The sequence below is a fragment of the Leuciscus leuciscus genome (genome assembly GCF_965113295.1).
Source record: "Leuciscus leuciscus genome assembly, chromosome: 8".
NCBI lineage: Eukaryota > Metazoa > Chordata > Actinopteri > Cypriniformes > Leuciscidae > Leuciscus > Leuciscus leuciscus.
Window position 1 is genome coordinate 38,724,466 of NC_138732.1, and position 72,089 is coordinate 38,796,554.

Below are 72,089 nucleotides of genomic sequence, written 5' to 3' on the forward strand. Positions count from 1 at the left end.
ATAATATGAGTGACTTAATAACTCATAGAGTGATCCTGGTCACTGATTTGTCCCTGGTCTACTTAATCTTAATCACAGTGACACAATGACTTAGGCCCTGTCAATACGAACACAGGAATTTAAAAAATCGCTTTTTCTATGAAGTTTGCTTTTTCTATGAAGCTTTTTCTATGAAGTTTGGCCATTTGTCCACATGCAAACGCAGTATCAGGTCACTGAAACCAAACAGTTTTGAAAACTCCTGCCAGGGGGAAGATTTTCAGAAACTCTGGTTGCAGTGTTGCCGTGTAGCCGGTGAAACCGGCTTGTGACGTTGGAGTGTGCACTGTTATCTCCTTTGTTTGACATCAGATTGTGCCTGAGTGACTTGAGTGACTGATTGCTGGAGCTGATTGATACCGGTTTAAACGCCAACGAGGAGGAGAAAGAAGAGCGACGGCAGATCTTCTGGGCTAGCCAGCAAACAAGTGTCTTTATATTTGTATTTAGTTTTTTTCCTTTGTTAGTTGTTGTCTGTTTTGTACAATTTCGTTCCCTGGTTGGTATGTTTGTTATTATTGTGACGTCTGTTGTGAGTGAGTGAATAAATATATTTGAGCGACTTCGTTATTTACTCGTTCTTGTTTATGTTACGTAGATCTCTTCTCTCCGAGCTGATATTTTATTGAGAGGTCGTAACATAAAGTGGGGGCTCGTCCGGAATCCTGAAGTAATTTAGACGTATTGTAAGGATAAGGTAAGTTGACGCTTCGGTTATTTAGAGTGATCCAGCTGACTGTGCTTAGCGCCGGACCTTCCATCAGATTACTGTTTATTGTGTTGAGTTTATTGTTTTAATTTATTATTTTTGGAGGTATTCCGGGGAAGAGATTTATTTCTCTTAACTGGTAACCCTCTGAAGATTAGGAAGGTTGTAGTTAGTTTTGTGGATAGGTCCGGAGTGTGCTTACTTGATTCCTATTATTTTTTATAATGGCGACGTTTGATTTGAACGACTTTATTAAGCAACCGAGGGTCGAAATATTGGACAACTGTCGAAAAGAGGATTTGTTTGTTATTGCTCAGCAGTATGAGATATCTGTTTCTAGAGCATTACTTATAGCATTACTCTAGAGCAAAATGTTTGCTGGCTGGTCTTATTGAAAAGGGGGTGTTACCTGATGACGCTGAAGTAATGCAGCAGGGTGAACCATCAGTCGCTGTTACGGGAGATCAGTCTCCTATAGCTCCTGTTACTCTATTGAATGCTGGTATGGTAGGTCCACCGTTGTCTATGCCAAAAATTTGAGCCACAGTCAGTTTCTACTGATGTCATCAATGTCACTAGTAGGGGCTCGTGTGAAGGTACAGTTAGCTCGACTGCAATTGGAGGCCCAAGATAAAGCTCAAGAGCGAAAAGACGAATTGCAACATCAGTTGGAGAGGTATCGTATTGAGGCAGATACAAAAATGCGAGAGTTAGAATTGGGAAAACAAAAGGAGACGGTATTAGAAAATCAATCGTGTGTAGACTCTAGAGTGAGTAATGTTAACTCCGTAGCAGTTGCAAATGATGCCGGTAATTCTGCGCCTGCCTTTATATCAGATTCTTTGTCGGCAGCTGCGTTTAGTGTGGCGAAAAATATTGCCCTGGTGCCGCCTTTCAGAGAAAAAGAGGTTGAAGCATACTTTCAGGCTTTTGAGCGTATAGCTATGGCTTTAAAATGGCCAAACAAAACCTGGTCGTTGATGCTGCAGTGTAAGCTCACGGGGAAGGCACAGGAGGTGTGCGCGTCGTTATCTTAAGAGGAGAGCGTTCAGTATGATGCCGTAAAAAATGCCATCTTACGTGCGTATGAGTTAGTGCCAGAGCACTATCGGCAATTTTTTCGTATGACTAAAAAATCTGCTTCCCAAACGTATGTTGAATTTACTCTGGAAAAGAATGTATTATTTGCAGGTGGATTAAAGCCTGCAAGGCTACTGATTATGAATCTCTGCACGAACTTCTACTTATTGAAGAGTTTAAAAATTCAGTCCCAGAACGTACAGCTCTTTATTTGAACAAACAAAAAGTAACTACTGTGCAACAAGCAGCTATTTTGGCCGATGAATATGCTTTAGATCTCCATCGGAATCACTTAGTTCTCAAAAAGAAAACGAAGTTTGCCATATTGATTCTAGAGTGAAGCCTTTAGGTGTGAAGTTTAGGAAGGAGTGTAGTTATTGTCATAAAATGGGGCATTCTATCACTGAATGTTATAGTCTTAAAAAGAAACAAACATGACATGATGCGGTAGGTCAGTCTCGGGGAGTGGTGTTGCTTAAAACTGTCTTTCCTCAATCTTCTCCTGTTCCGAGTGATAGTGCTGAGGACTGTTTCAAACCTTTTGTGTTTGAGGGTTCTGTGTCTTTGACTGAAAAGGTTGAGGATCAGCACGTGGTGAAAATCTTACGCGATACAGGGGGATCGCAGTCTTTTGTGTTAGCAGATGTGTTACTTTTCTGCCCAGAGATTGCATGTGAAACGAGTACTATTGTACAAGGAATTGAAATGGGTTTTGTGCCCGTTCCCCTCCATCGAGTATGGCTTACATCTGACTTGGTGTCAGGGTTCTTCAATGTGGCAGTTCGTTCTTCTTTTCCTGTAAAGGGCGTTGAGTTTATTATGGGAAATGATATTGCCGGTGGTAAGGTTATGCCAGTGTTACATGTTACTAATCAACCACAGGTTGAAACGTACCCTGATCAACTCGCACAGAAATTCCCTGATGTGTTTTCAGCCAGTGCAGTGTCAACAAGTGAACACAGGTGAAGGCAGCATGTCAGCATGATGAAGTCGATTTGTGCGATACCTTGCTGGCTGATGTTTCTGAAGATGGTAAGTTGCTTAACGAACAAATAGGCGAATCGGAGTTAAATCTTAAAACTGTGGCTGTGCTAGAAATGGCTGCATTTTTGCCTGTTTCTCGTGAGTCACTTATTGAAGATCAAAATAACAATCATACCCTTGAGAGATGTCGTGCGAGTGCTAATGTTGCAGGATCGCAATCAGATAAGCACCAATATTATTGAGACAAGGACGTTTTAATGCGTAAATGGAATGCACGCTCGTTCATTGATGAAGATAATGAGTGGGGTTCTGTGAACCAAATTGTTGTCCCTTCTAAATTTCGACAGCATGTTTTGGCTGTGGCGCATGATCACCCCTGGGCGGGACATCTTAGTGTGACTAAAACATATGATCGTATTCTTCAGCACTTTTTCTGGCCCGGTTTAAAAACGGAGGTTTCTCGATATTGTAAAACTTGTCATACGTGTCAGATGGCTGGTAAGCCTAACCAGTAGCGCGGGAAGGGGGGTGCTGTGGGGGCTACAGCCCCCTCCTCATAGCATCAGCACCCCCAAGTAGGGGGCTGTGGACTAACATAATATTGGACTTTAAAAACGTGAAATAAAAATAAATAAATGGACAGCGTTAACTAACTATCTTATGCCTAATGTAGTGAGTGTTCAAGCTACGGAGAAAATGAAATAAAGTTTGAATTTGTCATGCTTTGTTCCGATCAGAGCACGTGAGTGGAGAGCGCATTTCTGAATATTCCGCTCCGCTCGCTCATTCCGCTCAGGGTCGCTCACTCATCTCAGAATGGCCTGCTGGTTCGGAAATTTGTATAATAAGGGCTGCCTCCGACTAAAGTTTTTTTCTAGTCGACTAGTAGTTGTTAATTTAAGACATTAGTGGACAAATCGCCCCTTTATATTAATTTTATTACTTAAATAGATATACAGGATAATGAGCGTGCACTCAAGCGCACAGCCGCACGCATTAAGCTTGCCACAAAGAACCGGCAAAAGTATGAATGTGTCAAAAATAGCAAGGAGACATTTAATTGTTTATTAATAAACTGCTGTTTTCTGTGTTGCTGCAAAGATGAAGTTAGCGATGCGGACTCGACGCCAGAGAGAAATGCATGTGAAATGCACATTGGATTACATAATCAGAGTAGCCTATTTCTTTTCGTTTTAAATAGTTTCGTTTAAAAGTATTCATTTCAAGCTTTCTATAATAGATAGCCTATATTTAAAAAAATCTGCGAGGCACACACAAGCTGAGTTTCGGCGCCCTCCAGAATCATGTCTTACCCACTCCATGTCTCCAGTCATATTGCCATCAAAAAATAACATTAGCCTATAATATTTAAACATAAATATGAGACTAAATGTTTTCTTTAATGGCTACAACATATACAGTAAAGAGAAATGTCATGTCGTCAGCCACAACATAATGACGTCACATATTTTCCAACCCAGCCCTCAGCCCCCAGCCCCCCTCGCATGAAACAGCTTCCAGCGCGCCTGAGCCTAACCAAGTGGTTTCGCCAGCTCCGCTTTACCCAAATCCAGCAGTTGGTGAACCTTTCGAAAGAGTTATTGTGGATTGTGTTGGTCCACTTCCGCGTACTAAAATAGGGTACCAGTATCTTTTGACAATAATGTGTTTAGCCACACGATTCCCTGAGGCAGTTCCGTTGCGTAAAATCACGGCAGCTACGGTGACGAAAGCGCTTGTAAAATTCTTTACTACCTTTGGACTCCCAAAGATAGTTCAGACTGATCAAGGCTCTAATTTTCTGTCAAGAGTTTTTCGAAAAACGTTGAACGCTTTGAGTATTTCACACGTTATATCTAGTGCGTTCCACCCGGAATCCCAGGGTGCCCTGGAACATTGGCATCAGACTTTAAAGTCTTCTTTGCGTAAACATTGTCTCGAAACTGAGAATGATTGGGAGGACGGTGTTCCGCTGGTCCTGTTCGCAAGGCGAGACAGGAGTCCCTTGGATTCAGCCCAGCTGAATTGGTTTTTGGCCACAATGTGCGGGGACCTTTAAAGGTTTTAAAAGATCTTTTTTTTTTTTCCGTGGAGCAAGCGACAAAAATCAATGTTCTTGATTTCGTTATGCGATGTCGTGAGCGGTTACATAAGGCTTGTGCTGCTGCAAAACATGCACTTGGTCGTTCCCAAGAGAAAATGAAGCGGCAATATGATAAGCGCGCAGTTGTGCGGAATTTTATGCCGGGGGAAAAGGTTCTGGTACTGTTGCCCTTGCCGGGTGCTGCTCTTGCTGCACGTTTTTCAGGGCCCTATGTTGTTATGAAAAGAGTGAGCGAGACTGATTATGTTCTTCATACTCCAGATCGACGTAGGAAAACGCGTCTATGCCATGTGAACATGTTGAAAGCGTATTCGGAGCGATCAAATGACACTGCCGTGACAGGTAATCTCTCTGAGTTGACCACAGAGAATGAAAAAGTGAACCCTGTATTGTCCATGTTGAATGCACAGGTTAGTGAGGATGGATTGGAAGTGCACCGTGAGATGCTGACGGGTGGGCTTTTAGATAACTCTGTTTAAATTCTCTACAGGAGCAGTTGTCTTACTTAGATGCTGATCAAAAGCAGGATGTTATGGAGTTGATAAAAAATTATCCTGTTTTGTTTAATGACGTTCCCTCCTGTACTTCAGTGTTACAGCATGATATCGATGTGTGCTCTGCCGCACCAATCAAACAACATGCGTATCGATGTTCTATAGATAAAAGATAGGTAATGAAAACCGAAGTAGCGTATTTGTTGCAGAATAATTTTGCAATGTTGAGTAAAAGTCCGTGGAGTTCTCCTTGTGTCTTGGTTCCAAAACAAGATGGATCGATCATATTTTGTACCGATTTTCGAAAGGTGAATGCGGTGACGGCGCCAGATTCATTTCCTTTGCCACGAGTCGAAGATTGTATTGTATTGACAATATCAGAACTGCACAGTTCATTACAAAGTTGGATCTTTTAAAAGGATACTGGCAAGTGCCGTTGACTCCGTGTGCGTCTGATATTGCTGCATTTGTAACACCAGATTGTTTTGCTCAATATACGAGAATGGTGTTCGGCCTGCGAAGCGCGCCTGCGACTTTTCAGCGTTTAATGGAGTTGGTTTTAAGAGACGTTGATAAGTGTAAGTATACTTGGATGATGTGGTGATTTATTCTGCCACGTGGAATGAGCATATGTCAACACTGCAGACCGTTTTTAATCGTCTTTCTAATGCTTCTCTCACACTTAATTTCAAAAAGTGTGAATTTGCGAAAACAACTTTCACTTACCTAGGTAAGCAAGTTGTACGAGGAAAGGTACGACCAATAGATGCCAAAAATTTCTGCTATTCTGTCATATCCTGTTCCTACGACCCAGCGGGAACTGCAGCGATTTTTAGGAATGGCCGGATATTACAGGTGCTTTTGTAAAAAAAAAAATTCTACGATTGTGGCACCTTTGACAGCTTTATGCAGTCCTAAAAAAAACGTTTTGTTGGTCTGATGTGTGTCAACATGCTTTCATGTGTGCAAAGTCTCTTCTTTGTAGTGCTCCAGTCCTGTCAACTCCTGACCTGTCCCGACCATTCACGTTGGAGGTGGATGCAAGTGCGACAGGAGCGGGAGCTGTCCTGTTGCAAGATGGTGCTGACGGGTTTTCTCATCCTGTGTCTTATTTTTCTACTAAGTTCAGTTGGCCTCAGCTGAATTATTCAACCATAGAAAAAGAGACATTAGCACTGTTAATTGCGTTACAACATTTGAATGTTTATCTGGGGGCTGCTTCCTTACCTGTGGTGGTTTTTACTGACCACAATCCGTTGGTGTTTCTGTCACGTATGTACAATCATAACCAGCGCTTAATGTGTTGGGCCTTGATGGCCCAAAAATACAACTTGGAAATTAAGCACAAGAAGGGTAATGACAATATTGTTGCAGATGCTCTTTCGTGAGGATAATGCAGCCTCCCATGTATGTTGTAGGCCTAATTGCTTGTTTGGCTTCTCGTGTACACTCAACTAAAAAACATATGTTTGTTTTTTTTTTAGGTGGGGGAGTGTTATGGTCTGTGGCTTGGTCTGTGTCTGTTTTCTTTGTTTTGTCCCTCCCTTGTTTTTCTTGGCGTCGCTCTATCCTTTTGGAGCGTGTACGCGCTCTATCTCTCTCTTAGGTGGACGCACCTGTTCGTGATTTGAGTGACTGATTGCTGGAGCTGATTGATACCGGTATAACGCCAACGAGGAGGACAAAGAAGAGCGACGGCAGATCTTCTGGGCTAGCCAGCAAACAAGTGTCTTTATATTTGTATTTAGTTTTTTCCTTTGTTAGTTGTTGTGTCACGGAGCACACACGGGAAACAGGAAGATCCATTTGCAGTATTTTTAATGTTAGGGCAATCCAACTCGTAGTCATCCATGCATGGGTCAAAATCCATAATAGCAGTCCAAATACAAAATAACCAAGAAACAAACAAGAACAGGCTAGGAACACAGATCAAAAGTGTAGTGTGACATCTAACAACGACTCTGTGACAAACACTAAAACAGACAGGCTTATATACACAGGGAAATGACAATGCTAATGGGGAATAGGCTGAGTGCAATGATTAGTGACAAGGGACAGCTGAGTGCAATGAGGAAACAAGGATCGTGGGGAATGTAGTTCAAGAATGTGACAGACACCGTGGGGAAGGAGGACATCTAGTGGTGACCCAGGGAACACAAACCAGACACTGTGACATGTTGTCTGTTTTGTACAATTTCGTTCCCTGGTTGGTATGTTCGTTATTATTGTGACGTCTGTTGTGAGTGAGTGAATAAATATATTTGAGCGACTTCGTTATTTACTCGTTCTTGTTTATGTTACGTAGATCTCTTCTCTCCGAGCTGATATTTTATTGAGAGGTCGTAACATGATAAGAAGGAATCCAACACCTAATCTAACAGTAGGCTACACGTAAACCCTCACAGACATATACTCACACTGCTATTTTTTGAGACCATCTTTGGTTACACTTTATTTTAAGGTGTCATTGTTACAGTGTAATTATATATTTAAGTACTGAGTAATATTAAGCAACTATGTACTTACTATAGTATGGAGCTTATAATATGACAAAATGATTTGAATTTGAATTGTGTAAATTTGAATTATTTGCAAGTGAAATCTAACAAAATTGAATTTTAGGTGGTAGTTTAAATAGTTCTGAATTTGATTTTTTTGGAACGAATATTGAACATTTGAAATTTAACAAATTGAAATGTTTTTATGGCTGAATTTTATAGACATGTATTTTCAAACAGCTATTTTTTTTGTTCTGAATTCGTATACTGCAAATATTCAGTTTAAAAAAATACAGATTCAAGTTTTCAAGATGAAGAAATTCAGAACTTCAAATTCAGTTTTCTAAAATTCAAGTTCAAAAATTCAAGTTCAAAAATTCAGATCTTACAGAAAGTAGGTCACAGGTCATCCACAGGGAAGAGTAAAGGATCTCAGATAAGTCGAACAGAGCATTTTGGCTGCACTGCAGTAGTTTTCTGCCGCAAACGCGGTGGTGGTTCAAGAGAATCCGTGTATCTTTCGTTCAGTCGTTTTTTTATTTAATATTAAGAGTAGAAAAATGAGAAAACAGCTTGAGTATTAGATTTCTTCTAATATTCTAGTAATAATAGTCCGCTGCAGCAGTTGCACGGAGCTTACAAAACGCGTGTATTGCAACTATAGGCTACATTTAATTTTCTCATCAAACAACTAGACTAACGAATGGCTCGGCACAACAGAAGAGCTTAGACAGGGCTTTCTCTCTGTGTAGACCAGCAGTTGGTCTGAATTTGCTATAACCTATAGCCTATTTTCTCGACTGTATAGGCTAAGTCACGTTTTATCATGAAACACGCTGTGATTTGTTCCAAAGTGACTCTGGCATATATAATGCATTTAACGTTAAATAATCTAAATGTTGACTTTCAAAAGTAGGCGCGCCAAGAAGGCTATTCTCTGTATTTTGGTTCATTTTTGGTGAGCGCCAGAAAGATCTAAAGAGACCGAGATGCGCTAAAGCAGCGCATCATGTTGTTTTATTTATTTTTCAATGGCATGATATTTTGTAGTTATTTTGAATGTACACAAATAAAAATATACATTTTACTGTTTCGGATGATGTCATATTATCTGTATGACTAAATAACAGAGTATTAAGTTATTTCCCAGCAGTGGAACAAATCCAAGTGATGGCGCTCGCGCATCGCGCTCTCACACAACATAGGCTATCAGTTCTGGCGTTGCTTCATATCGCAGACTGCTCATTATCAAAATGAAACACAGTCAACCAAACATATAAAAAGTTATTCTGCATAATTTAATTGGTCTGTTGTACAATATGAAGGGCAAGCTGTGCCGCACACAGTCCTACTCCAAACATTTCCCTTGCTGTGAAGACGCTGATTTAGCCTATAGGCCTACGTGTATTTTGGGACTCGACTGAAGTATGAAGCCTTCTTTATATTAATAGTTAGCATCCACATGTTACATTGCAATGAAAACTTTTGACTGAATGAGAGATGCGCGACCGTTTCGATTTAAATAAATTTGTTTAGGCTTGGCGTTTATAAAGGGCACAATATAGGCTATTTTTATAGTCTGTAGCCTATATATTATTTTATTATAGCCTAGCCTACATACTTATTTCTTGTTGTTTTCTGCATTCATTTGTCATAAGGGAAAGTAAAATAGGCAACACATAGCCTACATGTTAATAGTGTTTATCATGTAAATGTTGTATTTTATTTACAGGTCTTTTACACTATTGCTGAATAGGCTGATATATATATAAAAATAATAATAATAATTATGACGCCTTTCTCTCTCAACATGATCCAGCAGACCAAAAATGGCATTAAAAAATGTTGCTGTATTATTACAAAATGCATAGAGTGGAGACCATTTGGGCAAAAAACAAAACAAAAAACAAAACAAAACACATATTGTGTTCATTACCGCCACCCACATTTGGGCTTAATCACTGTTATTATTAGGAAATGTATTTAGGTGTAGACAAAATCAGTTATGTTTATTTATAAATATGAACGTACCTCGCATTTCCCGGACACTAGCCGTTAGTCTACATCTTTGGCCTATTTTTTTTAGCTGGCCAGTTCTCAAAATCTGTGTGGAAAAGCTGCGGAGCGAGGAGAGAACGCACAATGGCTTTGCTTTGGAAGTTTTTTTTTTTTTTTTTTTTTTGAAGTTTAGTTGCCAGAGAAAATAACACACCGTTTTGTTTAACATCAATTGATACTCAATATTAATTAAATAAATAAATATAATGTCAGAGAATGCACAAAGCGCATCCTTTTGAGATGTAAATTATAATACATTTTAATAAAACACACAAGGCCTACATCATAAACTCAGAAGATTATGTATTTTAATATATTATATTATAATACAAATAAAAAGGCGTCATACTTCAGTCGAGTCCCAAAATACACGTATAGGCTAAATCAGCGTCTTCACAGCAAGGGAAATGTTTGGAATAACAAGTAGGACTGTGTGTGGCACAGCTTGCCCTTCATATTGTACAACAGACCAATTAAATTATGCAGAATAACTTTTTATATGTTTGGTTGACTGTGTTTCATTTTGATAATGAGCAGTCTGCGATATGAAGCAACGCCAGAACTGATAGCCTATGTTGTGTGAGAGCGCGATGCGCGAGCGCCATCACTTGGATTTGTTCCACTGCTGGGAAATAACTTAATACTCTGTTATTTATAGTCATACAGATAATATGACATCATCCGAAACAGTAAAATGTATATTTTTATTTGTGTACATTCAAAATAACTACAAAATATCATGTCATTGAAAAATAAATAAAACAACATGATGCGCTGCTTTAGCGCGTCTCGGTCTCTTTAGATCTTTCTGGCGCTCACCAAAAATGAACCAAAATACAGAGAATAGCCTTCTTGGCGCGCCTACTTTTGAAAGTCAACATTTAGATTATTTAACGTTAAATGCATTATATATGCCAGAGTCACTTTGGAATAAATCACAGCGTGTTTCATGATAAAACGTGACTTAGCCTATACAGTCGAGAAAATAGGCAAATTCAGACCAACTGCTGGTCTACACAGAGAGAAAGCCCTTTCTAGGGTCTTCTGTTGTGCCGAGCCATTCGTTAGTCTAGTTGTTTGATGAGAAAATTAAATGTAGCCTATACTTGCAATACACGCGTTTTGTAAGCTCCGTGCAACTGCTGCAGCGGATTATTATTACTAGAACATTAGAAGCAATCTAATACTCAAGCTGTTTTCTCATTTTTCTACTCTTAATATTAAATAAAAAAACGACTGAACGAAAGATACACGGATTCTCTTGAACCACCACCGCGTTTGCGGCAGAAAACTACTGCAGTGCAGCCAAAATGCTCTGTTCGACTTATCTGAGATCCTTTACTCTTCCCTGTGGATGACCTGTGACCTACTTTCTGTAAGATCTGAATTTTTGAACTTGAATTTTTGAACTTGAATTTTAGAAAACTGAATTTGAAGTTCCGAATTTCTTCATCTTGAAAACTTGAATCTGTATTTTTTTAAACTGAATATTTGCACTATACGAATTCAGAACAAAAAAACTAGCTGTTTGAAAATACATGTCTATTCAATTCAGCCATAAAAACATTTCAATTTGTTAAATTTCAAATGTTCAATATTCGTTTAAAAAAAAATCAAATTCAGAACTATTTAAACTACCACCTAAAATTCAATTTAGTTAGATTACACTTGCAAATAATTCAAATTTACACAATTCAAATTCAAATCATTTTGTCATATTATAAGCTCCATACTATAGGGTTAGGGTAGGATTAGGATTTGGTTGAGGGTTAGTTGCATGTAATTATGCATAATTTACTGTTATTACTATGTAAGTACATGTAATATGTGTAACAAGGACACTGTAAAATAAAGTGTTACCCAACCTTTTTCTACATTCTTAAAGCATTGCTTATTGTTACGGTAGGCCTGTGTTCTTTTCAAAATCTTTAAAACTAGTTCACTTACTGTATATGTCTAAACTCTGGTTCATATGTATGGTTAAACTATGAAGAATTATTGGTTTAAGTGTCTATTAGTGGACATGGAAATAATAATAATAAATTAATGAGTTGAACAAATCTTATTTTTATACTCATTTATACATTGGAGAAAGGCAAATATCAAGTGGATACTTTTTTTTCTCAGTGGAAAAAATTCTGGTCTGAAGAGACCAAAGGCCTTTTTAACCCGAGTAAGTCTATAGGAAACTGTTTATGCCTTTCAACAATGAGGCTTTTGACCCCAAATAACATCCTTTCACTTATTCAACTGTTACTGATTTCATAATCAAGGAAACTGAACATAAACTTCTTCTTAAGTCTTTTGTCTCAAAATATTTGCGATAATTTTAGGGATTATATTTATGCATCATTAATTAACTGAGAGAATTTGTCATTGTACAAAATTCACTTATGAATCAGGAAAAAAAATTCACAGCGATAAAATCAAAAGGCCCTTTTACCTCAGGAGACCTTTGGCCCTATTGGATTCCTATGAAGGGAAAGTATGTTTTACAAAAGTAAAAGTCTTAACTTTTGGCCATCCAATCAAGTAATGAGTAACTTAGCAATGAAAGCGTAACAGTTCTGGAAGTAAAAATACAGCCCCAAAGTGAGCTACGAAGTTGTTAATCTGTTCAACTTATTAGTAAAATAATCAGGTTTAAAAGCAGAATTTGTGGTAAAAACTACATTTGATGCTGTTCAGAAAAAAATACCAATCAGAGAGTCGCCACAATCGAAACACGGCAAAATAGATCTTTAGCCTCTTCAAATCAAAGTTTGTAATGTTATGCTTCTCCTCGTAGCGGTTTGGTTTGGTTCATGGCCTATAACGCTTTAATGAAGACTTTTTAAAAATCCCTATGGGAGAAATAAATGGAAAAATTAGGGGGGCTGTTGCATTCTACTGTGAAGAATTCTAAAATGTTTTGATATTCTAAAATGACAAATAAAGTGATTTTCAATGTGATGTGTCACTGTTTGACCCCTCTGTGTTCACATCAACCTAGAGCACAAAACTGTTAATGGAAAAAAGAAAAGGAAAGAATACAGAAGAGTAATGCTATGCACAGTTGCATTTTCTGCTTTATTTTAATGATGTTTTTCAGTTACAGACATTTGGTGTCAGCTGCTTCGGTCCACAGATAACATGCTGTCGTATGACCAGACACTTCCAGTTTCATTCCCGGAAACAGTCCCTCAACCATCAACCGACGGTAACAGGTTTGACACTGACCACACGTGATGACCCTCCTCTGCGTCAGCGTTTATTTGTCATCTTTGCATTTAACGTACAGCATGGATTGGTTAATGCTTAAAGCTTTTAAGACATTTTTTCTGAGGAGTGTATTGTTTTAAATAAAAAATATAGAATAGATCATGCATAGTTCATTCTGTTTGGATGTCTCTTGAATGTAAAAAGCCTTTTTGAGTATACATATACATAAGACAAATAGTACACAACTATGGAATGCGTTAAAGTGTCTCACTGGAAAGTTTCTGGCAAATTCCGTAACGTGTGTAAAACATAAGGAAAATAAGCGGTCCAATTCAATGGTTCAAACACAATCATGTTCTGCATAGAGGCAATACTGCATCTAGTAAGGCCAGTCGTGACTCTAAATGTCCAAAGCTGAACCTACAGCTAGCACTCGTACATTCTTCCTTTATCGATTATGTAAATAGAGTATTGCAAAGCAGAGTCCGACATGGTTTAGATCCAATGCTTTAGTCATCTTGCATTTCACTGACAATAAAATTTGGTTTTAATTTGTCCCTTTCGCATATGGAATCGTAATTGTTTTGGTCTAAAAGAACCGACCCTCCCTTTCCATAAACTTCAAGCCCATTTCAACTTTGATGTCCTGCCAAACTTAAGCATGATTCTTTAACATCTGTTGCCATTTTTTATTGTGGTTGTAATAAATTTACTGAACCAGAAGCCTTTCAACCAGCAAAATGGCTTTTGGGTAGGACATCAGCGCTTGATTGTCCGCAGGGTCCCGCGTTACGCCCTCTTCATCCCTCGGCCCATTAGACACGCGAACACGGTCATGACCATCTTGGGTTTGACCTCCACTAGATCATCAGGCAGAGCGTAGACACGAGCCCCGATCTTCCTGGCCATGGACACGGCAAACCTGCAAGACACACAGAACCTCACTATCCCGGGAAACATTACACAGACCTAAAGACTTATTCATGGGTGTCATTTATAATATTCACGATTAATAGTTCTCACAGCATTTATATACTTTTCTTCATACATTTACACCCGTATTTGAGAACCTTTTCATATATTAATCTTTTCTTCATACATTTACACCCTTATTTGAGAAACCTTTTCATATATTAATCTTTTCTTCATACATTTACACCCGTATTTGAGAACCTTTTCATATATTAATCGCTGTGTTATTGCTAATGTGTGAACAGCTTGTAACTAAACTTAAAAAACAAAGCCTTCCCCGACTTCCAGTGTTGTCTATGAAAGCCTGTAGACTGATTTTTAAGGACTCGAGACGGTTTTGCTAGTAAAATGAAAAGCATGTGATGTTTACTCGCTCCTGAGAGCCTCTCTTCCGTTCAGTGACACATGAAACGAATGCTTATACAATGTTCAGGATAATGCCGAAAGAGCCATTCTGTACTGTAATGTCAATGTGTCATACAAAGAAAAGGGATTAATTTAACTATAGTCTCACATAATCAGATCTATATAGTCTCAAATATATTTTATAATCAAACTATCGTAACAGTGTAATTTGAATGACCTCATCTGTCATCATGATTCGGGTGAATCTCAGAGAGCAAACACATCTACATCACAATAATCAGATGCTTTCTGAACTGCTGTTTTCTCAACGCTGTCATTTCTATTGTGTTTATTTTGTTATTGAGAGGAAAGTGCACAGCACATATTTACATATTCATCTAAGGCCTCGTTTACACTGCAGGTCTTGATGCCCAATTCTGATTTGTTGCCTATATCTGATTTTTGGACCGTCCGTTTACACGTTCTTTCAATTGTGACCCATTTCCGATTCATGTGTTTACACTTTCCATACTGTCTGAAACATCGCGCATGTTTAAAGGGTTAAATTATCTTGCACAGATGGACAAATGAAAAATATGATTGATGCTAGCTCTGCAATATATGCGAAGTTTGCCAAACATCACCATGATTATGAGGCGGAGGAGGACGAAAGGTGCTTTCTTTAAATGCAAATGTTTTTTTGAGTATTTCATTTGTGAAGGTAAAAGCATGTACTCACTATACTCCTAATTACAAGAAGAAAAAACTGCTCTCAAACTGGGTGTGTGACAGGCTGTGGAATGGGGTTTGGTCGAGGAAAATTATTTTTTTTGCTTGAACTCCTATCGGCTGATAACGATCAGTGCCAGATCAATCGCACCCTTACTTTCAGCATTCTTTCCTTTTTGGCCTGCCTTTCTTTTTCTGCTGTCATGAGCAGCTGAAATGAATGTCTTATGATTGTGTTGCTGTGCTATTCTAAACAATTTGCTAAATGATGACCTCCTTTGTTTGCATATAATAATAGATTATTTGCACACACAATCTAAGGCATAAAAGATTATCTTTTTTTTTTTAAATGTATGATGTTATAGTGCTAAATCGAGTCTATCAAATAAAAATGAAATAAAATAAGGTTAGGTGAAGTGTCCTGTTAATTTAATCAGCAGTAATCATTGCAGCCTGTGCATATCTCAGGACTGGTGGCGTATTGTGGCGAGCTTTAACGAGGAGCAGTGGGTCTGAAATTTTAGGATGAGCAAGCCTTAGCCAACCTTTGATATGTTGTGTCAACGTTTGTCCACATTCCTCTCCTACGACGACACAAAGTTTAGTCGGGCCATCCGTCCCTTGCAGAAGCGCGTCGGGGTTTCTCTCGTAATTAAACTGCAAAGACGTTACCTCAGAAAATCCGATCTGCCTGTTTACATGACAGTCGCATTGGCACATATCCGATTTATATCTGATTTATTTCCACATATGAATGAGGCCTGAAACCGATCTCGAAATATCCAAATGCATGCGTTTTTTTTTCCTGTTTACATTTGTCATAGAACACATCCGATCTGTGTCACATATGAGCAAAAAATCGGAATTGGGTCACATTTCACTGACAGTGTAAACGAGGCCTAAATGTCAGGGGGACGGGATGAGGAGGAGGGAGGGTCGAGCTAGCCTCCGTTTTGTTTGACAATACTTCAAACGTCAACAAGAAGTGACGTCACCCAACATCGCTTAGAGCACCTTTAATGCTTGATGCACGTTATCTAATGAACACTCTTTTGAAATCTTACTTTGCATTGTCCAGCTTGTCTTCGTCGCTAAGACTTCCTCTCTTCACGAGGTCGTAGTTGACGCAGCCGGGCTGGATGGCATCAATCAGGTCCAGGACCGCCAGACTGGAGCTGATCTCTTTATCCTGTAGTTCAGAAAACAACACTTACTGCTGATATTCAACACACACGTGTAGGGAACATGAATACTGGCTGCTGCATGAAGCATACAGTATATACCGTATATACAGTATATATATATATATTAGAGGTGGGCATAGATTAATTTTTTTAATCTAGATTAATCTAGATTAATTTTGAAATTAATCTAGATTAATCTAGATTAAAATGGCTCATTTGAATTCTGCCGAAGGCATTCAGAATATGTGTGCTACCCAAATAATGACTATAAAAGTAAGTCTTTGAGAACGGGTTTCTCAAGCCAGGTGGCACATTAGACCAGGGGCTCATCTCCTGTTTCCAAAATGCATCACAAACTGCTTGAGAAAGCTGTTCTACTCATAGACTGTAAAAGGTTACTACTGTACTGTTACCGTCCGTAGGCAACATTAGGTAGGCCTATGTTATTATCAACTACTATAGGCTATCAATTAGGGATGGGCGATATGGCCTAAAATCTATATTGTGATATACATTGCAGCCTCTTGCGATAACGATATACAGTATATTATAATAAAACCATTTCAGAACAGATTACACAGACCCATGCTAAACAACTGCTAAATGTATTTTTTTTTAAAGGGTGTATGTAGTTTTGAGAACATATATTGTGCAAAACTGTAAGTATACAACATAATTTTGCAGATAAATAAAATGTAAGTACACTAGCTGCAGAGACTTAAGTAGGTCTAATGTTTATTATGGCTTGGAGCTTATGAAACCCCAAATTTAAAATTAGAATATTGTCTAACTGATGTCTTTTCAGTTAAAAAAGAAACACAACAACGATTCTTAAAATCGAGATTATGTGCTACACCACTAAGATATATTGGAATGGGAATAATACGCGCGCGCTGGTATTCAGTGATATCATGTTTCGTTTTGAATTTGAGGTGGTCGAACGGATTAGTCGTGTGTTAACTTACCGAACTGTTACCCCACACACTCTGTATTTAGTTTGCTGCTGCTCGTCTGACGGCTTAAACCCGAACCAAGTCCAAATAATGGATGTTGCACCGATCTTTTTCACCAGCTTTCACTTTCAGCCGTGTTTACTTAAGATGACGACGAATATGCGTTGCAGCCGGGTTTACCTCGCGGCCGCGGGTAGATTGCGTCATCATAGCTTGTGTAGTATAGAGCCATCTCCCAACCCAACTTGGAGAATAGATTAACGGCGATATTTTTTTTATCGCGCGATAAGAGTCTCGCGTTAACGCAGCACGTTAACGCCGATAACGGCCCACCACTAATATATATATATATATATATATATATATATATATATATATGTTAGTCTGATAAATGAAGGGTTGCGCACCTTGAAACTCGATATTTTGGTTGATTTTCCTGCCTGCGACAAAGTCTTGTTAACCCAGTTGACGATGATTTCATCGTTGACCTTCTGCCCGTCGCCCAGGTTCTCTAGTACGTTCAGAGTGTATCTGGAAGAGAACACAGCAAACACTCATCAACATGACATTTCCTCCAAAATACTTAAGCTTTATACACATATACATGCTCTAATAATAAAATTTTTTTTAAAAAAATACAATCTTTGCTCATAGACTTTTATTGTCAAATTAAATTTTTTCATATTAATGCTGGTGTGTTTGTTTTTAAATCAAATATGAATTTAACAGTATTTGCATAAAAGTTAAATCTGTTAACATTAGTTAATGCATTAGGCATCAAGACCTTATAGTTAATATAAATATTTCGCATTTATTGATCAAGGTTATTGTCCATTTATTATGCTATTGTTCAGTCTCATAAACTACTAATCAAAAGTTTTTTTTTTTATTATATTTTTGAAAGAAGACTTCTGCTCTCCAAGGCTACATTTATTTAATAAAAAATACAGCAAACAGTAATACTGTGAAATATTATTACAATTTAAAATGACTGTTTTCTATGTGAATATATTTTAAAATGTAATTTATTCCTGTGATCAAAGCTGAATTTAGCATCATTACTCCAGTCTTCAGTGTCACATGATCCTTCAGAAATCATTCTAATATGATGATTTAATGCACAAAAAACATTCATTATTACTATCAATGTTGAAAAAAGTTGTGCCGTTTCAGATTTCTGTGGAAACCATGCTACTTTTTTAGGATTCTTTGATGAATAGAAAGTTCAAAAGAATATAGAATATTTCATAACACCATTTTTGATCCATTTAATACTTCCTTGCTGATGTTTACAACATTTATTGTTCATTACATATGGATATCCACTATGCAAGATTTACTATACTGTTCATGCTTTACTACAATGTACTTTCTATTTGTTTAGTAATAACACTGTGAATGTTTTATGTACATTCTTTAGCTTAGGTTTTACCTCCTCATGAGCTGCCAGACCAGGGCGAGAGTGAGAGTCGGGTTCCCATCATTCAAGTCCTGTCCCCCGATGCCCACCAGTGAGAAGTTGGCTTTGGTCTTCCCCAGTTCCACAGCGTAGTTACAGTTCTCCAGCTGAACACACACACACACACACAGATGTAAAGACTGAAACAGCACTTTATCCAATCAGAAAGCTGTCACTCATTGAGCAGGATTGGATTAACTGACTTCCTCAGAGGAAGGGGTTTTGGAGTAAAGGTAATGCGTTAGGAATTAATACCTTCTTCATGTTGGCTCCTAGTTTGGGATATGGAGGCTTGTTGACTTTGTTGTTCCAGTCGACAGGAACCTTGATCTTCTCATAGAGTTGCAGGATGACCAGAGCATCCTGAAGGTCACTGAGAAGGTATGAAAAAGATCCAAACTGATTCAAATGTAACACTCAAGTGTAACATTATATAAACTATATAAATGAGACGTCACTCATGTGATTGAGTTGATCACTGATCCCAAAAAGTCTTGAGAATCACGTGAAATACACATTCAATACATGAGAAAAATCTTTCATCCTGATTTGTGATTTACCCGTATAAGTGATTGACATGAGGGTTGACGCCCAGAGAATTCATCCAGTTTCTGAAAGTCCTCTCCTCTCTGGTCTCTCCTACAGAAACCAAGCAAAAGCAGGGGTTAATCACGGCTCACTAACACAAGAATTACAAACTGCATTTTTAGTCCACAGAGAACATTTCAGCAACACTTTAAAATAAGGTTACTCAACCATAATCAATTATATAACATTAGTTAATAACGTTAGTTAATAAAAATACAACTGATTATTGTTAATTCATGTCAGCTCAGGTCTATTAACTAATATTAACAGATATAACATTTTGATTTAAATCAAGTGTTCGTAAATTAAATGAACATTTAACTGAGATTAATAAATGCTTTAGAAGTGTTTTTCATTGGTAGTTCTTGTTAATTATCGTGGTTAACTGATGTTAACAAATTGAATTTTATTGTAAAGTGTTACCAATATTTCTTGATGACCATAAGTGTATGCATGAAGTTAATAATAATAAGCAAATGCCACTAATAATCTGTATATAAAGAACCATACATTCAAATTATATGGACCACATTAGTTACGCATGATGATTTTTGTAATCCTATGGATTAGATTAAGCAAGGATTAAGTCTTAGTTCAATTAGGGCATTTAAGTAGCTTTTATAAATGAGCCTTATAAAAAACATTACTGGTGCATCTTGAGACAAATCAATGAATCTGTCATATTTTAAGAGTTGCTTTCAGTTAAAACAGCTCAAACATGCATTTTAGTCTGAGACTAGCTTAAACCTTGTCTGTGAGACCGGGGGTTAATCTATAACTGAGGATTAGGTCTGACAGCAGATGTTTTCCACCACAAGAGGGCACAGTCTTCATCGAAAGGGCGTAAACTGTTCCAGCCTCAGGAAATGAGCCAAACAGTCCCTCCCTTTGAGTCTCGGGCTGTCGCGCTTCACCAGTTTCCACAAAAAAAATCCTGAATGTCTCATTTGTGATGCCATCGAGTGTATTTTTAGAAGCAAGTGTTTGGAGGCAGTGTCAGCCATTTTCATGAGTCATTACGTGGCGCGTGTATTTAGCAAATGCTAAAATGGTAATAGAAGACAGGAAAGAGCAACAATCAGCAGCAGACGACCCACCCTCCAGAAGGCCCCAGTTGATGTCTTGATTCTCGGGTTTGGTCAGCGCTGGGTACTTGTTGAAGAGATTGGCAACGAAGGCCAAGTTGAGTTTGGGGTTGCCAGACACGACGTCAGTAGACGTGACGAACTGTCTACAGCCCAGCCTGTCTGCCTGCTGCAACATACACTCGGCTCTCTTCAGGTCATCCTTCTCCTGCGGGACACACGACAGTTAAAACACAATTCAGTGCATGTTTCCCTCTCTGCTTCGGTGGGACGGATTTGCTTAAGCCTCAGATGCAAAATATTATCCTCTTCTGTTTAATGGGTCATGTAGAGGATAAGACACAACTCAAATCAAACAGAAACAGAAGGGTTAGTTCTCTTCGGCCGAAACTCGACTCGCCAACGGCCGTTACCGGAAGCCACTGATTATAGTTTATAAAGTTATAAATATGGATATTATTCGTACATTTTTTTTTTCTTTATTAACCCCCTGGAGCCGTATGGATTACTTTAATGATGAATGGATGTGCTTTTTTGGGCTTCAAAATCTAAAGCTTGGAAGAGCCAGGATATTTTTTTATATAACTCTGATTATATTCATCTGAGAGAAGAAAGTCATATACACCTAGGATGGCTTGAGGGACAGTTTTAATTTTTAGGGGAACTAACCCTTTAAGAACAATCACACAGGTGAAGTGTTTGAACATTACTTGAGAGCCAGATTCATTTGGTGGTACAGTACCTACACTACCTTCAGAAATAGTTGAATGTGTAAAAGTGCAGAAATCTGATGCAATGTACATTAAGGCTTTGTCCCAAACCCTAGTCAGTCGCCTACCTAGGGAGCGATTTTAGGGCTCCCTCACAACTCAAGCAATGAATAAAAGACAAGCAAGCAATAAGCAGCTATGATGCCTTATATATGCTAAAAAATGTGTGTGTGTGTTTAATTGCATTTTTATCCTTGCTTTAATTTTTTTTTTTTTATCATTTTGAATGGATAGGTCCTTGAACTAGTGTTCAAAAGTTTGGGGTCAGTATGTTTTTTTTTTGAAGAAATAAATATTTTGAATCTGCATGGATGCATTACATTGATTCAAAGTGACACTAAATACATGTATAGTGTTACAAAATATTTGTATTTGAAATAAATGCTGTTGTTTTGAACTTTCTAATCATCAAAGAATCCTGAAAATATCTGAAGCAGCACATTATTCATTATTGATAATAATTAAAATAATAACAACAACAATTATTATTTGATCGCCAACAATAATTGATAAATTATCACAAATAATAACTAAGCAAATCATCATATTAGACTGATTTCTGAAGGATCATGTGACACTGAAGACTGGAGTAATGATAGTTTTGATCACAGGAATAAATTTGAGTTTACTACATTTTCACATGGAAAACTGTAATAATATTTCACAATATTACTGTTTTTACTGTATTTTTGATCAAATAAATGAGTATAAGATACTTCTTTCAAAAACAAATCTCACTGGCTCCAATATTTTGAACGGTAATGTATATACATTTCAACACTGAATCCGATCAAACGCATGAAAAATATCTTTCTTTTTTTTTTTTTTTAGCTATCTTGCCCAGTCTTTCTTAGAAGAACCGCATATGTCGCAAGAACAGACCTTGATGCAGTTCACTGGGGCTTAGAAAAGAGTGTCAGACACTGAGTCTCAGATAATGAATAATGTTTCCTTTCAAAGGCAGCAGAAAGCTGAAACACTGGCTGATGTTGACGGTGAAACGACCCTGAGCGTGTCTCGGCCACAGCCGTCTCATTCAGCACACAGTCAATAACAGTGTGTGGGGTTAAACACACGGGCTGTTTACACACTGCTGGGAAACGGCCAACATTGTTGCTGTCCCAAACCAAAGCAGTGAATGACTTGCCCCATGGCATGCTGGGGGAGGATCTGGCGTCTGCGGTGGCTGCTCGTGTTGTGACTGGAACACAATGTGCAATAAACACTGGCTTTTTGATGATTCTCCTACCGGAAGCCACTATCGTAAAAAACACTGTGAAAACACATCCTGCTCAGAATTTGCAGTTCTTCATTTTGGCAATGATTATACGAATCAATCCCAGGTTTGGATAAACTTTCACCTCCTGTTCCAAGTTTAGACTCCCACTAGTGTTTGATCTGCTGATGCTTGATAACTGCGCTTCATAAACCAGGAAGATCCCGGCCAGAGGAACTGAGAGGAACTGCTTCTGTCCTCCTGACTTACAATGAGCTGCTCCAGTGAATGAAGCTTTGATATATTTATATAAGACACACTCTTCTACTGAGAACAGCACACTACCGGATGCATCAGAAGAGCGGTTCAATAACTACTTCAGTTTTTCCATTTGTATACTGGTTTATAAAACTTTAAAAGTGTATAATGTGAACTCACGCTGAAGCCTGACATGTCGATGTCAATGTGTTTTTCGCCCTCCTTCTGTCCTTTAGGTGCGATCTGGTTGAGCAGGTGGAAATAAGCCCTCGAGTCCTGCAGATTCAAGAGTGAGAACAGAACAAATATTTCAGTGAAATGTGTAGCGTAATAATGCTGCCTTCAAGTCACGTCAGCAAGATTTTATTTATGAGCTGAGAGCATATGAATGTCCTAATGGTGTCCTTACTAGAGACAGACTCTTGGACTCAACACCATTAGCCTATCCCCTGCGCTCAACAGAAAACAGTCGGAAGATATGTTTGCGTTAAAAGCCGACATAAAATCATTGATTATCAGACACTTAAAAATAATCAGTATCAGTCATGAAAAACAATCTGTACAGAGTACTGGAGGGGTTCTGAGCTGAGCCTGACATGAAAAAATATTCAAAAAAATATATGTTTTTAAATAGACAGTTTATTAAACCTTTAAGCAAGATCTAAAAAAAAAATCTATCTACAAAGTTGCATATGTGTTTTTTGTCGAGTATCATATTTGATACATCAAGCTTTTATGGTTCATAAAGTCATATATAGTGAGAATATGAAGCTCACACTCGTGTGCTAAAACTGAGCAAAAATATACAATTTGGTGATATTTATATGGACAAAAAAGTAATAAGATGATGTTCTAATTGTAATGTAAATCAATGAGCTCTTAATAATAGTATAGTATAGCAGATAGTCGTCACTCTAATATCTCCAATAATATGTCTTGTAGGATATTTAAATGCTTAGCTTTATCATCAAAGCTCTGTAGTTTTAAAACATATAATGCAATGCAATACCTTTCTCAAAAGTCTGATGATAATATTTGATACTCAAGAGTAAAAAAAAAAAATATATGTCTGGATAATAAAGTAAACCTAAGGTGCTTCGGTCAAGTAAGTGTCCATCTTGAAATATTACTAACAATTTAAAAGTTATTCTTATGTTTAGCGCAGATTTCACTGCAAAAAGACACGTGAAGCACAAGCTGAAAGTGGACGTTTGAGAAGTACATCATGTACAACAGGTTTTTCCACAACGGTTTGATCATGTTGATAATTTAGAGGCTGTATCAAATATCATAAAGTCAGCTTTATAGGGTAAAAGGATCATGGCCGCAGCTGGTATTAATCATACAGAGAATTAGTTTCTATACATTTTTGTGTACAGTTGTTGAAGAATAATTATAAAGCCTGTCAAAAATACTATGAGGCAACAGACTAGTGCAACTACAGTACTGCAATGCTCCAACGCATCCATTTTATTCTGTCCAAAAATCAGAAAAATCTGACCAAAAGGACTTGAAGGCATCAAAAGATAATTATACTGTGAATTATATTTACATGAGACACAATAATATGAGAGAAAATATGAGAAACAGACAACCATGCGTGAATTCGTGAGAACATGACCGTGGTAGATGTGAATGAATGAACTTGTAAACAAAACAACGAAATAGACAAAACTGATCTCACAGTACATTTAGGAAAGTACCTTTACACACTTTGAAAAATCTGTTAACTGCAGCACAGAGGAAGATAGAGAGAGATATTAGTTCAATCATTCACTGTTTTTCATCTTTATCTTCATCACCAAATTACTTTTTCATGAAAATAACTGACATGTCATGAGTATATCACCTAACAGAGCTTGGGTCACACATCTTTTATTAGACACTAAATGATCCCTCACATGTTTTACACATTTTTTTCGTGGGTTTGCCATCCAGAGCATTTGAAAGTCAAAGTAACTGCACTCTTGCTCTGGCAAAATCCCTTTATGGAACAGAAAATGGAGCTAGCTGTTATGTAAATTCTAATTTGGATAAATTTGGCAACATGATTTTTTATTTCATCAGTAAAGCTAAAGCTAAAGTAAAGCTGTATATTGGGCATCTACCCATAAGTTCTTCAAGAGATTTAAAATATGCAAAACATCTACGCAAAACTTTCCATTTCACCCACACAGGGTTTCATGTTATTCAAATAATTCTTGTAGGTGCATGTAATTTAATGTTAGTGTAAAGTACAATATTTATCATTTAAAGTCAACTGCATTTAATAAAAAGCTATAATTACATGTTCACATTTCTGAGTGTTTCTTAGTGTTATGGTTTCGTAAAGAGCCATAATGCTAGGGTGTTAATATGCAGATGTTATGAAGTCAAAATAGCCCATTCCCAAGTCCCTATCATATCTATATATAGCTCGGAATTTGCATAGAAGAGTAATGCCATGCCTATATTCTATATAAGCCACAATTCAGGCATCATTCATAACCACTCTGTTGCACATTAGTTCTCTGGTCCTAGCAAAATAAATGACACTAATGACAACAACTTTATATGTGACTGTTTAACCTCTGTTACACTGACTGGCTATTTCAATAAGGAGGAAATTTGATATCAGTTTTATATAATCTTGATAGAGAATAAAGGCCCTGATATTAAAGTGGTCATGCATTAAAACTATACATTTAAACCTTTACCATAGGATCTCAGAGCAGCTTACATATTTTACAAGTAAATTAATATATAAAAATAGACAGGACTACAACCACAATTCTCATGCTCAATATCCTCATGAAAACAGCATGGACTCTATCTAATACTTCATCAGCACATAGACACACAAGCAGAGTACAGTACATGGACACATTAAGGCTGACCTTAATATCATGGCTGAAGTTGTTGATCTTGCTCCAGCCAGCATTCTCCAGGTGGAAGTTGGCCCAGCGGAGCAACAGTTCCTCTGGAGACAGTTTCATCAGATCCTCAAGTGTCTCTCCATCCCTCAACAGTGCTGCAAGAGCTGAAAAAAGAACACAGTGACATTAAATCACACCGTTTTCACCTAGATTTTGCATCAGAGAATAATGTGAACCCGCTGATCATCCTCTAACCACTGACAATTTCAGGCAGATAGGTCCAGTTGTGTTTTCAGAAAGCCAATTCACTTCATTTCAAATTGACCAGGCTCTTTCCACGACCTCATAGTACACCACAAGTCATTTTCTGTGTCAAATACTAGATTTCTCTAGTTCAGGAATGGGCAACTCCTGTCCTGGAGGTTCACTGTCCTGCAACGTTTAATTCAACATATCTGCCTGTAGTTTTCAAGCAATCCTAAAGATGTAGATTCGATTTTTCAGGAATGGAGCTAAACTCTGCAGGATAGTGGCCCTCCAGGACCGGATTTGCTCATCCCTGCTGTAGTGTATTCTGTAGGTGCCCATACTTCTCCCACCACATTCAAGTAGTTAAGCCTTCAACTTTAAAAACCCTACACTATCAGAAAATTACAGACCAGTCTATATTAACTTGTTCATGCTGGAAACACTTGTTTTCAACCAGGTCTCTTCCTTACTTTTACAGGACAAATTTCTATGCAACAGTCAGACTTTAAAAGCAGCCCCTAGATCATGTGTCCTCATTATGCTTTTATCCACCCTCTTCTTAATGTGCATTACAGGAACTACATTCCACTGGTGTGAGTATTACCTTACAGGTAGATCCTTCAGGGCGTCTCGGAAGGGAGAGATGTCTAAGTCATATTAACTAACCACCAGAGTACCTCAGGGTTCGGTGCTGGGTCCGTTTCCTTTCTTGATTTAAACAATGTTGCTGGTACCAACCATACATTCACATTGATTTTCCTGATATACTAAGGACACACGGCTCTAATAAGTACTTGCACAGATCACAGCCTACCTGGCAAACTCTGATGTGGATGTGGATGAGGGAACCCCCCCAACAATTCACCACAAAATCACTGTTTAGCAATGTTCTTCGATGATAACACCGTCTTTAGACTGGATTACTGTTATGCTCTTCTAGCTGGCCTTTCCGTTTACGCACACAAACCTCTGGAAATGATCCAGTAGGTCTGTTGTCTGTAACTCAATGAGAACCCAAAAGACAGGGCATGTTTCTCACTTTTACTGGATGCTAGTTGTTGCCCGTAGTTCAAACCATTGATGCTTGCATAGAGAATCTTCACTGGATCTATAAATGTCAAGCCCAGGCAATTACTGTATTTGTTTATCATTTATCATCTCAAGTCTGCTTTGTGACTAATCATTCCTGGCAGTGTGTCAGATGAAAAGCAATTTTATGTAATAAATTAACTTTTTTATTTATCCTCATTCATCTTAGTAGGCTAGACAACGCTCTCTATAGATCTGTACAGAGCCTTTGAGACAGACCTAAACTCCCTTAAGTTCAATTTAAGGGAGAAAACAAACTGTCAGATCTAAGAGCTCAAGTCCGCCATAACAGTCAAATCAGTCAGTCGAGTTGAAATTAAACTAGAAAAGAGACGCTATATCTGTTTTTCAGGATTCCTGGATGTTGTCATCAGCTGCGGCAATGCCAGCACTGTTTGGACTAGACGTGTGATCGTATTTGTACAACAGAGATACGTACCCTCGTTTCTGCTCAGCTCAATGTCAGCAAACAGGCCGATCTTAATGATCTGCCACAAAAGGCCCAAAACCAGATGTGGTTTGCCTTCCCGAAGGTCCAGAGCTCCGATGTTGACCACGTGACAGCCAATGGCAGAGGCAGAGTTAAGAGCCAGGTTAAGATTCTCCTGCAATACAGAAGAAATTATCTCTGTTAGACCCAAATCACATTTGCGATATCACTGAAAGTGATTCAGAGTCATCTTTTAAAGAATAATCTTCAAACAGAGATGGCTGCAAAAATAAATCAAAAGCAAACCTGTATTGTGAATGGTGTTAGTTTCTTCTTGTTAATGGTCCTCTCATCAATAGTATCAGGTACTGACAGGTTGATCATTTTACTAAAAGGAATCAATGACATATGCAATGAGGAGGTTTCTTAAATAATATAAAATAATTAAAACTCACAGGCAAGATGTTGAGGAGTGAGTCCGACTTACCACAGCACAATACCGTCACCTACAGCCTTGAAGAGAGAATCTGTATTGGGGTTCATGGGCAGCACATGTTTACAGTCAGGGTCCTGTTCCAGCGCTGTGTTGATCCAGTTCACGAAAGCAAACCTCTCCTCCTCTGGACAAAGACACAGAAAACAAGATCACATACCACTAACCACTAAAAACATAAAGGTTGCACTTTGTTTTACAGTACGTGCACTTACAGTGTACTAACCTAAGAAAGTACTGGGTAATATAAGGTAACTACATGGGTTAAGGCTAGGTTTAGGGGTAGGTTCAGGTTTAGTACCCAGTTATTGCAATTATTATAAGAAGTAAATAGTATGTATGAGGAACAGGACTGTAAAAAATAAAGTGCTACCAACCTAAAAATACCAAAAAGTACATGGTACTATATTATAATGGTATGGGATTTAGAACCTGGTATTACCACTGCATTAGAGTAGCTTGTAGATCTCAAGGTATGAATATGGCAGTCCATACAAAAAACATATTATTATCATCTGATGTCATTACTTTACCTTAGTTCTGCCACAGTACTACATTCAAAGCCAGTGGGAAGTGGTGCAAAAGTAATTACAGCAAAAGGAAACAGTGGTTTGTCTGATCCGGTGATATCCGAGGCGTTTTTACCTGAGAAGGAGTGCTGTGTGCCCGCACTGGACAGCTCGGATGTGCCGCCAATAGCCAAGATTCCCTCTTTCCTGTTGATGGCCTTCCGGAAGCTCTTTGCAATGTCACTGCTCTTCAGCTCCTGAAAGATCTGTGCAGACAGACACATGGGACCATCAAATTAATTATAAAATAGATTGTTTCTGGATGCATGATACATGATACAGAAACTGCTACAACATCCGTTCACCATACTAATTTAAAAATACACTAATGCACAAGAGGTCCGTGAAACTAAACAGATGCACATATTTAATGGCGTGTGTGGGTAATTAAAGCATGATTGTCAGTGCCAAGGCTGCCAGCAGCTGCTCATAACCTCCTCACAGCAGTGCAAACAAACACAGGGCCGCTCAACGGGATGATGCCCCATTTGCAGGGAGCGGCAACAGTCTAAATAAAATACAGTTTTCGTTTTGTATATCAACATTTACTGACTGCAAAAGTGTCTCTGTGATATTCTGGACTGCAGAATTATTCAGCAAGGTCACATTAAATTGATCAAAAATAACAGAGGGACTTTTACATTGTTAAAAAAAACAACAAAAAAAACTGCTATTTCAAATAAATGCTGTTCTTATGAACTTTCAATTAATCAAAGAATCCTGAAAACAAATTATCACATAACTATATATTATAATAATAATAATAATAAGCACCAATAATAATTGAGCATCAAATCAGCATATTAGAATGATTTCTGAAGGATCATGTGACACTGAAGACTGGAGTAATGATGCTGAAAATTCAGCTTTGCATCACGGGAATAAATTACACGTTAAAATATATTCAAATAGAAAACAGTAACTTTAAATTGTAATAATATTTCACAATATGTCTGGTTCTACTCTATTACTGACCAATGCAGCCTTGGTGAGTATAAGAAACATTAAAAATCTTAGTCATTCCAAACATTTCACCATTAGTTTATGGGAATTTTGGCCTATTTCACAACTCTCCTCACCCAGCCTGCACAGTTTAAGGTATCATGTCAGTAGCACATGGGATGAGATCCACACACAGTAATTATTTCATCATTCTTTTAGTACCACTAATTACTAAAAATGATGAAATGGTGAACAGGCCATCTGGATTCAGCACTGAAACGCTAATCTCAAAGTGCAATGGTATTATCTGTTGTCCATATATGGTGAAAGCTACTGCTGAATATGCAAATCAGGGATTTTAAGCTTTAAATGGCATGTTTTTAAAATTTGTTGGGTTTCAAATTCCATACCAACTAAACAGCATCACATAGCGCTCTTAACCCGTCTAATTTATTAATCACATAGAAACCTTTTTACTGTAATCATTTAACTCACTCTAAACGATGCACCTTGCGGTACAATTTTAGAACAGCATATGTGAACATGTAAATGTTTTCTCACGACAATAACATTTGATTTGCAAATTAAGTTTATGGACTGAACAAAGCACTGAATCACGCAACTACTTTTTATTTTTTTCAAAGCACTACAATGAAAAGTGATGTATAAGTGTAGCAAGTTTTAAGCGTAGCAAGTTTTAAGCGTAGTTAGGATGTGTATGTAGATGTTTCGAATTATTTTTGGATATTACAGAACAGAACGGTTCGTAGACACTTACAGACAGGAATTCTTCAAAGCTGATCTTGTTGTCCTTGTCTTTGTCTCCATCTTCCATCAGTTTCTGGATGATCTCTCGGACTTTGTACCCTGGCAGGGGCAGATTGGCCTCTTTGAACAGCTCGTGGAGCTCATGGTCACAAATAAAGCCATTGCCATTCAAATCTATGGAGAGAAATGAAAATTATTGGTTTGGTGCAACATCTTGCCTCTTCCCAACAAGCACAAAACATTAAAGTTGCAATTAGTTAACGTTGCAATTCAACAGTGTAAAAATATTAAGAAACCACAACAACATTGAAAAAAAAAAATGAGGACATGCAATTGAAATAGTGTGATTAGCCAAAATTATCAACAATTTTTTGAGGAAAAAAAACTGTATTTTCCTGCATATGCATGTAAAATAAAATGTTTTGGAAATGTGAAACCATCTCTCGAGTAGGGTTTAAGCAGCCTAAAATGTCAATGTAACATTTCAAAACAAAAACAAATACATCTGTACACTTAAATTAAACTACTAAAATGTAAGGAAAATATTTATATTTATAGAATTTATGCTTAAGACTAAAACATAGGCCACACTAAACATTCAAGCAAAGCATTCTGGTATTGTCTTATCTACAAAAGAGACACGCAACATGACATATACTGGCCAGAACGAGGTCTAAAATATATATATGTTTTAATCATAATATAAATATTTAAATAGAATATAGCCATTTTTATTCTAGTATTATGATCATGTATCTAAATATGTGAATTATAACCATGTATCCGAGTATGTGAGTCTGTGTAGAGACTAGAAAGTGTTTGCATATGTTGGAGTCTCTCGCTCTGCCATTAGATATATGATATAAATGGTAAGCTGTGCGTCCCATTAAAGAATATTTGTAGGATGAGCAGGGCCCTCTAATGTAAACAGGTTGGGTCCTTTCGTTCCACTTTTTAAAAACAGACTGGATTCACAACCAAAAATGGAAGAATTGATAAACAATATTGGTGCAGAGTTTGAAAATGTACAAGATGAATTGACCCCACCTTGAGGGAGAGCTATAGGAACTTAGACTTTATTACAAAGAAATAAAGCCATCTTAAAGCCAACTCCAAGACTTCAAGAGTGATTTTTCACAGAGGCGAAAGAAGCCACTAGAAACGCTACAGTAGATAGGCAGCGCACTGGGTTTGAAACAGAGCTGTTGTGTTATGCGTGTCTAAAAACTAAAACAGAATAAACAACATTAGAATATAACCATTAGGAATTGTCAGCCACTGGGGTTTTTCTAGTATGTGCATTACAATACCAGGACACGGGCAACAATTTAGGCTGCAATGTTCTGCCCAGTCTGCGGGAGAAATCTGATAAACGGGGAAATGCAGTCTGAACCACATTCTTGTCAAGGACCATTAGAAAAAAAATACACATTCCACAAACTTCAAAACTCAGACTTATAGACCGAAGTCTAAGATCACCAATCGCAGAATACTCTTTACAGGGGTCATGAATTGTAAAAACAAATTTTCCTTGATCTTTCGACATATAAGAGGTCATTGTACAATAAAACAACCCTGTAAGTTTCAGAACTCAAAACTTCCTCGTTAGTCCAAAAACAGCTTATATTGAATCCAAGATCAGAAAATGACTAATTTCAGATTTTGTCACATTATAGTGTAACAGTACGATGAAAGACCGCATCAGCAGAAGAAGATCAACGCCTACTTCTACATCATCACGTCTTTGGCCCCGCCCACTGGCGCGTTAGAGAGATGAAAGATAGAGGATCACTGGACTAAAACATTACCTTACAAAGGATCCTAATGCTGTGAATGTGGTTATTTATGTTCAACTATGTGAATGTCTCAGTAGAGCATTCTTTCTTTGTTTGTTACATTTCACTGTGGATTCTTTGGTACATCTGTCACTTTTACTGTAAGAAATGGACCCGACAGTAATGCCACAACATGTAAGTAACTTAATTAAGCCCTGGTCATATCTAGGCTTGATTACTGCAATGCTCTTCTGGCTGGACTTCTTCTGGCAAACCTGTACAGATGATGCAGAATGCTGCAGCTCGTCTTGTCTTCAACGAGCCAAAAACGGCCCACGTCACTCCTCTGTTCATCTCTCTGCACTGGCTACCTCTCTCTGCTCGCATCAAGTCCAAGGCATTGACGCTTGCTTACAGATCTATCACAGGCTCAGCTCCCTCCTACTTTCACTCACTCCTACGAGTCTACATCCCTACCAGAAGCCTACGATCGGTCAACGAGCGACGTCTCATGGTTCCATCACAGAGAGCCACAAAATCACTTTCCAGAACATTCTCATTCACGGTTCCTTGCTGGTGGAATGCTCTCCCCACCATTTCAATGTAGAAAAACTATTTCCTTTTCCTTTAATCCTCCTTATCAGGCTTATGCTACTCTGAATAATGCCTGAACTTCGTATTTTGAGCACTTCTTGCGTTGTTTTTGTTTTTGTATTGTGATTAAATTATAATTAAATAATAATATACAGAATGCAATCAAAGAACTCGCCCTTTAGCTGTCAATCAAACAGCGCGTGTTTATCAGTGTCTGAGTTCTGGACTCTCGCCAAACCTCCCGTTATAATCAATGATGCTGACTACACTGCACAACACCCCCCTACGCATCCTTCAACCGAGTGATGGCTTTCTTGATTTCCTCTCTGGTTGGCTTGTTACAGTTGATGGGTAAGTCTGAGATGGCTGGGTCGATGATTGGTGGATTTGGTGGAGCTGGTCTATTCAAGAGACTGCACAACAACAGATCTCTTATTTACATCGTGTTTGCGCTGTTAGTTATGATGAAGACATTCATGCGAGTGCAGAAATTGAGTTGCAATGCAATCAACAAACATGTCTGTCATCGGCTTCAATGCTCATCGCTGCAACCTTTCATGCCATGGGAGTAGATCTTAATATAATGCTGTAATCAATCACTTTTCAAAATGAGCTAATCTCGACAGCTGTAGCCTAATAGAAAAAGCGTAGTAAAAGTTTGAAAGAGTTCCACATGTAATGCTCATTTCATATGCAAAGCTGTTAGCCAATCACAGCATTTACATGCTCACAGCAGACACGCCCCTTCAAACAGAGCATTAAAGTCAGAGACTAAAATCAGGGCAGAAAATGGCCTTTTATTTCTAAATTATGACATTTTTATGTAAAAATAATACTAACATAAGTGCACCACTGGGAATTTTTTTTTTTTTTTATTCCAGTTCATGACCCCTTTAATGACTTGCTTTTTGTAAATCTACAGGCATACCATATTAATAAAAGTATATAGTTAAATATTTTTGTTAAAAGAACCAATCACATTTTATTAGAGACATTGGCTGAGCTTTATTTAATTTTTTTACTATTGAAAATGCAATAGTTGGACCAGCCTGAAAAAAATTAAATAAATTTGCAAGCCAACATTTTTACTATTTTTGCTGATTTAACATGTTATTTAAGCATCATAAGTATCTTAGTATCTCAGTACAGTAAAATAGTGGCAATATTTTTCCATAGTTGAATTCTAATAATATCTAATAATCTAATCATTTCTAAAAATCTCAACTGTACTTGCTTGACACGTGAGAACAATCATTGTCCTTGTGCGTACATTTGAGCTTCCGTTGACCATATTTCTTGTGCTCTATCTATGTGTGTTGATCAATGTTTATATGTGAATAAAAGCCTAAATTATACCTGTTATTAATCAAATAAAGTGTGCCGACGCTGAGCACACTGTGTGCCGTTTTGAATATCAATCCTGCTAAACACTGTCTTTATTCCACTTCTCTCGTGTTAATATTGAAATATTCGCCAAGAACACTCAGGTAAGATGACGTAACATTAGAACAGCCTTCAATCTGTACCGTTTTGACTTCTTTGCTCGCTGTTTTACTATTATTCTCATGCACTGACTCGTTCACTAAGCTGAACAGCCAATCAGAGTTCCCTCTTTCACCGATGTTGATTCAACATGTCGAATCGGCCCAAAAAAAGCAGACGAGGACCAATTTCAGCCAACTGTGCGAAACCGTGCGGAAACAAACTGAGAAAACTTAGTCGGCCGACACATAAAAACTGCCCGACCGTCGACTTGGCGTGTCCCGGGCTTAAAAGAGACTTATTTCGAAGCTGACACTCTCAGTGTGCAAAATATGGCAAATATTCAGTGCACAGTTAGCCTAATGCTAGCAAATAAACTAAAACAATTACTTAATAGATCCAAGTCTTATTCAAATATTTATACAAAAGATTTAGTTTGAATAGGACTTGGAACACACACACACACACACACACACACACACACACACACGACATTGTGACAGTAAACACTTGGCTGGTTTTGGAGACAAAAGTCCATGAGGACAGTTTAAAGCCAGGCAACAGGTTATGCCAAAAACTTCATGAACTCAAATGAAAAACCCAGATGTTTTTCTGAGCAATAACAATCTAGACTTTAAAGAAACACGCTGCACATGAAGTCAGGAGGAGAGATAACAACATTACAGAACAACTAGGCCATCACACACACAAAAAAACAAACATCTAGAGTTTCCTCATCAATGGCATTTAAAACTAGAAGCCAAATGAGACATTTGAAAGTAGATCCTAAATTAGGCTTTGCACAGCGATGTAGGCTAGCTGTTTTCATCCATGCATAGAAAACAAAGACAAATCAGTAGTAATCACAAGATACGTAAAGGAAAAAGGACACCTTTATGGTTGGGCGGCATGCCAAGTTGTGATTAGAGTGGACAAAACTGGTTGGACAGGAAGAACACTCACCGACTTTCCCGAAGGCCTCCCGCAACTCCTCCAGCTCATCTTTAGATATCTTTCCTGCCATCTCCCCGAAGAACAACCCGAAGCTCTCTCAGTCGAATAAAGTGTGTCCTTCTATGGAGAGAAGACAAAAACTTTATTGTGTGGACTTCCAAATTGTGGTAAATGCACAATGGTGCCTGTCTTCCGCAAGAGAAACCTGGAAGTGGGATTGTACAGTAAGATGATAAGACATGCAAACGACATGCAAACGTCTATCAAGTATGAAACGAGAGCAGACTATATTTGGGCAAAACATATGTTCGAGAGGGCGTGTCAAGACAGGTCCTTTTGAATGTAACCTGACTGTAATGAAAGCAGTGCAATCACATGGTTCTTTGCCAAGACAATGATTGAAACACTACTTCATTTATTTAAATGACTAGGCTAGTTTTTTTGTTTAGTCAACTGCAGAGTCGACTGGAAATCAAGGCTAGCAAAAAACGAGCAAACTGTCACATACATATCCAGTTATTGCACATTGAAAATGGTAGAAAACAAAAAAAGATCAACTAAAGGAAAGAGTCTAATCCACAGCCAAAAGTCAAAGTCTGGACGTGTTTCTTTGGAAGATCAATGTGTTATTTTATCTCTGAGTTATGATAGATGAGTTCAGATCTGAACACCAGATGCAGTCTATACTGAACTGTGCTACAGTCGGTCTGTTTTTGTTTAATTGTGAAAGAGGACCTAACTACCTTATTAAAAATAAAGGCTCCGAAGTCATGCCATAGAAGAACCAACTGAGTTCCCCAAAGAACATGAACAGTTCATAAAAGAGCCCTTTTTCTTAGTGTGAAGATCATTTTATTAATCTAATAAGAACACTTTTCTACTATAAAGAACCTTTTGTGTAATGGAAAGGTTCCATTGATGTTAAAGGTTCTTTCATGGAACCATCAATGCCAATAAAGAACTTTACATATACGAGTATAGCATAAACCTTATCATCCAAACACACAATAATAGTATAGTAATACACTATACACTAAAATTAATTTACTCACCCTCAAGTTGTTCCAAACCTGTATGAGTTTCTCTCTTCTGTTGAACACAAAAGAAGATATTTTAAAGAACGTGGGTAATCAGACAGTTGACGACACCCACTGACTTCCATAGTGTTCAACAGAAGAAAGAAACTCATACAGGTTTGGAACAAAACAAGGGTTAATAAATGATGACAGAATTTCCATTTTTTTCTATTTTCATCCCTTTAAAGGTTCTTTATTGAACCATCAATGCCATTAAAGAACGTAAGTGTGGCATAAACCTTATCATCCAAACACACAATAAGCAGTAAAACACTAAACACAATACACTAAAACCATAGTAAATATTTGTCCAGGATATAACAATAATTAATATCATCCATTTGAATGTAGTGTTATGGCAATGGCCCAATGTGTCAGTGAGCAGCAGTGAACACACTATGTTGACGTACCGTTAAAATCGAGGCCACAACAAAATAAAACCTGTTGAGCGGAGTCCACCCACAGCAGCTGAACCGAGAACAGATGCAGCGTTCCGGCCTCCGTTGCACACACTGACCTGAGATCTGCTCTTACAGGCAGCGATCACAGCACTGCAGCACTTCAAGCAACCCAAGACACATCCTCCTGTTAGCCACTACCTTACAAGAACTCATGATGATTCAGGACACACCCGCAGCGCATGTCAACATCTCCATTCCCATAGTCGTCAATCCAGCTCGTGCTTTTTTTCACCAGTTAGTTATGTCATTAGCGGTGCCAGCTGTCCAACCACACCCCAGTGGGACAGCATAGAGTTAGAGACTTCTAAAAATGCTCTAAAAGGAGTCAATGGCATGCCAATGTTACATAATGGTTAAACTGTTTATTGTTTGAATAACTCTTAAAGACAGCGCTGGACTACGATTATTTGTCTCAAGGTCTACATTTGATGTCATCTTTCAGCTATTCGGAAGGCCAACACAGAAACTTTGCTGGAATTTTTAAGAAAAACACAAAACACAAACGGGCCAATTCTCCACCCTTGTGGCATCCCTTTCACGGACACAGTACTGTGTGCTACATACCTTTATTGAATCATCAGCTGGAATCGATTCTTCCACAATTCATGCTTTGATAACCTTCATCACAATCCAAGCATAGATAAAGTCTAATTTGACTAAGGTTTGTTTACTTCCCAAATGAGTGAGGAGTAGTTTGACCTCATGGGACTGAGTCATGCACAAATCTAAGCAACCAGACAATCCTGTCTAGTCACTAGATTTTCAGAGTCTCTAAGGACTGCCAACACTGCACGAGTGATTGAACAAAGTCAAAACCATTATGCAGTGTTAAGTTACAAAGCAAAAGCAAAGGAAAAACAGCCACAGAATTGCTTTCTTGGGGTTTTGACTGAAAAACACAAAGCGGAGCATGTGCTCCCACCACACAAAATGGATTTACCAGTCTGACGAGATGCAAAAAAGAAAAAGCTTAGTTAACACAACCAGTTACCCAAAAACTGCTTCGTTTTCACTCCAAAACTGCAAACAGAGGCAACAAATGTGAACTCAAACAACAGACGTCTTTCACAGATGTTGTGCCGTTGGCAGAGCAGCTGGGAAAAGAGACAGACAGACAAACAGAGACTGCTTTTCCCCAGTGTATAACGTTAATGAGAGAGTGTGGGATGAACAGGAGAGGAGAAGAAGCAAAAAAAAAGAGAAAAAGAGAGCCAAACCGTTGGGATGCGTGCAGAGAATGGGTCTGTAGGCAGCAGCGGTCGCAGCAGAAGAGGCAGTGCTCGCTCCACACCCTTCAAGGCTAATCTGAAACACCAGCATTCCTGCCTGCCTCACAAAGACCTAGGCAGCAAGTCATAACACTTCCTGACAGGCTATGGGAGACGCGGTCGGCGTGTCCGCTGGAGAGGGAGGAGGGATCGGCAGGCGAGAAGGAGAGGGGGAGGGGAAAAGCGTGCATGCTTGGCTTTTTTCTTTACTACCAACGTTTCCATCCCAGATGTACCGAGCAATGCAATAAAGTCACGAGAGAGAAAAGGGGCAGGGAAAAGTTCAATGCATCTCTCAAATCCGCATACCGTCACTCACCTTAAAACATCCTGTTGCTTTAAAAAGTCGCTACCGGAGGGGAAAAAAATAACAGTGTGGACAGACATATGCTGAATCACTCCACTGAATCACTTGGAAACACATGCTGAACTTGTGATATCTTTGCATGTTCAAGCAAAAAGACTGTTCAAATAAACAGATTGTGCTTTTATGTTAGTTAAAAATCACATACAGTCAGTGCAAAAACTGCTGGCATTCGCCTGCGAAAATAAATAAAACATTTTGTAATATCCTCCAACAGTCTATCAGTGGTAAACTAATTTCAAGGACGGCTGAGCGGGTACATAACAAAGACTCATTCATTTGCTAAGGAAACAGGCCACATGATAAATAACAGAACATTCCCAGAGACAGACCTTCGCCTAAATGAGGGCATGATGACCTCAAAACACACTCTTACTGTTTCAGTTCAGCATTAAATTCATCAAATTTGGCTTGTGCATCATAATCTTATTTCTCATAGCCTAAAGCACAAGTTGCATGTGGGTTATAAATGGGTCTGGGGTTTAGCGAACTGCTATGCATTTGCCAGGGCCCCCAAGTTAAGATAGCCCACCTCCACATATTGTGGCCCTCAGATATGTGCCAAGACCTCCTTTTTTGCCCATTTCATGAAAACATGAGTCTCTATGAAAAGTAAGAGCACAGCTCTCATGATCTGGGACAAGTTGCACGACAGCAGAAACATAGGCTCATTAACATATAACCACTCGCATTTACATGCCAATGCCTTTCCAGCAGAAACTTGGCCGCACCCTGATGAAAACGTGTGAACTATGTTGTATTTCACAATACAAGGTTAGCCAATCATACCAGATCTAAATAATAAAACACCAACATCTTCTAATCATTTTCACAGGAGCTATGATCACAGGAGCAGATCATTGATAAATAAAGACTTTTTTAAATGCGATTCATTATAAAATAAGCTACTATGTCATGGCCTTTTACCACGCGCATGATTGGTGAACTAATACATTTTGATGTTAGCATCACATAACCAGTTCCATACGCATCTTTTCTAGTAAACTTGCTCGGTAGCTCACCTAGTACAATATTACACACGGGTATGAGTCCTGTGAAACATGAGTCACGATAAAAAACTTGAAGAGGCAAGCTAAAATGGCCATGTTGCTTCATTGTCTTGGCTTTTGTTAACACTATCGGTTAGGTTTAGGGTCGGGTTTAGTTTTGGTGCTACGTTATTTTCAAACGAGATCATTAACCTTGCAGTGCCACTCACTGAACACTTCATTTCTGAACTGCCATGATACGTACAACCAACATAAAACATTGCCAGATTCACAGATTAAACTGATCATGCTGGGCATTTCACTCTGAAAGTGTCACAAAACATGGAGGAAGCAATGTAATATCATTGTGCAGAAATGTCGTCACATGCACGTTTTCTAACGAGCCTCTATTCTATGTATGTGCGTGTAATATGAAGGATAAGGATTGTCAAAATATTTTTTCATATCCCAGCTTATGAGACAAGCAAATCATCAGTTGATTTCCGAAAAGCGAAAACATTGTGGCACAAAACATCCAGTCAGACACAACAACTGCTCAACCAACGGCATAATCTGGGGGCGGGACTATCCGTTTGTCCAATCATAACCAATGGATGACGTGTTTATAAAACCCTTCTGAAAACAATCGTGACTAACATTATTCACAAATAAAAGGCTTTACAGGAGCCCTGCTCACATTGCATACATTTCTAGACACAAGTGAAAGGTTCCTTTCTTTATGAATGTGTTTGTGTTGCCAGACCACAGAGGAATTCCTGATTTTGGCATTCCTGAAGCTCAGGTTACAACACAACACAACACCTGTTAAACAAGTCAGATCTTGAAGATCAGGAACATTCAGTTTCATGAGGAAAAATCCCCATAACAGCTGGAGAACACAGTTGTGTTGGATCTTCAAATTCCACCATTGCAAAACAACAACTAGCCTAAGATTTTAAAGCTCTCTCACCTCTGTTCTTCTCAACAGTTGCTGACATTTGCTGGCATTTTGTTGCCAGAAGAAACAATCGTAAAGCAGCAGAACAAAGGTCTACTACAGTGCAAACTAAGGCTGCACGATACTGAAGAAAAATGCGATATGCGATAATAATGCGATATAAGATATGTGATAGAATAATGCTTAAAGTGTGTAAAATAAACTCAAATTATCTATTCATTTAAAATGATGTAATCTACATACGTGTTTCACATTCTTTTTGTGACAAGAAAACATCTCTACAACTTGTGAGTGAGTGAGGAGTGAGTGAGTCAAGTCAAGTCAAGTCAAGTTTATTTGTATAGCGCTTTTCACAATACAGATTGTATCAAAGCAGCTTCACAGTATTAAATTTAAATAATACAACAAAGTTTGTTTCAAGAGGAATTTATTGATTGATAAAATTAAATTAAATATCCCCAAAATATCCCCAACTGAGCAAGCCAAAGGCAACAGTGGCAAGGAACCGAAAAACTCCATCAAGTGACCTAATGGGGTCCTAAAACTCCATCAGGTGACCTAATGGAGAAAAAAAACCTTGGGAGAACCCAGGCTCAGTCGGGGGCCAGTTCTCCTCTGGCATTTATGAGCTAGAGGCCGGATTGTAGTTTGAACTGTAGGATTATATGAATGCCTGGCTGAAGAGATGCGACTTTAATCTAGTTTTAAACTGGGAGAGCGAGTCTGAGCAACGAACAGTATCAGGAAGACTATTCCAGAGTTTTGGAGCCAAATGTGAAAATGCTCTCCCTCCTTTGGTGGTTCTGAATATCCTAGGTATGACCAAAAGCCTTGAATTTAGTGATCTTAAAGAGCGCGATGGATTGTAGGGCGATAGAAGATCCGTTAAATAGACTGGAGCTAAGCCGTTTAGGGCTTTATAAGTCAGTAGCAATATCTTGTAATTAATACGGAACTTTATAGGTAACCAGGAGTGGAGTGGAGTGGAGTGGGGTGGGGTGGGGTGGGGTGGGGGTGAGTGAGTGAGTGAGTGAGTGAGTGAGTGAGTGAGTGAGTGAGTGAGTGAGTGAGTGAGTGAGTGAGTGAGTGAGTGAGTGAGTGAGTGAGTGAGTGAGTGAGTGAGTGAGTGAGTGAGTGAGTGAGTGAGTGAGTGAGTGTGTGTGTGTGTGTGTGTGTGTGTGTGTGTGTGTGACGATTTTATATGAACCAAGAAATAACATCTTGGAAAATCGTATTACTATAATGCAAAAAAAATACATTTAATTTTTTTTTTTACATCTTTTCTAAAAGTATAGTGATATCAGTTTTGTAGCAGGCTGTGTATTATTTAAAAGTATTTAAATTCAAAACATTGTAACATTCCTATAACTGGATTGTTTTATTTGTATTTTATTACTTTTATACTGTATATTGTTACTTTGATAAATAAATTAATCATTCTGTGATTTACAAATTACTAGTAAAAAACATGCATTACAGTAAAAACAAAATAATTTGTGAGGGAAATGTTCTTATCATTAAATCGTCAAAACTCTTACAATTCTTTAAGCAAAATATATGTTGAAACGGGACATTCTCTCAAAAAAATTCAGTACAAGTGGAGGAACTTGAATGGCACAGTAAACATGACACTTCACGCAAACATGTTCACTCCTAACGGCTCTATACGTAACACGAGCTTTTAATAACCAGTCCCATTCAAAGTGATAAAATCGACCAACAGAGTGATGTGAAATGTAGCCTACCGTTTCAAAACAACATCATGACGACATATCTAAACACACACTGCAATGAATCTGCAGTATATTTAGAGCAATGCAAATGGGATTCAGAGTCACACAACAAATTAGAGGAAGGAATAGCTGATTGCTGATATGACCCCCTCCTAGCATTCAATCGAGGAAGAACTTAAACACTGAAGAAAAGAAAGGAACATGAAGTCCAGCCAAGAGAAGAGCAACAATATTCACAACATTCAGATTCACAAGGCCGGACATTAGAGGTGAATGCAGGTTTGTGTGGTCAGAGCATGTTTAGTCTACAGCCTCCACCGGGTTATCACAGATCATAAAGCATGAATAAACCAGTGAAGTACTACAAAACCACATAAAAAAGACAGACTACCGGTCTGAAAATGCTGTCGTCAAGTCGTCCCAAACATACAACTCTCTTTCTTATATGGAACACAAAAGGAGATGTTTAGCAAAATGTTCACGTTGCTTTTTTCCATACAATCAATGGCGATCACATCAAGTTCCAAAAACAACAAAAAGCCTCTTAAAAGTAGTGAAAAGTAGCGGATACACCGCTCTACAGTAATTTGAAAGTGATTGCAGTACCAGTTTTGGCCACAATCTTACATACGATTCCTTTAAAACGTATTTCTGTCAGGACCACTATTGTCAAATACGATTGACAATTAGCATACAGTTTGGATTGGCGGTATGGTTCTGTTCTGGGCAAGAACTCCCTGCGCGTCCATGCAGTCTAGCATGGATAAGAGCAGCAATAACCCCCCTTAGGGTAAACAGAACAGAACCAACATGAATGTATTGCAGATATCATTAATTCAAGATTTTAAAGTACAACATAATTCGAGAATTTATTCTGATTCAAGGGGAATCTGAATGCCAAATCCTGACCGGACAGGAGGAGCTGGGGAGGGAGGAGGGTAATGAGCTACTGAGAAACACGATAGCTGCTGATAATCCTGAAGGAGCTTATATATATATACAGTGATAGGCGTTGTATTCCTACAGGTAGATGTGGATCATCTGAGAGTCACTGATGCGAGCTTGATGTGACCTGCCAGAACTGATGCTACGCTTGATCTTTGAGAATCAAAATGACATGTTTAAATGTTTTTTTCCTGTGAAAATGTCTTCATGCCTTAAAATAGCTTGAATCTACGCAGATCATAAATATGCAAATGAGCTCCGCCTGATTACCTGATCCACTCGCTAAACGGGTTTAATTCAGCCATGTTTGACCCAGAAACTGATCCAGAAAAGAAGAGGAAGAGTGAATCATACAGGCTCGTCTACAAGTCCTCGTCTCAGAATGGTAAAGCGTTTTATGTATCGCTCTCTACAACGTCAGACACATAACGGTAATTGATATGATTAGCCTTTGGCTTAACTACGTCATCGAACAGCTAATAATGTGTTGCTAATGTTAATAAATGGCAGTGAAGCGTGCTGGTAGGTCACATGATAATGACAACATGGAGAATGCAGAACCAGATTACATTCATGCCAATTACACACCTTTTTAGCGCATACAAAATACTTATTCAAAAAAAGTAGCTCCTCAAGAGAGCGATTTCAGACGCAGCCAATGTCTTTACAACATGTAAAAATGCATTTTATGCTTCTTTCCAAGTGGAAAAAGGTCTTATTCACTGTAAGAAAAAAAAATTTGTTGGAAAAAAGAAAAGGCACCAGTCTCTTTCTGCCAAGTTCACAGACATTTTCTTTTAACCCAAAAACACAACATAGTGCAACGCGTAATTCAAAATACACACGTAAAAAATCAATACGGAAAATTCCTTCATATTAACAAAGAGCATCGGTCCCCGTTTTTACAGGCTTTTCTTGGAGTGCTGTTGCATATCAAGACTCAAAGTTTGGTGGCTTTTATGAGGGGAAAATGTGGCAGAACTGGGGTGGAACCATCTGGACTTCCCGAACAGTCAAAACACTAAAGAGCCCAACAGATTTTTTTTTTCATTTTCATTCAAGACCATTAGTTATACGCCCACTAGAGGAGACGGAGAGACACAACAGGCCTGAGGAATATCAGTTAGGGAATCATAACAGAAGCCAACCTTGAGTGGTGTCAATAGAAACCATCTGTGTTGTCTTCAATACAGCGCTGAATACTTCCTCTCACTGTCTATCCTGAGAGGCATGGCATATCATTCAAAATAATCAAGATTCATTCAGCACAATAGTCATATGCTTGGAAGGCCATGAGCAAACAGCCTCCCACAGACATTGCTGAGGCATTTTTGTCCTGACATCACTTTAACCAATGGCGTCCAAACCACACGGTTCTCCAGGAACGGCTCTGACCGAGAACATGCTCCAGTGAACCGGCGGCAAGTAACACTTACAGCTGAAGAATGAAGGGTTTGAGAACGCGAGACAGCTCTCGGAGGAAGAATATAACCACAGCATGACAGACACCAGGATGAACAGTGTTTCGAGGAGGACAAAGCCAGACGTACTTAAAGGAATAGCTCACTGAAAAAATTCACTTGAAAATTCTGTCATTATATAGCTTACTCTTTATTTATTTCTTCTGTTGAACACAAAGGAATATATTTTGAAGAATGTCAGTAACCAGAGAATTGTTGGACCCCATTGACTTCCATAGTAGGAAAAAAAATACTATGGAAGTCAATGGGGTCCAACAACTGTCTGGTTACCGACATTCTTCAAAATATATTCCTTTGTGTTCAGAAGAAGAAAGAAACTCATACAGGTTTGGAATAACTTGAGGGTGAGTAAATGATGACAGATTTTTTGTTTTTAAGTGACCTCTTCCTTAAACACTGGCTCTGTAATGATCAGGAATGCAGACAGATTCACACCTTCCTGCTTCCTGAACCAATCACAGCTTTGGGAAAGCAATGCAAGATATCTGAGTTCTCAGTCTTTGTTATGGCCTTTTCAAAGGTTGTCTGACGAGCAATGAAAAAAATTAAAATAAAAACCACACATTCCTATCTAGCCCAGCAATGCAGGCAGGGAATTGCCTCACGTCTGGGGCTTTGCACCTCAACAACTCACACTACTGGCTGCTGACACATGCTATACAGTTCACATCCAGTGTGTCACACAGTTTACTTCAGCAAAGACTGGAAGTGTGTTCAATTACACAGTAAACGTCCTGCGAAGTGAACATCACAGTGTCTTCCACCAAATGAGATTCCGATCCGAAGGGAGCGCACATGTTCAGTCTAAAGGGCACTGCGAATGGGGAATAAGGGAACATCGATACATCACTTCACAGGAAGTGGAGAGAGAAAATTACCCACCAGTCATAGCAAGAAGACTGACTAATATGCATAAAAATGATTTGAGGCTCCAGTGTTTTTAATACATTTAAAGGTATAGCAGAGGATCTTTCCAAATTTTAGATAAGACCCGCCCTCTCCACTTTTTGAAAAGTTTGATTGATTCACCAGAATGATTGACAATTAGGAGGACCAATAGTTTAGACTACCCACCAGGAAGTAAAACATCCTCCGCTATACCTTTAAGTTATACATAAACACATAAGAATACATAAATAAGTCAGTAAATTGTGCGAGATGCGAGAATAGCGTGGTGCAGGGATGATTATTACAGCGCAACTATCATGATTACAGTTAAATAAGATAAAATACACATCTAAGGGGACGCTTACACAACAGCGTTTTCAACTAAACACGTTTTGTCCGTTCGTTAACACGACAACGGCATTTTGGTGGCCTGAAATTAAGCTTCTGAAAATGGGTTTCAAAGTGCAAGTTACCGTTATCGTCTCTGTGTAAACTATAAAAACGCGAATTTGTGACAGCCTCAACAGACATCGCGTGCTCAGGGAGTAAGGAGCAGTGAACACTGCATGGGACCCTGTAAATCTTACTGTCTCTTACTTGGATTGCAGTATGTAAAAGTTTGTAGACGCCTGAAAGGTCAAAAACATCTGTAAGAGTATGCAGTACCTAGGCTATATACTAGAAATATACATGGTATACTGTATCCCATAATGCAATGTGTTCAACTTGCTTTTCATTTTGACACTGATAAATGATCTGGAAGTAATCTAAACCACAATTTCAACACCTAATTATTACTCCATTGGACTGCCAGTTTTGTAGTATTGCCAGTATTGCAGTGTATAATAAATTATGTATCCATGCACATCATCATTTATTTATTTTATTCATGAGTCCTAATCTTTAAATCAAAATAACTTCCCCTCCCTCTTGCAACATCTTTTCTCTTATCTTTTCTGATGATGTCACTCGCATGAGATCCACCAATAGCAAACCACAGCCATCCAATAATTTCCCCACGGACAAAATCAAGCCCAGCCCTACATTTGTTCTTGTTTGAGAAGAGTTTCACTACAATAGAAAAGACTGTCACAACTTCCATTTCAGTGCTGACTTTTAAGAAAGTTTTAAATAAAGTGCATACTACACAGCACACTGTACATAGGCTATAGTGCGTCCTGATATATGAACAGCATGCAAAGATAAACATACACTTTTCAAGTGATCTCACAATTTAAACTGAAGTAGTTTAATGAAATAGCCTAAGTCCTGGAGCACATGCAGTTGACATCAGTGGTTCATCTCAACAGTCGGGTCTGGTCAAGCACACTGCAGTTTTACATGCATTAACGTTATATAGCCTACACTAAATACTACATTGCAAGTATGAGTAGCATGCTATTCAAAACATAAACAAGTTCGCAAGCGTTCCAGATTTATTAAGAATGTTAGCCTAATTATAGATTTATGAAGTACAAAACAGACTCAAGTCTTTAGCTGTGTTCAGATCTTTATCGGATGTAAAATATCGCAAAGGGCGTTTCATGTGAAACGGGTTAATTGAGAAACGCGTCACCTATTTCATCCATTCGTCATCAAATCACAGCTATATTAGAACAACAACCATAAATGCTTCCGGCTGCACATAAACACTCGCATTACGTGATTAACCGTCTCTAAAAACCAAATAATAATAATGAACACTGAGGGGTAAAAAAAAAAAAACCGTTTCATAGCATTAGCAGCATATCGAAATGAAAATGTAAGTTAGACTAAAACTTCCTAATGCAGAGGACATAAAATATATTCAACTTCCAATAAGGCGCGAGACTGTTTGTAACGTTAACTCCATATCGTATGTAGCTATAAATGTAGATTAAAACATAATGCCTCCGTGCTTGTAGGAAGAAAAATAACACATTCTGAAACATAAAAGTGCTCTACATAGTTTAATAAGTTCAGTAACTTACTGCGTCCGCCCGTGTGTTTGTTGCCCTGCTGGCGTTTCACGCGCACACTCAACACACACTCTCACCGTGTCTCACACACAGCGTCTGCTACAGTACACTACACACACTAGAGTCTGTGCTGACTACATAGACAGCCTTCTGTGGCAGCACAGCCTCACACACACTTGAACTCGCAAACACATGAACTGTCTACCAAACAGGACAAGCTGAGGCGATTGGGATTTTATCAGGCTTTATATTTATTTTTATAATAAAAATAAAATAAAATAAAATAGGCTAATATTTCAACTAAACATGAATCTAAAATTAAAATATAAAAATAAAATCGAATTGAAATATATTATACAAAAATAGTAAAACTCACAGGACAGTTTATTATAATAGTGCTGGGCTATATCAATGATAACACTGCCATGACGTCCAGCTCACTAGTCACTACCCGTGTTGCAGTACTATGGTACAGTGATGTATCAGATGGTATTACCTACTATGATATATATGCCATGGTATTGATTACTGTACTTGTGTGCCATTGTTTTTAGATGACACTCAACAGAATATACTGTATGGTGTATGTCCAAAAACAATATGGTATTACAGTTATACATGTGATTTTTGTTAGTGTAGGAATTTAATTCAGTTATTCACTTTTCATTAATTCATTCATAGCTGTATTTTGATATTCTTATGATCATAAAATAAAAATAAAATGACTGATTCTGTTTCGTCTGGGTCATGCTGCTGACAAGTGTCTTTGGATTTTATTAGGCTATTTTATTTATTTATTATTATTACACATAAATCTAAAATGAAAACAGAAAATATAACAATACAATCTAATTCAATCTATTAACAAAAATATGCTAGTATATCAATGATAGCCTACTGAAATAACACTGACTGACGTCCAGCTCATGTACACAATGGTACAGCGATGTATCAGAGATGGTACACTGTAAAACAATTCTAACCCTCCCAAATCAAAATTTTCAAGTGACCGATAACATCTACATTTTTCAATTGGCCCAAGTACAATTCTTGTTGCAATAGTCTGTTAACATTGGCTCAATGAGAAATAATACGTCAGACTAATTGAAAAATTTTGATGTTATCGGTCACTTGAAATTTTTCACTTGGGGATGTAATTTTTTTTTACAGTGTATTACCATGATACTATGATAAACACCATTATATTGATAACCATATTCATGTGCCATTGTTTTTTAGATTACACTAAACAGTGCTTCAATGAATATAGAACTGGATGCCCAAAACAATGGTCTCACATGCAGTGTTGCTGTAATTAAGGCCTAAAATCTAATTACTGTAATTTAATTACATTAATTACTTACAGAAGTGAAGTAAGTGAAGTAATCACATCAGTTATTTCTGATGTAATTGCATTAAATAATATATACAAATTCTATATAAAACAATAGTGGATTTAACATCAACATGTAACCTTCTCCCTTAACTCGCAGTTTCGAGTCGATTCTTGTATTGTTCAACTGGTTGAGGTCGATATGGGATTTAATAAGTAATCCGATAGTTTTTAGAAAGAGTAATTAGTACATTAATCGAATACGCTGTTGAAGATAATTAGTAGCTAATTCATTCCTTTTTAAGAGTAACTGACCCGTTACATACTTTCTGTTAGTGTAGGAATGGATTTCAGTGGAATTCCTTTTCATTCATTCATTCATTTCTGTATTTTGATATTATTATGATCATCATAAAAAATGAAACGATTGATATTTTTTTCTTATGAGTCACGCTGCCGACTGGAGTGTTTTTCTTTTCCCTCCATATAGTGTTTTTCAGGTCACAGCGGTTTTCTGGATCATAATTACGGACTCGTATTCCAGAATAGGAGGAAATACCAAGGTGAGGAGCAGAAGTTATTATTAACAGCATAACTGTCCTGCTGCGAGTGAAGCTGCTGTATTCCTCCAGGCGTTCATGTCCTGATGGTGTAGTGAACGCTCAGGCTCAAAGCTGCTGGAAATATAACATTAAAAAGTGCCAATCAGGCATTTATTCATAATTTTATATATATCAGATGGGTTACATGCACTCAATAAGCTTTTAATAGACATTCTACAAACTACAAGTAACTTTGCAACTACATGTCAACTAACTCTCATTATATTAGTAGACTGTGAGTTTAGGGTTCGGGTTAGTAGAAAAAGTTGCCGTAGTTGCAAAGTTACTTTAGGATAATGTCTAAAGTGGGCTGTGTAAACACAGTGTTAATATAACAGATGCTAGTCTCTCCGGCACCCATGGCTGTACGGGACGAGCGGTTTCTGGACAATGGTCATGTTCCAGGTCTATTGTTTACAGTGGTCTATTTTAGAGGACATATTGCTGCATATTTCATCATATATTTCACGTCTTTCATCATCACGCAGGGTGTTTCCTTATGGAAATGCATGAATGGCATCATAAAGCGGAGGGAAAAACAACATAATCAGACAAGCTGGGTGAGAAACATTGAGCCGTTGAGCACATGAATGGCATATAAAAAGTTTAAGGGTTATAATAACAAAGTCTTTTGTTCGGACTCAACAATAAATACATACCTAGACAGTGCAGTCGTGTAATGCAATATTGAGCAGCTGGCTGGAGAAGCACTGTGTGTGTGTGTGTGTGTGTGTGTGTGTGTGTGTGTGTGTGTGTGTGTGTGTGTGTGTGTGTGTGTGTGTGTGTGTGTGTGTGTGTACTTGTACAACTATCTTTGTGAGGACCAGTTTGAGTTTTAGACCATTGGAGTGAGGACAAAGAGAGTTAACTTTCTAAGAGCCTTTAAAGGCCTGTTTGAGGGTCAAGACTTAGGATCAGGTTATAATGAGGTTAAGGGTCGGTTTAGGGTCAGGGGTCGGGTTAGGCACTTAGCTGTGATGGGTAAGGTTAGGGTAAGCGGCTAGAGACTGCATTGTGTCAATGAATGTCCTCATAAAGATAGATGTACAAGAATGTGTGTGTGTGTGTAAGACTAACACTGCGCTGGAAACAACTTCTACATGATACTCAAACCTACAGCATCAGCAGGAAGAGAGTAAACGCTAAATAAACCTTCCTTTACATGACAGAGACTTTACAATGCACTCACATATAGAACAGTCCAGCATTATTAGACACTTTCCACTGTGAAAAATTATCGTGATTTACAGTGAAAAAAAACGTACATTGACATTCCCAGAATTCCCTGCGTGACACTTCACATTTGATGTATTTTCGTTTCTTCTTAGTTTTATCTAATCAGTTGCGTACATTAGAGTTTTATCTTGCATCTAATGCTGTTAAATGAATGTTTATTGCTTTTTAAAAATTGATTCATCCTGTTACTCTCATCAACACTGTGTTTGGTGGTTGTCAGTGTATTACAAAGGCACAAGACAGATATAAGTATTTCAATAGGTTGGTAAATTAACATTATATCAGTTAATGACTTTTTTTTTCTTTTTTTTTACTGTAAATTTAACTTAAATCTGTAAAACCTCAAATTTGACTACCGTATTTTTTACGGTAAATTTTGGTACATATCTGGCTGTAAATTTAACAGATCATTTTACAGTGTATAGGTTACAAAATAGATCAAATTAAATATAATAAAAAAAATATATTTATGTAATATTTGGAGAATTGCCTTTTTTCAACCCTATTACAACAATTTTGGACATACTGCATACAGATTTGTAATGTGTTATCACACATCTGATGTGTGTTATTTTCTAGATACAAACATAAATAAAAATAAATAAATGAATAAAAACACAGAATGAGTAAAATGGTTGTATGCAACAGGGTTGCAGATTTGATTTGTCTTTATTAAGCTGACATTCAATAAGGAAAAGCCAATAATTGAACAGTATCTAAAAGCTGCAGGTTTTAAGCTGTTAACAATTGTGGTTTGAAGATTGACGTAATATTTCATAAAACTATAAAAAAGGTTCAATCAGAGCACAGTGATATAAACAGCTTTGGGACACAGTTGTAAAAATCACATTGAAGACGATGAAGACATTCGTTTTCCTGAAGCACAACATAAATTGTCTTTTTCAAAACATGGGTTTTAAGTGTAAATGATCAACTGAGAGCTTTGTTGGCACGACCTGCACAGTTCTCCTGCTGAATCTGAGTGTGTGTGCACATGACAGACAGTACATGACTGCTTTCTGACAGGGTTTTTATAGTTTACGCTGTGTGCTCAAGCACATTGAACTTCATACTAATCTGTGAGGTTAAAGCCCTCTAAATGAGGGTATATACACAACAGAACAAATACTGGCAGCTTTTCTGTAAATTTACTTTTAAATTTGTCAATTTTTTGTAAAGTTAGACAGTAAAATAATACAGGATATTTTCTGTGTTTTAAAAAAGGACACTTTCTGTTATTTAATGGTATACAAACTGCAAATGTTAAATAAATCCAAAAAATAACAGAAGATATTCTGGCAGCTCATTACCCAGACATTTTCTGAACTTTTCTGTTAATTTAATTATATTCATATTAATTACAGTGCAAATGATAATAAGTTTATACACGGTCCACCCATTTTTAAGGATTTACTGGACAAAGCAGAATGGTTTAAACATGTCTGTCACATTAGCTATATATTCGATGTCTTCATCCAGGAAAAGGGTTCTTAGCTGTTTGCATAGACGTTGGAACAGGGGGGGCGGGGGGTCGGCCGCCCCCCCCATCACCACCCCTTTTCCCCACCCCTCTAGGGGTCAGCCAGCTGTTTTTTTCGTTGTTTTTGGTTTCCATTTTATATATACAGAATCTGAATTAAATGTGTTTGATTTAAGCCTACATTTCAACATTTTGTGTCATAAAATTTCTTGTTTTTAAGCCTTTCGCACGTACGGTCACACCGTTGTGATCAGTCTAGGCTGGTCCCTGGAGCGTTTCACACCGGTGTGATCAGAACGGTCAGTGCATCACATGATCAACTGCTAAATTCAAATGTTGAATTTAGCCAAGAGACAGGCGCGCTCAGAGCTGTCATATATCACAACTTTTCAGTGTTTTCAACCACATACTGTTTATTTTAGGTTTCAGACATATAAATTCACATAGCCTAAGTAGGCTACTAAAAAAACAATACATTTAGAATTTGTAAAATACACACTGATGTCTATAGACATCAGTGTGTATTTTACAAATTCTAAATGTATTGTTTTCGGAGGTAATAATAATCCTTTCCATTATAATTCGACACGTTTTATTCAAGTAACTTTAATGTTTACTCTATTCTTCTCCCAGTTCACCAGCCACTTACTTTTATGTATTTCGGGAGAAGTGGATGAATGTGAAATTTACACGTGTTGTAAATCCAACAGATCCGATTCTCTGAACTGCGTCTGCGGCACAAATTAACACGGCGGCGCCCATCGCGCATACAGCTCAACTAACGCGATCGTTATAAAGGTGTTTAAACAACAATACACTTCCACTTGCATATATTTGACAATCGGAATATCAGATATTTCATGCCATAGCTAACACATTTGTGAATATTCTGAATAAAAAAGGAAAAATGACATAAAAGCAGATCATCATTCATTCAGCGCTGTTGACTTTAGAGCGCTCCGTGGATAGACTGAAGGAGTGGTCCGTGGAGCTCGCTGAACTCCAGACACACATGGCCACGTTTTCTGCGCGTTTATGACCCTGCTCTGCGTAAATGCATTGCCTCTTTTGACGCGTTTTGACATAGATTTCATTGAAGGTAAATTGGAGCGGCCACACTGAGCTGTGCGTAACGCCCACAGACTTGAAGTGAACGAGACAGAGGCTGTCCGGTAGCCTACTGTCTGAAATGGTTAACTCTGTGGGGATGCATGTGCAAAACAGGTTTTAACTAATCATAAAGTCAATCAGGATACATAACACAGGCTACTAGGCCTACACTAACCCCCCCAAGAATCCCGCCCCCCCTCTCACAATATAGTTCCCACGTCCCTGGCTGTTTGTTTAATAATTACAATAGTTATGACTTCTCATTTTTGGTGGTGTATAGTAGCTAATGCTGGGTACACACCAAAAGATAATCGGGCTGATTTTGGGCCGATTTCCCCCCTTCCGACAATCCTAGCTATGTCCCGATTATCTTGATGGTTCAACAGATTATTTTATCAGATTTTCCCTTGGTGTGAGGTGTGTTAAGAGTGTCCGAACCTGCTCGGAAGAACGTCGGAGCCGTTCCGATCGCGAATCGTAAATATTAAACGTGTTTAATATTTACGATCAGAAATCCTGATGTGTGGGGGGAACTCCGAGGACAAACACGCGCACTCTCTGGAGATTATCACGTGAAACGAAACAATATCCAATCAGAAAGCGAGATGATGGAAGACACGGTCATTCTCACACACACACACACACACTTGCAGGAAGCTTAATGTTAAGATTTAGTATTCATAAGTGTAAATTTCGAGGAAACAAGCCTTTGTTTTTCATTTTAAGAGCAGAAATTTTACAATACCTAAACACAATATTGGGTTTGAAAAATAAGAAAGCTGCAAAGTGCGTTTCAATCTGTAAACATTTTCAAATTTTTGTTTAACTTTTAAGCTTGTCACTGTTTATGTATATGTCTTTTTATGTTTGTTTATCGGCTTTACTCTTTGTACCCCCCTGACTGTAATTGTATAATTCTTAAAATCAATAAAAAAAATAATAATAAAAACTTTTTCTAAAGAGACAATAAATCCAATAAAGAATAAATAAAGACAATACAGAATGAATATATTTCTGTATAAAAGGTTATATATAATGGTAGGTACAATGGTTTTTTCACGTGAATTTTCTGTGAAAATCATTCCAAACACTATCGCAATTTCTTCCTGCATATCGTCCGTCATGCTTATTCTGAAGTCTCACGATATTTTGCGAGATTTCCTGTGTTCATAGTCGAGACTCTGGTTGAAAATCTGTTTGTGTGTGGTGTGCTGTCTTTGTCACATCATGGCACACCACACACTTTTGGAGCAAAACGCTTAAATCTAGGATTTTTTGTCCTCATGTTTGTGGTCTGTCACATTTTGAAAATCTTATAAGATGTAAAAAATCTTTTGGTGTGTACCCAGCATAACAGTGCAATTACAACGTATTACCTGATTATAAAATGCAAAGTATTTGTGTCATGATTTCCTCTGTGTTTTGTGTTCAAGGACTCTTATTTTGATATTTCTGGTTTTCATTTCCAGTGTTTAGTTCCTGTTTGCCTTTGTATCCATAGTTACCCTTGCTAGTCTGCATAATAACCCATTAACCATACCTGTTCCTTGTTAAGGCCCGTTCACACCAAGGACGATAACTATAACGATAAAGATATATCATTCTAAATATAAAAGAATAGCAGAAACCACATTTCTTTTTTTTTTCCATCTGATGAATGATGCAACCATTGACAGCCAATCAGGATCCATCCTGCTTTATAGAGATCAAGCATTTAAAGTGACAGAAGACAAAATTACAGCGCACTTATAATAAACAGAATGATATCGTCCGCTGGTGTGGACGCTAATATAGTTATGTTTGGATTATTATCATCTGCATTCCCTGTTTGATTTACCTTTGCGTGTGTGTTTGTTTGATGAAAACTGCTGTGATTAGACCCTCTCCTCTTCCCTGCTCACCGTGACAGTACGTTTGTGTACTTTGTGCTGATGTTTATTGTCATGTATAGCGTTCTGCAGCAGTCCTGGGTCAAGGGTGAAGATCTCACACACACAATCGAGCTAGAATGACATCAGGTGACACAACTCATGACACTGCTCACTTTTATAGATACCCATTCCAGTCGTTTGTTGGTATTTGTGTGAACAGCTTATATCTGTCTTGTGTCAACAAGTTAGGAGGAAATTACGCTGTGAATAAAGTTCTATAGAATAAAGCCTCTTATATTTCTAGGGGCTGTGAAATATACGCTTGACCATGTAATGCACAATTATGTAATACTTAAGTAGGGAACCATCAAGGCTAATGGTCCTGTGTGTAAACATGATGAGCAGATTTGAGCATGAACGTTCATTAAACTCATTCTCTCGTCACACTCGGCTGCAGCGACGAATGAGACGTGCTGCATCTGACGTTCCCCCCCCCCCCCCCCCCCCCCCCCCAGTAGGAAATATCAGTGTGTCAGTAGGAAATATCAGTTTACATTTCCAAACATTCTTTTTGCCATTAATTGTAATAATCCAGTGAGATTTGTGTATGCACAAGGAGTATTGACATGCCTAAGACTTTTGCACAGTACTGTACATAAAGTTGTTTTAGTTTTTTTATGGCCGCTGGTTTGTCTATAAGACTCTTATTCCTCGTCTGGGATCGTGTCGAGACTTTGAAGCTTCACTGAAACTCACATTTGGACCTTCGAACCGTTGGACCCCATTGAAGTCACTATATGGAGAAAAATCCTGGAATGTTTTCCTCAAAAACCTTCATTTCTTTTCGACTGAAAAAAGAAAGACATGAATATCTTGGATGACATGGGAGTGAGTCAGTTATCAGGAAATATTAATTCTGAAGTGAACTACTCCCTTCAGAAGCAGAACTGGAGACCTCTGATCTAAAGCCATTCTTTTGCAACCCTTTAACGGTCTTTAATGTTATTTTCAGGGAATTTTTTGCAAATATTGATATATGTAATCACCTGGAGACCTTTTACGAATTATTCAGAATTTCATTTTGCAGCGATCTCTAGCAATGTCTTATGCACTGATATTTATGAATTTAGAAGTAATTTTCATATCTTCCCACGAACACTAACATTCCTTCAAGAAGAAACACTAAATCCAATACCAATTACTAAACGTTCAACTGTCATCTCAGCCCTTGCTGGAGGCTTCTCACCTGAGAGATGAACACCCTTCTTCGAGGTGAGGCTTGACTTACATCTTGTAAACCTGACAGGCCTGATCAGGGTGTAGTTCCTCATTCAGTCAGATCTCATTTACTCTGACACTGTACATGAAGCTGAATGAATCCAATCTAACAAGAACTGGATCAAAAGGAGCTGTTTTTTGGTCTTGTGGTCTTTCGCAGACTTATAAACTGTGGTGAGCCGTATGTCTTTTGACCCACCCAGTTAGGCCGTGGATCATAAAAAGAAAAATCTCTGTTGGCCACAAAGCTAAAAGCGTACTGAGGCACATTGCAGGGTTTAACAACAATAATGTGCACAGAGAGACCGTCTGTAGACACAAAACAGAGACAGGGAGATGAGGGTGTGACACTGCAAGTCATTCAAACTAAACTGGACTTGTTTTTATCTATAAATCATGTGTCTTTTATAGCCAGAGTCCCGAGTGCATCTTCCCTCATTTGACAGGTGTCCGGAAGGGGGTGTTTCACAACAAGACCTGATTTTCAGGATATCAGATACTTTTAATTGCTCTTTACGTGCCGCAGTGTTGCGTTAGCATGTTACCCGCTATATTTCACTTGTGCGGTTCAAATTGTGGTTTTCTAAATTTGGTGCATTGCAAAATCTGTAAAAGTTTTTAACACTTTGGGCCAAGTTTTTGACATGAGGGGTCCAAATATTTAAAGGGATACTTCAGGATTTAGCATTAAGCTTTGTATTAGTAGAAAACCTGTAGTATTTTCGAATTACCGTGCTTTCTACTTTGCGTCATCGGAGGATTGTTTGGCCAGAGGCTAAAGACTACAGCCAGTAGGAGGAGCTGTACCGCATGTGTCCAACCCGCCCATAGAGGGTGGGATCTCACTCATAGTATGTACACAGTGTCAGCCGTCTTTCTTTGGAAGCTAAGCTAGCAGGCTCTTGTTCTGTGGAGAAAGCTGAGTAGTTACCATCCTCTTTTTCCCGGACATGTCCGGCCGTCGAGATCGTCCAAAATGTCCGGGATTCAGCTTTTGCTTTCTGCAGTCGCCATTCATTGTTTACATGCACACGTTTTGTTTCAATCTAACTGAATTCATTCCGATTGGTGAATCTGAATGTAGTGTTTACATGAACGCTAAACAAGTGATCGGCTGATGTGCGTTTTAACATTGCTAAGAAAATTCCCGCTCCTCCGTGAGAGATAGCCTATGAGACCGATGCGTCTCAGTAATCACGCCACCGGCCTCGCGCCGTTCTCCCGCGCCCCTCAGCCTCGTCCTGTTCTCCCGTGCCCCTCAGCCTAGTCCTGCTCGCCACAGTAAACATGATGAATGGTGACTAGAACGCAGAAGCCGAATCCCGGACATTTTGGGCGATCTCGAAATCCCGGGAAGACTCGTCGTCACGGACACTCACTAGTAGCCTAGCCTTGTTGTTTAACTGCGCTCTCTTACCTGTAGGCATTGCTTGGGAGTGGCCTCCTAGGGCAGCGAAGCAAGTGCATTCTGGGAGTTGTTGTCTTTCATCCACATAAGCCAAAAATACATTTTCTTGCTTTTCTCAGTCTAGAAAGCTCCAAATTCAAAAATAATTTCACATTTCTTCTACATAAATGACCTATTTTAAATACACATTCATCTTTCCAGAGGTGAAGTATCCCTTTAACAAAAAAACAAACAAAAAACTGTCAATATTAGTTATGGATGCATGATATATCGGCCACCATATCGGTATCGGCCGATATATGTTAATTTTTTATATTATCGTTATCGGCCCAATAAGAAAATGTTGCCGATATATTAAAGCCGATACTGTATTATTTCCTTGAGCTGAGACACTTCAGATGCGCACTGTTCATCATGATGGTTTTGAATTGCTTGAAATATGATTGGAATCACGTCAAAAAAGGAAAATCCAGTAAAGTTCAACAAGTTCAGGATATCAGATACTTTTAACTACTCTGGACGTGCCTTAGTGTTGCGTTAGCATGTTTTCATGCCGCTGTGTTTCAGTTGTGCGGTTTGTGTGGGATAATCGGTGTACCGTGGGATTGATGAATTTTCCTGCTAACGGTCAGACTCCAGTTTTGCACACAAACCTGCTAGAAGCTTTGCCACAAATGTTTTCCTTCCTCACATAATGTGCTGGTATGTTTCCCTGCCTTCCGGACAAGCACCAATCAACTCACTTCACTCACAAGAAATTACGTCATACAGGAAAAGCTCTCCGAAAATGTTACCTTAAAAAGAGCTTTTCTGCACATCTCAACACTGCAGGCAAGACTGTAAACACCACCCAATCCCGGCGGACTTGTTTCAGACTCGGTTCTGTACAGCCTCAGCCATTCGGACATGCTCACCTGGAAGATATTTTCTTAATCGGTCTTTTAAGGAACAGTGGCTGCATCTGAGAGCTTAGGCGAACGACTTGTTGCTGCCCTGCTATCAGGCAATGACTGAGCAGCGATTTAGATGTTGCCTTCCTGTCTCCATATGCATTTCTGAGCATTCGGACTCAGACAGAATCTAAACACCCTTAAAATAGGGTGAATTTACTTGAGAAGCAAAATTTTGCAATATATCATGATTTTATTTCAGTTGATTTTGTCTTTAAAATTAAGTTTATTTTTGTTATTGGTAAATTTATGCTTAAAAAACAAGATATTACCAATGAGGTTAGAAAAATTTATTCTCTAGGGCCAGTTGTTCAAAAAGTTCAATCTGGATCAGAATGATCTGGATTTGGAAATCCCATGTTTTGCTATCCAGGATCAGGTAATCCATCTTACTTTTGTGCCGGTTTTTCAAAGCAAAATTGGATTGGATCCCCCTGATCTGGATGTAAACTTTTTCCGATTACCAAATCTGGACTACTGGTGCTCTACGGAACCCCCAAAGGGACATGGTCAAGTAAAAAATATGAGATAGGGAGAAAAAAAATCTTTTGACTGGTTCATCTCTTATGATTGTGCCAATGTAGTTTAGAAACAGTGATAAACACTTTGAATTAAATATAAAATTTTTGGTTGATTTTTACAACTGTTTGGGGATTATTTAATGGCGCCAAAATCTCTTTTTTACTTTACAGTAGGCTACCGGAAGGCTTAGTATGTAGCCTAATGTCTACTTCTAATGTATTACTTTAACAGTTAAGCTAATCAAAAGCAAAATAAAAAAGTGTGTGTGTATATTACATAATACAAATTTTAAAGTTTTACTACATTTTCTTGTTGGGATCAGGATAATCCTGTTTTTTTGGATCAAAGTTATCCAAATCCTACAGACAAGTTTTGAACAACACAAACTGAAGGTTTGATCCAGATTAAAACTAGGATTGGATTCCGTGATCTAATCTGATTTCAGATTCCTTCTTTCCCTTCTGAACAACCCATTTTCAAGATTTGATCCAATCCGATAACCAAAATCCGATCAGCTTACCTTTGAACAACTGGCCCCTAAACATAAGTCAAGTAAACACAAGGGATTCCCCCCCCCCCAAAACTTAAACTGGAAAACAACACATTGGTGCATTGCAGGGTCTGTACGTTTTTAACACTTTACGGCAAGTTTTGGGGGACATGAGGGGTCCAAATATTTAACAAAAAAATAAATTTAAAAAACGATATCAATATTAATAAGGGATGCATGATATATCGGCCACTATATCGGTATCGGCCAATATATGTTCATTTTTAATGTTATCGCTATCGGCCCAATAAGAACATTTTGCCGATATATTAAAGCCGATGAATAATGTATTATTTCCTTGAGCTGAGACACTTCAGATGCACGGTGTTCATCATGATGGTTTTATATTTCTTGAAATATGACTGAAATCACTTCAAAAAAGGAAAAAAACAGTTAATGCAACATGTGCAGCGTAAGTCTGTCATATCGGCTACATACAATTATGAGAACATTATAATTGTGTTTGGGTCATGGCTTTTAATGGTGAGATTTTTGTTTTTGTAATCAGGCTCTCAAAAATTATATAAAAATTTGAATTTAGATTTATCGGACAATTTATCGGTTACCGGCTTAAAAATAATTATCGTATCGGCCAACATTTTCATATCGGTGCATCCCTAATATTAATCACTGTTATGAATATTGGGGGAATGTCTATAGTGGATTATTATAGATTATTACAGCACTAAAGCAAAATATTCTTAGCTGCAAAATGACACCACTGAAAGTCACACCCTCAAGCCTTTGAAAGCTACGGAAGCCCTGAGAGGCCATGCTTGTATCTTTTTCCTGTTTTTTTCTACTTCTCATGTTTACAACTTAATTTTCTGGTTATCCTCACATAAAACAGTTTTTTTTTTTTGTAATCTTGGCTTAATTTTCATGTGATCTTAACATAACAAAAAACATTTTCTTTTATTTTCCCAAAATGTAGGCTAATTTTATTGCGAGAAAATCGCCATCATCAATATAATATTTGTCCATTATACACTGTGACTACAAATTCAAGGTCTCTATTTTCTTGAGTGAGTCTCTGATCAATACAGGAAGCTAACTGGCACCAGTACAATAATACCAACATGCGGTTGTGTCAAGAAGAGTTTTAGTCAGGATCACAAGACATTTAAGTTGTGGACACGAGACAACACGAACGAGAATGCATGGACTCTTAGGGCTTCTGTGGAAAGCATATGCTATTATTATACTATGTGGTTATTTGTTTTGCGTGCTACACACATTTATCCCGGGAAGCGTGTGAGGAACAATGCGTGCCTTCAGCTCGAGAAACACTACCGAGAGCACTCAAGCTTCTCCTTATATGGAGTTAAAGACAACGTCTGCCGTGATTGGCTCCCGGACATCTGAACCAGAACATGTGGATCTGCTGCGGCACATTACACACACACACACACACACACACACACACACACACATGCACCTGTTAAGACATGTTCATCAAAGAGGACAACACAGTAGAAAGGGTTTCTTCAGTTGTGTAATCCACACTGATTAGCTCGGATAAATATCAAATATAAAAGTCCAGAAAAGGAGAAAACAGTGAAAGATTGGGGATGTCTATGAATGTAAGCAAAACAACAATATATGAAAGATCCTGAACAGTTTCACTAACCATTTGATTTAACTAGTATACAGTCAAACCAACATTTATTCAGACACTTCCAACATTATCAGTTTATTCGCTATTGTTTAGAAAATGGTAATAAAATATGAGAAGAACTCAAGTTATCAGATCAGTTGATATTTGACTGGTTTTGTCCGTCCTTCTGTTAGACTCTCACAGATGAATTATGTTGAATATCTGTCAGCTGTTAAATTTAACTACACAATTAGATAATACCAGTTTATAGCCTACATTTTACTGGTAGTCACTGTATGAAGATTTGTGGGTATTATGTCACAGTTTACTTTATTTTGCTATCCTCTACTCACCCACTAGTAAAGAAATCAAAAGTTATATTTGATAAATTATATATATTTTTTAATAATTTGTCACTGAATTAAACGCACAGCATTATGGGATATCATCTAGGCAGTGAAGCACACATCAATGTTGCCTTCAGAAATCGATAAGATGAAGGAATCTCAGGAGACAGGAAGTGACACGATCATTGGATTTAGATGTTGCCTTCCTAACGTTACCTCCGCATTTCTCAGCATTCGGACACAGACAGAATATAAATACCCTTCAAATAGGGTGAATTTACTTGAGAAGCAAAATTTTGCAATATATTACGATTTGTTTTCAATTGATTTTGCCTTTAAAATTAAGTTTATTTTTGTTATTGGTAGATTAATGCTTAAAAAAACAAGACATTACCAATGGGGTAAGAAAAAGAAATTCTCTAAACACAAGTCAATAGTATATATTAATAATGACTAATTTCAACATTGTTTTATCCCTTCGTGTTCTTGACAGGAGTGTTAAGCTTCGTTGCTACGACTTGTCGATTTCCGCATCTTATTTACTTTATTCTCAAGAATGATCAAGAATAATGGTTGGTGAAAATAGGAAGGAGGAAAACATTAGAAAGGCCTTTTTCTCTTCCATGACTCATGGTTTCTGAAGTGTTATTGGGAGATGTTCAGAGAGACGGCACTGCTCTCTACTGGCCAGACATCAGCCGTGCAAATGTCATTACATTGAAGGCACTTTTGCAACTCAGAGCCTGGGATTTACCACAGCTGAGACGACCAGCAGACGTGCTTGGAAATAAGTGCTACTACTGTGTGAAACACTACATAATAGCATCCATTAAAAATAGTAATCTGAAGTATTCATGCATATTTCATTCCATGAGTGGATTTAACTTCTCAGATCTCAGCAGTAAATCCAGTTATTTTGTGTATACACAATATACAAGTGCAAGAAGAATCATTACTTTTTCAAACTTTTTTATTCACATATAATTACTTTTCAAACACACCCCTCATCTGCTATTGGTTGGCTCAACGGGAAGCCCCGCCCCCAAACTACCACCATTGGTCAAATCAGCTCAAGACAGTCATGCTTCGGTTATGTTTTTACATATTTATCTTTAACTTAAGCAGTCTGATCAAACCTTGTCTATGGATCAAACGATGCGTCCACATTCGGATTATTTATCACAGGAAATGGAAGGTCAAGTTGAGCAGATTGCATTGTGGGATATAGTTCAACACAGAGGGCTCTGTTCTATACTGAACTTCTTTTGGGAGCTGTACCATGTGCACAATAGTCATAATACAGATATAGTAGTATAGTAATATGAATACTGAAGTAGTAGGTAGGAGAGTACAATGTTTCAAACTTAGCCAAAAAACAATTAGTTGGCACTTGGAATGTTCAACGATTAATCGCATCCAAAATAAAAGTTTGGATGCGATTAATCGTTGCACAGCCCTACCTGGCACATCTAATATTATTGTATTATTTCACTTTGAAGAGACCAACCGAGTGACTCAGAGCAGAATGACGAAGTTGTCAGCATAGATGTACAACTGGAAGAGAAACCAATCAAAAGAAATACAATGCAACGAGCAATCAAGGCACTTTTAATGGCAGAAATCATCACCTGAGGCAAGACAAGAGCAAACACTCTCCGCATTTAAGACACGTTCATTCCCCCTGAGGTTTCCTCATCTCACACTCAACTACCCCAGAAGCCTCGGAACCGCTTGGATTCGACTTTGGACACTTGATATGCACATTTATGAGGTAGAATTGAAAACACCTTGCTTGCCTTTGTGCGTCTTCCAAATCTACGCATTTTGACCCAACCAAATTCAATATAAAACTGTACATTTGATTAGCAATAAAACCTCATTCGCGAGCGAGTTTAACCTCTGTGTTCACACACGTAACCCACACCACGTTACCCTAGACTAGACCAATCAGGGAGAGACATCCAATGAAGTGAACAAACTTACATTAAAAACTTTAAAATGTAATCCTTACTATAAAAAAAAAAGCAAGAAGGCACATACAGGGTCAAGCAGAACTTTACCAAATCAATCACTCATTTTAAACATTAAGGCACTTTGCGCATTAATATTTCCCACCGCTCCTCCACCGGTCCTCGTTCAGCCAAACAGGAAGCTGCACACAAACAACAGGAGTTTATGTTAGAAAGGAAATCAAGTCCAGTACATTTCGAAATAGCAATTCTTATTATAAACCGTACAGGTCAAAAGTTTGGGGTCGGTAAGATTTTTTTAAACATTTTTTTGAAAAAGAAGTGTCTTTTGTTCACCAAGGCTGTGCTTATTGGTTCAAAAATGGAGTTAAAACAATCATATTTAATTATTATTTAGTTTAATATTTAATATGAACTTTTTTGTGGAAACAGTGCTAGATTTTTTTCCAGCATTCTTTGATGAATAGAAAGTTCAAAAGAACAACATTTATTTTAATTATATTTTTTAACATTAGAATTGCCTTTACTCTCAATTTAAAGCGGTTCTTCACCGCTGGCAAAATGGGGTGAAGATAAAACTTGGCTGCTTATAAAGTAGAAAGGTGATACTTATTTTTTTTAATTGGTGCGACCTGACTCGAGAAAACAGAGAGAAAAAAAAGGCTGTTGTCGTCCCTTTTGTCAAATAGTTAGGAAAACATGGTTACACTTTATTTGTAGGTGTCATTGTTACAGTGTAATTATATAAGAACTGAGTAATATTGATTAACTACATGTACTTAATATATAATATAGGGTTTGGTATATGGAATTATGCATAATTTACTGCTATTACTATGGTAAGTACATGTAACATATGTAACAAGGACACTGTAAAATAAAGTGTTTTTGAAAACTTCAACACCCATAATGCACTGGGCATGTTGCCATCCAAGGCCACTCCCACCAGTCTGCTCTGGAGTCAAGCCCTGTGTCCCAATGCACATACTATCCATCCCAAACAATATGTGAAATTACTATTTCTTCCACAGTATAGTATGTTGAAAAGAGTATGCTAGAAGTCCCCGGATGGTCTACTATTTGTGGTAGATTTTCGAAGTGTGGATTCGTGCTCACTAACACCTAATATTGCCCACAATCCACTGCACTTGGAGGAGGATTTGGTTCAGAACTACAAACACGAATAAAAAGTTAATAAACTACAAACATGGCGGATGTGTGCGACCGGCGGTTGAATAGAGAGGTTTAGATAAAGGTTTGAGTGACTAACAATCAACATTTAACCTGAGAAAAAATATTTATTTAATGCTATCCACATTATATTTCATCTGCAACAACACTGTGAGCTTTTGTAAAGCTCTGTTAGCCCATTAACTTTTAAATGCATCATTATGCAAACACATGAGGAGAGTTCCTGCATGAAAGACCCACGACTGGCAGATCAACGTGCTACTTTTCTCTACAATACAGTAGTAAAATAAATGATATGAAATATGGAGGACTTTAACTGTGACAAGATGATTGACAGGGCAGGTAATGGTGACAGGATGCACGTTTGTCACAAACCTTGTCTACTACTCAAATGTATGTACTTTTTTTCAGCAAAAAGAGTACATACTTTTAGGGAGTGTTATACGTAGGCGAATTAGGACGCAGCAAATTACCGCCTTGCTTTAGTAGGAAATACTCCTAGCAAACTTTTAGACAATGATCTCGACTTGTATTGTTCCCAGTGCAAGGATTCAAAGAGTAAAGGTTTAGCGGAAGCGAGTTAGTTTCGGTTTCCAGCGAAGGATCCAGTGCGTTGTAGGCGTTGAACGCAGCGCCAGACAATCGGAAAACCTCTGTGTTTGTAGTCAACATTTCAAACTGGATGAGCATAAACAAACAGAGGGAAGAACGGAAAGAAACAGCCGTTCGGTCAAATCCACTGAAGCAAAATGTTGTAGCATACCGCTGAGAAAGCTGTTATCATAGTGATCCATTTCTACCATAATCTACAATAACTGTTCTGTTAATAACCCTCTGCCGATCCGACGGTCTGTGGGCGAAAATGCGGAAGTACAATCACGTTTCTGCACCATTTCTGGGTCACTAATGAAATGTAAGTGAACTAGAGACATTAGCCGCGTTTCCATTACCCTTCAAATCGCGCAAATTAAAATTGCGAATTGAAAATACGCTTAATGGAAACACGTAATTTTCGCAAAAACTCCCATTTATCGCAAAAAAGTTTTTACGCTCACATGAGGTGGTTTTTCAGAAACAGTTTTTGCGCATTTACAGGTAACGTGAAGTAGATGACGCTGTATGTTTGGACAGAATACGAGAGAGTTCTTAAGAATTCATAAAAGACTAAATAATTACAGCAATAATGGATTCTAAACCTCAAATAAATGCCACAATCAAGACCTCGAAGCACCCAGAAACACCTCATATGTGCCGCTCACAAGTATAAGGGTCGTTCCTTACCATTAATGCTTGGAAAACACACATACATCTCCTTCGATTAATAATAATGGCCAGTGTAGTGGCTGGGATATAATACATTAACCTCCATTTTGGAATGATTTTACTGATCGCGAGAGGAAAAAAAATAAGTTTTAGTCGCATAACATCGGTTAATGGAAACGCCGTCATTTCGTAATAGTTTTTTTGTCGACATAAAAAAAAAAAAAAACGCAAACGTTTTGCGCAAATGGAATCTGTAATGGAAACACGCCTATTGATCACATGACACTCATCAGATCGTCTCTTCCACTGAAGGTCGAGATGATCGTAGGAACATCACAAATCACGATCATCAGATTTAGTGCATTCAGCTCAGGCCAAACAGCAGCGGAGCAAATACTAAGACACTATCAAACTCATGTACATTTCTCAATTAAACATTTTACTCAAATGATTAAATATAAACAACAACAACCTGCATTACAGAAGCTTTTTCATTAGTGCTCCCAGACTCTCTTTGCTTTGCTATTTCAATGGGATTATTGGGCTAATGATGGACTAACGGTCTCACCTGTAAGGATATCCGTGATATTTGGCCCTGAAGACGGACAGTAGCCAGCTGAAGAACAGCACCACCAGCCCGATTCCTGCCATACACATGACTGGAGACAAACATGACACACATTAAACCGGTTCTCACTGTAGTCTATGCAGAACTGGTGGATTGACAGCATACTTTTCCTCTTCCCGACGTCCAGGTCGGAGGTCGCAGCCTCATGAAGCAGAACCATTCCTAGAGTCACCGCAGCATCTGGATCAGGGTTCAGGAACACGTTCATGATGTGTGCGAATAAAGCCACGGCCAATCAGAACAGATGATATACATCTGTGTGTAGAGCTACACTACTAGTCAAACGTTTGTACATTTTAAAGAACATTTTTATGCTACAAAAGATTTCTATTTCAAATAAATGCTTTTTTAAATATTTTCCATTCATCAAAGAATCCTGAAAAAGTATCATGTTTCCACAAAAATATGAAGCAGCACGACTGTTTTCAACATTAATCAGAAATGTTTCTTGAGCATCAAATCATCATAGGATCATGTGACACTGAAGACTGGAGTAATGATGCTGAAAATTCAGCTTTGATCACAGGAATAAATTACACTTTACTTTATATTCACATAGAAAACAGATATTGTAAATTATAATGTTTCACAATATTACCACATGCACGCAGCCTTGGTGAGCAGAAGAGACTTCTTCCAAAAACATTAAATCTCACTGATCTTACTGACTGAACGGACGGGTATGAGCACCAATGAGATTTCAGTGTGGGCGGAGCTTCACGACACAATGCAGCTAAACAAGTGACCAACAAATTGTTTGTTGCTTGCCATGTAGTAGACATAGAGCCAGGTTTACTAAACAGGGCAAATTAGTGAGAGAGCGAGAGGAAAGTTCTGCTCATGATCTACTGTCGACACACACGCAATATACCAATTTGCATCTGGTTTAAGACATGCTTATTTTGAATGGTAAATAATGGTGCAAACACCAGTAAATTGACGAGTGCAGACTTTAGTAAATCATCTTGCATGATTCATTTAAATTCTCTCCTCCCATAAATTTTGCATCTGAAAGGGAAACTCCTACAAATGCATATTATGCAATAAAATTAGATTCAAAAATAACCCTGTTCACACGTGTTCAGTGCTAACTTTACACTGCGTATCTTTAGTAAATCCTGACAGTGGTTTTTAAATGCCAAAAGAGGGTTTGCGCTGGCGCGGTGTAACTGATCTGAGCGCAGTGGCTGTGAAGGATACTGAAGAGAAGGACGATGTGAGTCTCAGCCACAAACTGAGCCTGACTGCTGCCGTGGATGTAGCTCTGAAATCAAAGACAGACACATTACTGTGGATTATCATGTGATATAAAAACCTGTAGATGTGAGAACTTAAGGAGATAGTTTGAGACCTGAGGGGGCTGTGATGTTATCAGTCATAACTGTGGATGTTTACTGACAAGCACCAGAAACAAGCCTTTCTGACTCAGAGTGGGAAATTACCATGTTGGGCAAATACAGAACCGTATTACCGTATTACTAACCGATGTTAGCTTTATGCAAGATGACAAAATAAACTTTCATCAAATGCACACATTTAAGAGTTTAAAGGGATAGTTCACTTTGAAATTCATTTTTGGTATGTTTTAGCTTACCTCAAGGGCATCCAAGATGTAGGTGTCTTTTTCCGCGGTAGTTTCAATTTTGATATTTTTAGGTCAAACCGTTCTTGTCTGTCAGTCATATAATGCAGGTCTATGGTCACGGTCTCAAAACACAAGCACAGAGTCCAAATTAAAACAATTCCCCGTCGTCCAAATTAAACAATTCCCCATCGTAAGTACACATTGATGGCCTGAGACACGAAACGAGCGGTTTGTGTGAGAAAACGAACAGTATTTATATAGTTTTTAGCTCTTATACACAGCCACGTCCAAGTGATCTGAGGGCGCTCGCGCATCCTGGTGTGTGACGTGTACGCAGACTGGTGCATAGATATATATACACTAGATGTCGCTTTGTCTACGGCAGTTCATTGGAACGAATGTCTTTAAGGCGACATCTAGTTTATATATCTATGCACCAGTCTGCGTACACGTCAGATCAGATCACTCGGACATGTCTGCGTATAAGAGGTAAAAACGATATAAATACTGTTCGTTTTCTCACACAAACCGCTCGTTTCGTGTCTCAGGCCATCAATGTGTACTTACGATGGGGAATTGTTTAATTTGGACGACGGGGAATTGTTTTAATTTGGACTCTGTGCTTGTGTTTTGAGACCGTGACCATAGACCTGCATTATATGACTGACAGACAAGAACGGTTTGACCTAAAAATATCAAAATTGAAACTACCGCGGAAAAAAAGACACCTACATCTTGGATGCCCTTGAGGTAAGCTAAAACATACCAAAAATGAATTTCAAAGTGAACTATCCCTTTAAGGGCCCAATTTTAACGATCTGAAACACAAGTAACTTTGTGGGCGGGTCTTGAGCGCTGTTGCTATTATACCGGCGGGATAAATGACTCTTGCGCCCGACGCAAACCTAAAATGGGTTGGTCTGAAGTAGCTTCATTATTCATAGATGTGGTTTGGGCATAACCCAAATTAGCTTCGGTTAAACAGGCGTATGATAATTTGGGCAAATGTGTAAGCTAGATTTATGCCTATTTTTCACATCTTCATGAACACAACAATGATTTCCCTCATGTGGAATATTTTTCCTTGTAATTATGTATGGTTTGCAAAAATGGCAACTGCTGCGTTTGTGTAGATGAGAGAAGCAAAGTGTATGCGTGTTGTGCACACGCTACATTATGGCCAAGCATGCACCCTTAAAATAGCATCTGAATATCGCGCCACTGACTTTAGACTAGGTTTTTCCTGGTCTGTGGCGGAATTGTTTTCTGAAACTGCAAAAAAGCACCAGGGAACGTTTGCGCCGGAACATGCCTCCTCTTTACGCTGAAGTGATACATGCGTCGGTGTACAAAGTCAATTGCGCTGGGTGAAAGATAGGGCCCAAAGTCTTTCTCCTCAAGGAAACTGGATAAAAAATACTGAGGACTCAACTTTTGTCCAATCAAACGCTCTCTAGAATGATTTAAAACAGGTGACAAACTTTCAATATGACACACATCAACACGGCAAAGAAAACTGGGTTTGTCAAGCCATTTTATGGTGTCTTTAAAATAAAAAACCAAACGTGAGGTAAAAGAGTGTAACCAACCACTTGGCCAGTGTTCGGGTTCTTGTGAGCGTATGGAGGTCCTCGGATGTGGTTCCACATTTGACCCGATGTCATGATCAAAACAAAACACTATAGAGAGAGAGAGAGAGAGAGAGAGAGAGAGAGAGGTTGTTCATGTTAACTGGATTTTTACAATAGAAGACAAAATAAGAAAAGACTATAAAAAACAAGAGAAAACAAATGCTGCCAATCACTCAATGTAATCTATAGTTTACGGATTCAAAAATAGAGAAATTAATACCTAAATTATAAAGTCATGTCTTTAATGACATCTAGTATATAGCCGGTATCAACAATTTCAATGACAATGTCTAAATAGGGTTTTCACAGACATCAAGACACACTCATTCCTCTACCTACCAAAAAAAGCCTATAATAATTACGGTAATAATAATAATTTGTATTATTATAAAGGGAACACTTCAAATTAGACTAGTGCTTTTTCTTGCCACGGCGGCCATTTTTTCCATCGCCATGTGTTCTAATAGTAAATTTAACCAATGATTAATATTTAATAATTGTTTAGTTTTCCAGTGTTGAAGATTAGTTTAGAAGCAGAGAGTAGAGCAATATAAACTAACTTCACACAGTGAGGTCTGGCGTCAATCTCTGAAAGATCTCCTGATAAGGGCTAATGATACTTTAATCTGAAGAATAATTAACAATTTCTCCGAAACTTCCGACCAAACATTCTGAACGGCGATACAGTGCCATGAAGACTGGAGGTACGTGTCTTGACTATTAAGATTACATTGAACTACTAGTTACAGCATGAAATGAACATGGATGAACATTACATGGCATGTTGAAAGATACAGCATAATTTACTGAAATGAATCCCGTCTCATGCAATCGCTCAATCAGTGTTTCAACCAGAGAGACGTCACTAAAGCAGCTTGTAGGCTTTACTAAACGTTACATTTACCTCAAGAAAGCTCTTCAACGTCCACGAACTCATTAGTTAGCTAGGAAAAATAATTCTAGAAAGCAGTATTTGGCTAAATATAGGCACTTTATTACATACTAATATTTTTACTGAACCTGTGAGTGATGTCTTCAATAGCCTATTTAATGTAAGTTGGAATAAATCTGTCATGAAAACAAGTTTTTACAGTTTATTGTCATTTAAATGTTTATAATTCACCAAAAAGCTGAAGAAGAAACAATTCTGCTATCCAAAAGTTGACATAAAAACTGCCTTATGTGCAATTTTAATGTTTGTACAACTCAGTTTTAGCTATTCAAGTGTTGGTAATCAAATAAGTTAGATTAATTAATTATTTATTTTAATTTTTGGCTAAGTGCATCCTGAATTTTCGTGTCGCTGCATCCCTGTTATGAAACATAAAGGACCCACCAGTGCAGAGAAGGCCCAGACGTTCTTGTTGAACAGGAACTCCAGGTTGTTTCGGCGTAAGTAAGCCAGACTGCCGATGAACGCCAGCAGCAAACCCAGCATGAGCGGCCCGGCGTAGCTCGGAGGCCGGATCACCCGGATCTGAAGGACACACACCAGCCTGTCAAACACTGACGTGACTCTCCTGAAGCCGTGTGTGTGTGTGTGTGAGTCTCACGTGGACGTCTGTGCGGTCCGCCACCCATCGGGCCAGTTGCTCCGCGGCGAAGCCTCGCACCTGCAGCTCGTACGTGTCCGCACGCTTGGGCTTGCCTTTGGCCGGGAAGTTGATGAATGTCGGAGCCGAGTTCATGTTGAGCTGAAGAGGACATAAACAGAATGAAATAAGAATGACGGTGCTATTACAAGAATTTTCACACTTCTTAACGTCAACATGAATCATGATTATCCCCATTTGTTTTCTTATTACACATTACTGGTCTTATTGATGTAATATCTTGCTTTCCCTCTAAAACAACATCATCACCTCGTCCTTGTGACTAATTTTAATGTTAACCAACCGGTGTACTCTAGCTATAGTCATCACATTTAGGTCTGACTATATTCAGGTGTGTATCTGCACATCTAAGCACTTTCCAGAATATAAAGTCCTGCCAGAGACTTTGTTTTCACTTGGAAATATTTCACATATTGAAAATGCCCCTTCATGTTCACTTTAAAAGAATAAAGGTATGAGGTGGAGTTCAAAGGTAAAGATTAATTCAGGATGGTTACCATCTGGAAAACATCTGAGCCTTCATCAAAATCCACCATTGCAAAGAATATCCGGTTAGTAAATGCACTGGAGTAACGCCACGAGTTGGCCAGGATCTGGTACTCTTCATCCGCCTGTCTGAAAACAAAATAACAAAACACAAAAAAATGACTTTTTCCATACAGAAATATCAAGTTTGTTTAATGCAGTTAATTTAGCGCACAGGTTTGAGGTTTTAATGTGTAGCATGTCATTTTTGTGCAGCAACCACAAATGTAAATGCACAAATAAAGACTAAGAATGCTCGACTCGTCTGCCATTGCTTGGAAAAATTACACTGTCTCAAATGACTTCATGTGCACTTGCATTCTGGTGGACTTAAACTGGCCATCATCTGCAC

General features: G+C 38.2%; 2 protein-coding genes and 1 long non-coding RNA gene across 5 annotated transcripts in view; 1 reads left to right on the forward strand and 2 right to left on the reverse strand.

Moving 5' to 3' along the window:
• Positions 1-13,016: 13,016 nt before the first annotated feature.
• On the reverse strand, positions 13,017-47,198 carry pls3 (plastin 3 (T isoform)). Of its 3 annotated transcripts, none has more exons than XM_082178336.1 (16): positions 47,060-47,198; positions 34,936-35,046; positions 30,132-30,295; positions 28,488-28,617; positions 27,837-27,969; positions 27,656-27,737; positions 27,359-27,524; positions 25,603-25,745; positions 22,907-23,002; positions 20,495-20,690; positions 19,370-19,448; positions 19,065-19,182; positions 18,783-18,916; positions 17,758-17,881; positions 16,278-16,402; positions 13,017-14,089 (listed from the first exon to the last, which is right to left on the reverse strand). In XM_082178336.1, exons 2-16 carry the CDS (start codon positions 34,994-34,996, stop codon positions 13,957-13,959), a joined length of 1,884 nt encoding a protein of 627 aa, XP_082034462.1. In that variant the 5' UTR covers positions 34,997-35,046; positions 47,060-47,198; the 3' UTR covers positions 13,017-13,956. The 3 variants fall into 3 exon arrangements, with proteins under 3 accessions (XP_082034462.1, XP_082034460.1, XP_082034461.1); XM_082178334.1 differs by lacking the exon at positions 47,060-47,198 and adding an exon at positions 37,681-37,838; XM_082178335.1 differs by lacking the exon at positions 47,060-47,198 and adding an exon at positions 36,413-36,582.
• Positions 47,199-61,351: 14,153 nt separating this feature from the next.
• LOC309505163 lies at positions 61,352-63,195 on the forward strand. Its single transcript, XR_014208341.1, has 2 exons — positions 61,352-61,732; positions 61,825-63,195. It is a non-coding gene; the product is annotated as an uncharacterized lncRNA (long non-coding RNA).
• Positions 62,924-72,089, reverse strand: part of magt1 (magnesium transporter 1) — a 12,074-nt gene continuing 2,908 nt past the window's right edge. The window contains exons 3-10 of the mRNA XM_082178413.1: positions 71,710-71,827; positions 71,153-71,293; positions 70,936-71,076; positions 69,558-69,647; positions 67,584-67,647; positions 66,489-66,563; positions 66,324-66,414; positions 62,924-63,483 (exon numbers count right to left, since the gene is read on the reverse strand). Coding sequence (XP_082034539.1) covers positions 63,468-63,483; positions 66,324-66,414; positions 66,489-66,563; positions 67,584-67,647; positions 69,558-69,647; positions 70,936-71,076; positions 71,153-71,293; positions 71,710-71,827 — 736 coding nt within the window. The 3' untranslated portion in view covers positions 62,924-63,467. The remainder of the gene's footprint in view (positions 63,484-66,323; positions 66,415-66,488; positions 66,564-67,583; positions 67,648-69,557; positions 69,648-70,935; positions 71,077-71,152; positions 71,294-71,709; positions 71,828-72,089) is intronic.

Bases quoted from the DNA above. Each gene is read 5' to 3' on its own strand.
- pls3 (XM_082178336.1), bottom strand. From the start codon at position 34,996: ATGGCAGGAAAGATATCTAAAGATGAGCTGGAGGAGTTGCGGGAGGCC. The intron at 19,183-19,369 runs GTAAATCACAAA...ATACCTTCTCAG, and splicing joins CATGTCAATCACTTATACGG to TGACCTTCAGGATGCTCTGG. The intron at 14,090-16,277 runs GTAAGATTTCAA...TGTGTCTTGCAG, and splicing joins GACAAGCTGGACAATGCAAA to GTTTGCCGTGTCCATGGCCA.